Genomic DNA, 72089 nt, shown 5'->3' on the forward strand with positions numbered 1-72089 from the left:
TTTAAAGCATTTTAGAAAATTTTTTTTAAAAGAAGTTTTATTTTATTTAAGTTTCTTGAGTTTTTTTGTACAAAGTTCTAGTCTAAATATTTGAAATATATTTAGTTCTCTCCGCCGTTTTTCTTGTACCAATCTGCTTTGATAATGTTACTAAATACTTTTACTTCGAAGATATACTGGGAAATGTTGTGATTTACGATTATTTGAATAAAATTGAAATCAGGACACCTTATAAGAAACAAACAGTTCTACAACTACCATCAATAATTTTACCAGTCACTAAAAAAAGATCTGATATGCCTTGTTGTGGATACTTTGCGACACTTGGTTCGTACAAGAGTAAAGCGTTAGTATGTAAGTTTCAACTTTGACTTTTTAGTAAGTACGTCTTTTAATGTAGTAAAAACTTTTAATCGCTCGTTGCTGACTAAATATCCTAATCCACAAATCTTTAGTAAGTTGCTTTCTCATTTTATATTTACTTCCTCATTAAAAATGATGAAGTAAATATAAACTGTTAACATCTGGATGAGAATTTCACCAATTAGCAGATGGGATTCTACAAAATGTATATTCATGATTTAAATATACAGAAGTTTTCTGTGAATGGCGTTATGAAAATATAACACTCTTAAACGCCATTTATCAGAAAAAGTTTTTATGATGCAGTTTTTAAAATTAAAATCATCAAAAATAACTGTAAACTAACTATAAACAACAAATAATGATTTTTTTTGTGTCGTATTTGGCGATATACATTATTCTTTATAAATGGGTTGTAACTATTGTTGAACACAATAAATTATCTTGATACACAAAAAATCATCGTCAATATGAAAAGTATTGGAAAATTCGTAAAATAAAAAAGTCCAAATCGACATATAAAACGACCAACATTATTTAAACTGGTCTCCAAAGGAATACGCAGTCATGCAGCGGATGGAACAATGCCTTCATTTCATCAGCTAAAGTTTTTATTTAAGTCAATAAATTTCATGAAACTTCTTTTAGTAGTCGTGCAATATAGAGAAGATTGAATAAAGCTTATTTGATTGAGTTATGTAAAACTTGTACTTATGTAAAACAAGAACTTGAAAGCCAAACTCGAATTCGCAAAACCCAATCAATCGAACCATATTTTATTTTGGAAAAAAATGCTGTTGAGCGATAAGTCAAAGTATGATTGATTTGCTCTGATGGCATATTTCATGGATGGTGTCGACTGAAGTAACAGCTGAATCCTAATTACACACCAAAGCCATGGTGTCGAACCAATTAAAATCGACACAAGGGTGAATCAGTAAATCTGTAAGAATATTTTAAAAAATCAATGAAATTTATTGCTGAGGAAAGCAATTCTGTTAAAATGCTCATTGATGCACAAAAGCAACTTTAAACATACTTTACATTTAGCAAAAAAGTGATTTGATGATCCTTTTATTGACGCTTTTAAGTCCCTATTATAATTTTATTAAAGATATTTTGCACGACGTTGAAAAGGCTGTAAAACTTTAGAACCTGAATATTTAAGTTACTGTGGGAAGCAGTGATGGGAGTCTGGTGTATGATTCCTAAATTTATTTACTAGGCTTTAGTTGAAAACTTACCACACCTTTCAGATATAGTATACAGTAGAAAAGCCGTCCGTCCAAATATTGAAATAAAGAAGGGTTTCCAAATCTATCATTTTTCACAAGTGCGTTGATTTTTTAATCAAAGGAAACTAAATTAGAAGTTCTTAAATTTTTTTCTTATATTTTTTTTCGTTCTGATTTATTTGTGTTAATTCCGTACCACCACTGTAATTATGAGTAAGTTATGTTGTTATTTAAGATTACCGAGTTGGATTTGGTGTGGTGTACCCAAACGTTAGATATGCATGGGTAAGTTTTAATTTTTTTTTTTGAATTTTAGCGACATGAATGTCTTTCGAATGCTAAGCATCTCTCAAGGAGTTTTTATTTACCATTTAAATACAGGATGCTGCAGCGATTCTCTTTATGAGCCGTTTTTTTGAGAAATGTTTAAATAAAGTTGTTTTAGAGTCTAAGGACTAAATAAAAGAAGAAAAAAAAAAAAAAGAAAGAAAGCAAAAAGTGGTTTGTCATCTTTAAAGCTAACTTTTATATTTTCTAACATCTTTATAACTAATTTTTATATTTTTTCCTGTAACTTTCAAAGTTATGATCTTTTAACATTCTCTAAGATTTTTTTACAAATAATTGAAAAATGCCTTTTGCAAAATGTGTCGTAATCTATTGAAACTAGAAAAATATGCGTTGTTAACTCAATTTGCAATCATTTTAATTTTACACTGTTTTTTAGGAAAAATTGTTTTATAACATTGACTTTTACGAAAATCAACTGGTTTTAAAATTACAAACTCTAACTAAACATTTATCCATTTGACGTAAAATCACATTTTTAAAACACTGATATGTTTCTTTAGCCTTACCCCACCAGCTTTGTATTATATTTCTAATGAAGTGATAAACTCGTGGTTATCGTTAACATAAGGTGAGAAAAGTTTTTGAATCTTTTTGAAACTTTAATGATTTGTTTTAAACTGTCTCAGCTTTTTTTAAAACAAAGTTTTTTTTATACAAAGTTTTATTTAGAAAATTTAAAAAAATTGCTTTAAATCATTAATAAAAATTTTTCGTTTGAGTTAAGTTTTTTCCAATTTCTAAATAAAATGTGACGAGATGGCTTTCAAAACAAAATTGCATTGCTACCTTCATTTTAATTACTCCATATTCCCCTAAGTTCACTCACTTAAGCTTTAAATATTCATATTGCGGTTATAAAAATCAATTTTTCATTTTTTTTCAGAAACATATAGGCAATAATATTCTTAATTAAACTTTAAAAGAAAATAAATAAAAAAATAGTATTCAGTAATTCGTTTGAAATAAAATATCTACTTTGACGAAATTTCAATACCATTTTATAATTTCTATCACTTTATAAAAGTCAGAAAAATAACTTTTAAACGTTTTTTGCAACTTAAATTTTCTCTAATATTGTTTAACATTTTGCAGTGCACTTTTTAATCATTTTCATGAACATGTAGATGTTAAGTCATCTTAAAGTTTCACTGAAATGTCATCTAAACTTTTCATTTTCAGATTCTTCTTCATACTTACGCCAGTTTCATTCATTAACTTAATGCTTTGTTAACTTGAAATTTTAATATTACGCATAATCTTTTAGTGGTAAAAAAATTTGCAAAACACTTGAAAGTGCTAGCTATCCGATAGACAGAAGTTAAATTATTTTAAAATTTCATTAGTTTTTGAAAAAAATTAGTTAAAAATCGAACTCCTTTTCCTTTTTTTTTTTTTTCACAAACGTGTTTCCTTTGGTAACTCTTAGACATGCTGATTTTTAAAATTGCTCATTTTAATTAATAATTTTCTAATCAGCTTCATTTTTCTGCGTTATTTGAAATTTGTTTAACTTGAAAATGAAATATTTTAGCAAATTATAAATAAAATACACCAAAAGATTTTAAGATTCTTATGTATTTAGTGTCATAAGATATAATTTAGCAAAAAAAAGTTCGTAATATTTGATTTTAAATTTTTTCCGTGTATTCTTAGATGACCGAAATTGCTTGGCGACCGAACTTTCATGGAGACCGAAGATTGAGGGAAAGTTGTACCGAATGGACCTTGTACTAAATGGTCCTTTTCAGAAACAAGAACTTATAGACCACTTAAATGTATCTTAGTCATCACAAATAATTTAAATTTACACAACTCTCTTCCGTATGTCTGGGTTAACACTTTTCGAAGCAAATCAGTTGTTATGGAAGTTTTCTGTTTTTTCAAAGCAAATGTAATTTTTTAACTTTCCTGAGTTTTCATTTTACAAAGCTTTTTCAAGAAGATGTTAACTCTTAATATTAATAATATTATAGATAAATATTCTGGATTTCTGATAATAGTAGAATGAAAGTTATCTGAGTTACAGATTATTGTAATTATGTGGGTAACATGTTGATTTTAATAAATATACTGAAAAGCCACCATTAATTGTACTGAATGGACCGAATCATTTTCTACGTATGCATTTTTTGCGATTCAGCTGGTTACTTACTAAGAGAAAATACTGAAGTTTTTTTATATAAATAAGTTGTGAAAGTGTGACTAATAAATTATTCTAAAGAGAAACTGATCATATCGTTCAGCATAGGAAGGCAGCTAATTTAACAAGTTTGATTTTAACATACTCCCTCTTTCAAATTTATAAAAAAATTAAATTTTATGAAAAGTGAAGTATTACTCTAAGTTAATAAATATATTGTAGTCAAATTATTTTCTCGTGTATATTGTAGCTAGAAAGGTTATTTTAACATATCAATAGCTTGATGTCATTATATTAACATATATCTAGATATTTCATTTATTATATATATCTAGATAGAAAGTATTCTTTTTGTCTCCCCTTTATGTGAGTTAGATAAACTTTTCAGGTTCAAGCAAGTATAGTTAAGAAAGTTTTAAAAGTCTGTCTAAAAGCTGAAGAAGGTAATGCAAAAAATAACGAATAAAGTATCGCTAATGTAAACACATGATTTAAATCATTAATATACACATTATTCTACATTTAAGCTTTTATGTTATATATAAAAAAGCACAAAAAAGTAATTTTTATTCATTTTTTTGTTTCAGGAGCGTTATGAAGCATAGGAAAGCAACTGCAGAAAATGGGTCGTTGGGATCCAAATAATATGATTCAAATAATTGATAATGTAAGGCGGGGCTTTTCAACAGTTTTTTATGTGTGCTTTTAGGGGAATGGGAATACCTCTTTGTTCTGTGATACGGTAGCACTCTGACTTATCTTTTGTTAATACGCGTACTTTTCTTTACGCGCTATAATACTTGTTTAAATTCTTGTAAAAAAAATTCTTTTTCTTTAAGTATCTTTATGACCAATAAAAGTTTCTCCACTTTAAATTATTTTAAAAACTATTTCTAATACTCTCTTCTTTTCGTAAAACTAAAACACCAGTCAAATTTTTTTCGTAGAACCTTAAAACTCTGTAATCACCTCTTCTTCTTGTAATTCAAAACCCCACATCTAACAGTACTACCGCTTTCCATCTACCCACTTTCTGTTTGTCTTTTTTATGTTTCTCGGCTTTTATATTGGTTATACTGCTTTTGGCTTAGGAATCTTTTCATTTTTATTTGTAACTGTATAAAATAAATTAATGTTTTTGGCTGGTTATATTGTTATAAACAGCATATTGTTTAAATTAGAATTAGATTCCTAACATTTACGTTTTGACAAAAACTTTGTCTGAAAGAAAAGTTGCTGAGATATTTAAAGTCAAACGTACAGCTCTGAAAAGGAGAATTAAGGAAGCTTGACAATCACCAAAAGGATTAAATAAACTACAATATATTCCATATTGTGTTTTTATATTTTTTATATTCCATAAAGCAACAGTGTTTTCTGTATCGGGAGAAAGGTACTACTAAATCTGATATGGCTCGATATTCGTTTTGTTCATTTTATTTGAATCATCAAATTTGGAACCCAATTCTAAATCTCGAAATACCTTTTTAACACAATATTTTAACTTGTCAAATTTTGCAAGCATAAGTTTCAAACAGCTCCAACGGGTTTCGCAATCCATGATTAAATGAATGATCTTTCCAAACTCAATTTTTACGTATTTTTGAAAATAATTTTCATTTTTTGTTGGGGACCTTTTAAACTTTTTCAAAATTTTCGTGATTTTTATTATAAAAGGTCCTGTAAATTGATGTTTAATTGTAATCTCAGATGCTTGATTAAATAACAATAAATCGTTCGAATCTCGAATACAACCTTCCTCTTCATAAACGTATTCACTATTATAATCATCATATTTGTCTTTATCATCGTTGTTATCAAAATTTGCGAAAACAATGTTCTCATCATCTAAACTTTCATCAACTTTCAAGTGACTGACGTCTTTTTTGTAAAAAAATCATATAACTGCCAGCTGTAGAGCATGAGCAAAGCAAAATTGTTAATCAATTCCTAGATTTTTTCTAAGATTCTTCATAACGCTTGCACTATCAATAGTAGTGATAATGATATCATCCTCAAGGTTTATTTCAAAGTTGTGGAGTCTAATAGCTCTATAGTACCAGTTTTAGATAACCCCGTTGAGTTAGAGGAAGCCCCCTTTGATAAGGATTTTTAGACCATCTGAGGTAAGCTTGGTTGTTAGGGGCTCAGACCTGTAGCTTGGCGAGCTTTTAGTTTTATCCATTGGTCAATCCTCTGGGTCATAAAGCGCCTAGCACGGCTTGTGACTGGGTATATAGAAAGTCAACGGTAGCAGGATTGAATTTGCCTCTTAGTCATTGTCTCTTAATAAACAGCATCTATGAAATAACCACAGTAAAACTTTTCAAGAGCGTTAAGCACGAAGAAGAAGTTAATATTGACAGACGCAGTTCCAGATGATGTACAAGTTATATTTATTGCTATACCATTGCCGTTATTTCCTATTTCTAAACTAGAGTCATGCAGGTGTTGATCGCTAGTGCTCTGGAAGTCGATAGCGAGGAATTAGCGTGTACCAGTATACTCATTGCTAAGCAATAGAAACTTAGCGATTAGTACCAGAAAGGCAACTACATATTTCTTCATACATTCTATGAGGTCGACAAACCATTAGAGTATAATAAGTTGTTCCTCCCCTCTATAGCTATTTCTATTTTTGAAGAGTTGAGACTTGGTAAAATCTTTTCCGTCTGGCGCGCAAAATTTATAGAGCTGGGACAGGTGATTACGACATATTTGACACTGTCACAAGTGAAATTAACTTTAAACATCAGCTGGTTAGGGTATCTACTTACTGGATCCCAGTGTGGCGTTGATTTTTTCATAACCAAGAGCAAAGCGTTCTTGAGAACTCAGAGCTATTTCTGCTGCAAGTTAGTCAGAGAAGACAGTCTCGAACTCAAGCGCTATATTATTGAGAATGTAATTTACAGCTGCTCCTGTGTCTGTTAAGATGATAACCTAAATTAATTGCATATCATACTCTAGATGATCCACGAAGCTGGAGGGGTAGAAAGGACCCCTAACCGTAACGGTCTAAAACATCTTGAGAAATTCTTGACCTAAGTAATGTTAGATTCCCTGGATGTGCCTGATCATCATAGCCTTGCATCAAGAAATCTGGAGAGGTTCACTAAGAGGGAGACATATAGGTCACGTACAGCCCAATAGTCCCCTTAGGACTGGAGACAGTTTATTTCACTCTCCTGCCTTCGGATAGTCATTTTCTCTACTATGGCACCACCTCTCACCTCGAATAGCATGCCCGCGTCAGCAAGTCCAACTTGAGGTCGAGCTGCGTGTCATTTATGCAGGATAGAGAAGCCATCTTAGTCTAATACGAGATATAATATTTAAAAAAAAACCGACTCTCTAATAGAGGTGATTATAATTTAATCAAGAATGTACTAGTTTAGATGGGAAATGACTGAAGGTGGGGTTTAGAAAATCGGCCTCAATTATTTTGAAGATCGCGATTGGGTGCAAGAGGAGCTAGATCAAATAGCGCGTGAAAATAGCATTTATAATGTTGAAACAGACATCGATAAACCTGCAGTTGTAATGCCCGTTGTTTTTTCAGACCCTCTGGTTACAGGTAGGACCGGAACAGACAGCATGGATAGAAGTAGGAGGATCATTATTTCCATGGATCTTAAAAAAACAATCTATAAGATTGTACAAAAGGCATATGAGAAACACCTTACTAGTAATCATCACTAGTAATCCAGATAAAGTGAAAGGACAATTTACAATAATAGATTGTGATAAGAAAACTGGTGAGTTACTGCTCCTATATATATTTTTTGAAGAAAAAGCAAAATTTTTTTAGCTGAAGCGCGTAGAAATGCATCGACTAAAGATGCTGGAAAATTTATGGTTTGAAAAGAATAAAGAAGCAATCTAGGAAGAAACCTGGGATTGAAGCAACTTGTGAAAAATACCCAAAAAATTTATCACATCTTAAACACCTCGGAAGAAAAGATACGCAAAATCCTCAATCCTAATCCGGAAAGCGTAGATAGAAACTTGAAGAAACCTCAAAAAATATCCTTGCACAGAAGTTTGGATAAAGGAATTATAGAGAGGCTTAGTCCATCTAGATTCACAAACTCATCGAAAGAATGATCGGAATTAGGAATATGACATTAACACAAAAAATAAGAACAATTTTCAGGGAGCAGGGGATAACGAAATCTTCAATGTTGATTGTTATCAATTCTACAATAGCCGCCTTAATTAGGTTTCTTAGTAGAGTGCCACCAGCTGCTGCAGCTGTGGCACCAACTGAGCTTCCAGGGTCTGAACCAAAAAAAAAAGGAGAATAGACAGGTATAAAGACGCGCAGCGCTGGCTCGCTGGGAAGGCTGCTGACGCAGTGCCAGGCATACTTGACTCTATTATTATCTGGATATTCCATTAGTAAACAAATATAATAAGAACAACAAAAGGAGTGTTAGAGGAAAGAAAAAATAAGATAAATAAAGGAAATGGTCGTCATCGGGGAACAATCTAAACAGACCCACTGGAAAACTTCAAGATCTACATAAAACCTCGTGCTAAGGATATAGATATCTCACTTCCTTGTTTAACGAACAGACCACCCTACGCTAGCGACGGTAGCTATCTTGGGAAGGTAAATAATGCTATTTTACACTCAATTTTAATGAAGAATTTGTGTATGAACCCTTATTCCATATGTTGTTTTGGGAATAATATGTGTCAAACAGATGGATGAGCCACCCATATTCACAAACGGTGTTTCACAGTATCCGATAACGTTTTCTGATATTGAGATATTATCAGTCTGCATTAACGCTGATTTCTCGTTTAGGCCGGCATATAGGAATGTCATACTGACCTATTAATTCAACAACATATTTAAATTTACATACATTTGGGAGGATTCTCTGGCGTTTGGCCGTTGTGCTGCCTAATTCTAAAAATTTCAGTCCTTGGAAAAACGAGATTGATGGTTCAACGCATGAAGAGATAAAAAGAGAATTTAGAGCTCCAGCCGGTATGGAGCTACAATCAAGGGGATGGCGCTTCATGAGAGTCGCTTCGTCCAGGATGGAAAAACTGACAGCTATTTTATCATTAAAATGGCTGCGGGATACATCCAAGAATTAACGAACGTAATTTCTAAAGCAGGCTTCAGAGCTACCTCAGAAAGTATAATAGGTTATACAATGTGTTCTGTGAGCTCAGTTATCAACTGGCGGATCCATTTTAGGCTCTACAGTAAGCGGTCTAGATGCTCAGGCAGAGTTTGTAAACGCCCTGGATACAACGCCACAAAGACTTTGGTGCCAACATCACACACTTCCAAACGATATTATCAATAGCCTATATACTCTCACTTTTGCGCATGTCCCAGTTCTATATCTGATTCCGAGCGACCTTGGATTAAACACCGACCCAATGCCAGAGTACAACATTGAGATCCTCCAAAATCCACCGTCTGCTTTCGGTCTTACAACGGGCATCAAATAGATAACATCTGACACACTAGATAAAAATCCGATCAAGCCCGAAACAGGAGATAAAAAGATCAATAGGTAAGTGATCAGACGAACACGAAGCAGAACTGAACTCCTTCATCATGAGTGGTTCGGTGGCTGCTTTGCTGGGTCTCGCTGTTTGGTATGTCACGCACTGATTCAGCAAAAACATTTACATCCATTGTCGAGCGTGGCATCATATTCCGCCATCCCGACTTACCGTCGGAATCTAATGACTCAAAAGGGAGCTGTGTTATCGAGCACGGCGACATCGAAAACCATGCTACTTCTACCCTAGAAGCTTGAACACTCAAATCAATAGCATCAAATCAGACAAGAAGCATCATATTTTCTGGAGGTGTTGCTAAAATTCTGGAGAGTCGTATCTTCGAGTACTGTAAGGTAATTATTAGCAAGGCTAGCGTGCAAGTGGCGCTCAGTAACAGACTGCTATTAAGTGTACCTGATGGTTTCTCATGGCTTAGACAAAATAGTTTCGGTTATCACTAATGTAATTGGAAGAGAATAACATCCATCACATAAAACTAACCCAAAATGTCCAATTTAAGGCTCTACTCGGTGTTGCTCACAGTCATGAGCATGCCTTCCATAGAAGCATTCACGCCATCCGTAATCTCAGAATGAGTGTCATCACTGCTAGTCTCGCAGCGTCTGGAATTGGCTCAATTCAGCAGACAAATATAGAGCTCTGTCTTACCAGTGTTAGTCGGGCCAACACAATGCAGATGACCTTCTATTGGTTTTACCATTCTAATTAGTGGTGTCCATGCTTTTTAAAATGATGATCACAATTTAGACTATTGAGCATAATCGTAATGGTCGGAGTGAAAAGCGCGACAAAAGCCATGGCTTTACAAAATAAAAACGATGCCCCTCGCCTAAGTGTATCTGACCAATGCTGCTCGGCAGAAATATTGAGAAACTATGAGTTTGATGATATGAGTTTATCACCGACTACACTGTCACGATAGATTGCTTGATTGTAACGGGGTTCTTCAAAGAACCAGCAGCGTCTTAATTAGACAATACCTGGGGTTTGGGGAAATATTAACAATGAAAGCCGAGGTACGCGCCCAGATAGGTTATAGGGATACTAGTCATTAGACTCAAATTGAAGTCATGTTATTCTGACAACAGGTTTTGCTGGTCACCAAGTTGCCTAACCCCGCACCTAATAGTAAGAAAGCAGTCGTTGACGTAGTATATTGCGGAGTGTTCGGCATTGGAGCCTTGACCATCCCTTACGACATGGAAAAAACCAAACTTATGTCAAGGACTGAGCTAAGACACTAGGAAGTTGATTGACTATCTGATTTTGGCGAATGGGCTAAGCAAATGATGGTAAATAAGAAATGGATCCCTCCCGTCAAATGAAAAATTGACGCGAGATACTTTGCATGAATAATGGCAGTTGCTGTTGGGATGGCTATATTCAGCGCCATCGTGACTGTGGCTGCTTTCAATGGGAGTCAAGTCGCAGCATGAAAAATCTCCGGAAACGAGGCCAAGGATGAGTGACATAACAAAGCCATTAAGCCTCTTACTATGGCGTAACGAGATTAACAAAGCCATGAAGCCTCTTACTAAGGCGTAACAAGATTATGCTCTATGTCTCGACTTGATGGCTATGTGATGACGAGCTGTCTCTACAGCGAGATGATGAGTGCCAAAATTAAGGATTCCTACAAAGAAATTCTCAATCTTCCTAAAAAAACCCGAGTTCTCACATTATTATACGCTTAGCGATGATGAGTGTATGCAAGACTACGGATAGGTCGCCGAAGCTTAAGTCATCGGGAGTCTTTCAGAATGGCGCTACTCGTCTGGTGCAAAACATAACAAATAAATTTAAAAGGGACCAGCCAGAACTAGGCCAAAAAACTTCCAAACAGGCCTCAGACTCTCGTTATTAATCCTCTAAAACCTCAGTTTTGAGTTGTTGTTTTTTTTACGCCTTCAAGTAAGTTGGTCATAAGAAATAATTTTTATTATAGTGTGAGGAGGGAAAACTAAAATAAAAACGACGATCGATAGAAAAACATACACAAGATGATTCACCAACTTATCACATAAATAAGTGATAAAGTGTTAGAAGAAAAGTTAAATACAACTGTGGAAAAACGTAAACACGAACACGCGTAAATGATAAAGCGATAATAAGAAAAGCAAAAAAACAACGATCGGAAAAGACACATACAAGATGACTAGTCCACTATTCACATAAATAAATGATAAAGCAAAAAGAATTAAGTTAAAAACAACAACTGAGAAAAGACGTAAACGTGGAGACTCGTAAACGATAAAGCGACAATTAGAAAAGTCAAAAACAACGATCAGAAAAGACTTATACACGATGATTCACCAATCTATCACGTAAGTAAACGATAAAACGGAAAGAAGAAAAGTTAAATACAACTGAGAAAACACGTAAACACGAAGACTCATAAACCTGCCATATAAATAAATGAAAAGATATCGCAACAGGAAAACAAGCAAAAACTATAAAAGCTCAAAAAAAGAAGGACTCAAAGAGTTAAGTGGAGAGAGAGTTAAGAGAAGAAGAATTAGAGTTTTTAAGTGAAGTTTTTGGGAGAAGAGAAAGAGTTTTTGAAGAAGAGATTTAAAAGAGAATTTTAAGAGAAAGAGTTTCAAAGAGATTTAAAAGAAGATTTTTATGAGAAAAGAGTTATAAGAGATTTAAAGAGGATTTTAAAGAAGAAAAAGATTTTTGTGGTAAGAAGAGTATTTTGATGAATAAACAGTTTAACAAGCAGTTGAATAAAAGAAGAAAAGAAGATTTTAATATTGGTTGTTGGAGAATAACCAGAAGATTTAGTTAAAGAAGAGATATTTGTAATAAAAGAAGATATAAAAGAAAGAGGAGTAATTGAAATAAAAAGTATTGAACACTGCAAGAAGCGTAAGAGAATATTATTTGTATTATATAACAGTTATAAGAGTAAGAGTGCTACCATTACACATTAATAGAACATTTGTTGAGTTTTATTATATTATAGAATATACTGAGGACGGCGATTATAAGTTTAGCCCTTTTAGATTAAACCTTGCCCATTCGTAACCAAACTATTCCCAAACCTCGCCCTTACCTAACCAAATACTCCCCAGACCACTAACCTCGTTCCCAACCTCCATATACCTAATCCAACCATAACCTTAACCCAAACCTTCCCCTTCCCCTTTACTGCAAAAAAAGAAAACAGAATAAACATAATAATAATAATAATAATAATAAAAAAACGCCACCCTCACAATAGGTATATAATTTTTATTATATAAGATATCATTTTTATTGATCGTCATATTATTACTCCTCAGGTAAACGGTTTTAATTGATCGTCATATTATTACTCCATATTATTATTTTGTTAGAAAAAGCGTTTACTTAAAAGGTAAACGCTTTTTCTAACAAAATCTACCCAATCATTAATATAGAGATTTTCATTGGTTAAATTATCCTTTCAGTTTAGCAGTAAGGATTAGCGAAACTTTCCTCCCAACATCCTCTATCTCCTTTTCCATAACTTCACAGATGCGGGGATTTATGTCAGTCAGAAGCGCGAGCGCATCAGACTTTAGCTCATACCTCGGTTGAATAATGGCTCTATAATTCTTGTATATCTTCTTCTACTTATGGATGGAAAAAACTTGTAGATCTTTAGGTGACTCTCCTGCCGGCTCATCCCCAGTCAATGACAAATGCTTCATAATCTTATCCATATCTTCATTGCTGAGCATCTGAGTCGCAGACTCAGGTCTTTGATCAGGTAAAGACATGGGATCTGGCAGTAAAACAGGCTTGGGTTTTGGTGGTAGAGTTGGTTTAATTTATAGTCGTAGCTTAGACTCGGGCTTAGGTGTTATCGGGGGCTTGAATGATACTTTCGGTGTTGGTTGTTGTTTTGGGCGGTGCGGTTTCTCAATCTTGTGGTAGGAGCGCTTTACAACTCGTTTTAGGTTCTTACATTTTCTCGGAGCAGAATTATTAGGTCCTGCTTTGTGACAGGTTCCATGTTGGTTTGTCATTATCCTAATATAAGTATAATCTCTAAATGGAAAAGTTTATAGCCTGCTGATCAGAGTCTCAGGAGTTGATTAACCATGCCCTGTCGCTAGCCGCGAAAAACTTTGTAGGACTGAGAGCGTTGAGCGATGGATAAAAAGCTAAAGGTTTGCTAAGCCACAGATGTTAGCCCCTAACCGCTGAACCTACTTCAGATGGTCTAAAAACCCTGACCGAGGGCTCTATTCTGAGCTAGGGCTAGCCCTATCTCAGCTGGGTGGTCTAAAATCAGTACTACACAACAGCTAGTCTTTTTTTTAAAAGTAAAACACACTTTTCTACCGGCATAGACCCTAAAATTTGAATCAAACCTAAATTATTATAGCTTTTCAATTCATGTATATTTATATTCGTATATCTGTAGTTTCCTAAAGAAGTCCACTAATCAAGTGTTAAAGGAAATTTTGAGCCTCTTGATATTTGATCAATTATCTTCTTTATAACACCATTTTTCTGATGGTATTAAGTAATTTTGGGACATTTTTAAATCCTCAAATATTTTCTTCTAAATCTTTAGAACTTGAAGCTCTCTTGGATAAACTTGATGCTTTTGAATGCGATGTTACTTTAAGATTATGTTTAGACAGAAAATGGAACTCTAGAGCTTTTGTTCAAGCACCAGCAATTTTCGATAACTTTTTGCATGTACTAACTTTGCACACGGCTCCTTCATCTGTTTTCTTAACAAATGTCTCCATATAAATTTGCGTTAATTCAATGTAGTTCGTCATGATATTTACTAAAGTTCTAATTTTTTTTAAAGTTCTAAAGTTCTTAAATTATTTCTAGCTACTTTTCTTTATCAAATCTATAATTCTAACTAAGTTTGTTCCTGTGAAAACGAATCCTTTAAATAACTATAAAAAAATTTTATTCAATAAATCTTCAGTATTTTGAAAACATTAATTTAAGCCGTAGTTGAAAATTTTTTGAGAATTACGCATCATTCTTTCATGAGAATCACATTTCATCGCATAAAAAAATCTAATTTTTTGTTTTTATTGAGAGAATTTAACTTTCAGTTTTTTAAGTTAAAATGTATTATTCCTGTCATTTTTTGTAATAAAAAAAATAAAAGGTTTTTTGTTATTTATGTTTCATAAATAAAATGATAATATTACTTATATGACTTAAAAATTTTATTATTAACAATTAATTAAAACTTTTATTAATAAATTTTTATAATATAAAAAAAGCAGATGGAACCCTCTAATTCTCATGCGACGAAATGAAATTAAAATGGAGCTAAAAATTCGAAACTTTAAATCAATTAAAAAATTTCAAAGAGAATAAACAGCTATGAAACAAATATTTTACCGAAGATTACATTTCCTAGACTGGTTAATTTAAGAAAATAAGTTAGTAGCTTCATCCCTATTTATCTTAACATTTTTTTTTACTACATTTCCGAAATCCAGGAAAAATTTTGTGAAAAATGACGGGATTACGGGGTCAACATTATGCACGGGATTACGGGATCAGCAAAATGTACGGGACCCGGGATTGCAATGCCTAATGCAAATGTCCTTTCAAAATGCTATTTTCTTTCATTCCAACTGATACTCTAGCCAAGGAAGCTCACCAAAAGTTTACAACTTCAACGAACACTAAAAAAAAGAAACTTTTCTGAAAAAAAAAAAAAATTTAAGAGATAAAAACTGAGGACATCAAAAAAAAAATATCTAAAAATTCAAAATCTCTAAACTTTCCATTACTAACATATGATTATGATACCAATATCAAAAGATGTGATACTAATATTAAAGATTGTTTAAATATTTGTGGAGAAGTTAAATCAAATAATAACTTGTGTGCAATATGAGACGAAGTCGGTCAAAACAATGAGCTGTGGTACCGTTGCAGGCAGTGTGCCAGCTGGGCACATAAAGCATTCACAAGAGTATATAATGCAAACTAACATGTTAGTGATTTATGCAATTTGACTTCCTGATCAAGACTTTCGTCTTAACTTGCAATAACTGTTTCATCTTATTTTATTTTCGTAGTCAGAAAAATCTTGATTGCTTCAACTTACTCTTTACTTTCTTTTAAGCTCCCATTTATCATTATTATGATAAAAAGATTTAAATCTAAAAACACTTTTTAAAATAAAAAAGAATTAAAAAATGGCTTTAGCCATTAGAAACAATAGTAACTCAAGGTCAAGCTTAAAATGTCCCCAAGGTAAGCTTGACAAATTACAACATCATGGTTTTTCATGATTCTTTTTAGGTTATTTTTCACAAGGAAAATTTTTATCATTTCTCATAGTTCAATATTTTATTTCATTATAGAAAACAAATTTACTGCTAGTAAACTCAGTTGGTTCCTTTAGTACAATCATTTGTATTAAAAAAACCATTAACCAATTCGTACGGGTCGTATTGGATTTTTAGTAATGTTTTATTTGCTCAATTTTTTATAGCATTCAAGGATAGTTACTTAAGATATAATCTTTTCTTCTGAAATCATATATCCACCATAATTATTCACAATATAAATATTGATCGTATTTGTAAAGAAGTCTAATTTTTCCATTCATTACAACTCTTCCCTACATCGTGGCTGAACTAAATACATCGCGGCGACCAAATTTAAGCAGTATTACGTTGCAGTAACTTTTACAAAGTTTTGAATTTTTTAAACAAGTTCATCAGTCAAACTAAAAATTTACTTAGATTAATAAATATACTTCAGTATTTAATAAAAATTTTTAAGTAATTAAAAACGCAAACGAAAATCTCTATTAAACTCCGGTTAATGTAGATTTTTTTAGGATTAAGTTCTTGTGACAACCAAGCTAAAAAAACTCTGAAATATAACCATGCATTTCAGAATGGCTTAATAAATAGAGTTCCGAGAAAACTTATTATAAGATAAAAAAATCTGAAAATTTGAACAATCAATACCATGCGGTTTTCGCGATATCACTTTATAAAGTTTACCATGCTGCATCAGATCTTTTCGCTCAGCTTTTGTTAATAATTTCTCTTAAATAATTTATAAATTCTTCTTCTTCTTTTGTAACTTTATGAACAATTTCTCTGATAAGCTTAAAGTTAATATCTCAGTAATTTTGAGGTCAGGAAATCTCTAAAAATAAATTCAATTGTAAGGGAATAAATGAAAATTGGAGCATTTTTAGTTTTAATATTTAAAGTTAAGCTTTAAGTAGCCCTTTGTCGATGCTGTAAAAGTCAATGTTGACTTGAAAGTTAAAGATGAATACTTTGCAATTATCATTACAAGTATTTACTATTTACCTGTTAAAATAAAGATATTAAAATGTATATTGAAGGGTAAATGAAACTCTTGCTCTAAAGGTTAAGAAGAGGTATAATGGTTCAGATAATGGGTTTCACTTTGTTACTATCTTATATTAACTTAAAAAGGTGATCAATTCTTGTATGTTAACTCCCCTTTGATTGTATTTTTTTACAAATGTGTGTTTTGGTGTAATGTAAAAACATTCTGTAATTAACCATTTAGGCTTTAGACTGCATAATTTGGATAAACTAACTTTTTCAGTTCGAAATATTATTTTGAATGCAGTATAGAATTCTTTAAAGTTGTCCAATACAAGACATTTTTTCATATTTGGTTCATTCTAATGCTTATGTCATTTTTCCTGCCATTTGCTTTGTAGGCTCTTCATCAGGATAAAAAACTCGCTATTTTTTAACGTTTTAATTTCCTCTTCATCGCAGTCTCTACGTAATTAGAGTCTAGGGACAGCATTTAGTATGTTATAAATTTCTTGGTCGTTTAAATTTCAAATTACACAAAAATGAATTACAAAGTAATATTTTCTCTTTAGTTTGCAAAGCTAATATCATATTTTAAAAAGTCTTCAACACATTGATCTAACACATTCCTTTATTTGCTTTTCCTTTATTATTGTTGTGTTTATGAAAATTATAACAAAATTTATTGTTTTTTTTTTTTTTTTCAGAAATAATATCAAAATATTTTTTAGGATAGAGGCATTTGTTGTAAACATTATCTTTTAGCATGGCAGCCCCTCCAAATACATTTTTCTTTCTCATAGTTGTCATAAATGTCAACGAAATTAACATAAGCTTTTCCGCTAAACTAATTTATATTTCTTAATGGTTTCAATAATTTCAGTACAAAGCAAGGTCTTCAAAAGGAAGAAGATTATTTAAAAGTTAGAAGATTTTATTTAAAAGTAAAGTCAGAAAAATCTCAAAACTTTGATGATGATAGCAAACCACCAAAAGAATCATTGATGAGCTCAGAACATTCTTCTCTTGGAATAGAAAAAAATCTCAAAGATGACATGAAGCGCAAACTTTTATTCCATAATATACTGTTTGTTCTACTGATATGACACATTTTAAATGACACTATGAGACATTTTAAAAATGGTATTAAATTCCATGATGGATTTTTAGAATATAATGATAGCTCAGTTGATTTAGACTTTACGGAATTAATTGTTTCTAAACTGTTTTAAATTTAAATTGTTTTTAAAAATTTTTAAACTTGTAATATGAGAACTGGAGAAATAGAGAAATGATTGATCATTTTCACAGAATGGAAATCAATATAGCTACCCTTCAATATGCACTTTTATATCTTAGTAATTTCAATCGATAAATACTTACGTAATTATAATTGCAAAGATCTTTTGTCTGCTAATCAAGACAATATTGACTTTTATAGCATCAAAGAAGGGCTGGTTAAAATTTAAATTTAGATACTAAAACTAAAAACTCTACGCTTTTCATTTCTTCAAATTTCTGCAACTTTAATAGATTCCTCAACGTTCAGTAAATCGGAAAAGGATTTATATAGCGTTTGATTAAAGTACAAGTAAGAAATTTTATATTCTTGTCCAACCTTTCCATAAAGATAACTTTGGTCTCTTGAAGTTAGCTTTAAAGGCCTACCAAACCTTAGTAAATCTTAGACATCATTATGCAGCTCGCGGTTTTTCAATGTTATTTGTACACATTTGAGCCAAACATTGCACATTCGAACTTTTTCTTTTATCGAGCTTTTTGTTTTATCTTTTAGCAGACCTACAATTTGCAATTGTACGTTGTCTAAAACAGCTTTTCTATCCATTTTTGTCTTTTATTTTCCCAAGTATTTACCAATGCGAATAACTCAAGATATAAAAATAATAACTTTATATTTATTTTCGCAAGAACGTTTATATAGTTTTAAAGAAATCAGCCACCAAACCTTAGAACGTTCGGATAACATTTTGTTGAGATATTTCAACTTAAGTCGTTAAATTTGACTCTTTATTTTTGCTACATTAAAAATACAGGTTTCTAATTGGATTAACATTTACTCAAGACTGGTAAATCTAACCAGTTCGTGTTATATACCATTCGATAGAGAATTAATTAATTAAGACATTTAATACTCTTTTAATCGTATTAATTAGTTGGTTTCAAAGATAATTTTGAAAAAAAAAAATTGCATAAAAAAATTAGTATACAAAGCCAGGTTTTTAGAAGATTTTTCGCACTGTTTGCTGGTTTAACGACTAAAGATGGCCAAAAAATATTTAAAAAAAGGCAGAGAAAAAACGTGCAAAAATTTTGTTAAGAGCCATAAGTACTAAATGAGATTTTTTTAAAATTTAGGCTATATACATAGTATTAAGTGGACTGCATGCTGTCGGAAAATGTTGACTTCGACGTTAACAAGGCATAGTTCATATAAGACAAGACCTATAAAAAAAAATAAAATAATATTGCTAAAAATAATGCTTAGATAATATTGCTACAATGCCAAAAATACTTTTATATGGTTGGAGATACAATTCACATCTGTATTTTCGCAATCGGTAAATGCTATCTGGTAATAGTCAACGGCGCGCACTGACTTGTAGTCCTGATTAGAAAACCACAAGCACTTTCTGCTCCAGTCAACTTCTGAAAAGCGTGGGTTTCCCTGCTGGAACCAGTGATCTCTTTTGGTTGGCACGTCCAGAACAACCGACCGTTCCGTTTGTCTTGTATTAAGATTCGATCCACATGAGAATCCTATGGCTTGTAGGGAAAACTTGCCTTCCGGATACAACTATTGAGCTTGAATCTTCCACCATTAACCTTCTCTTTTATTTTTTCGTAACTATCCTTGTTAGTAATGATCTCCCTATTCCAGTTATCGTCGTAATCAGATTTGAAGTTCATATTGAGACATGTGGCATTCAACTTGTTTCTGTACTGTATTGTTACAGCGCACTAGTCCGCTGCGCTCGTCTATAGCACTCTGACACGCCTAACCCACCAGCAGTTGCAGTCGCGCCCGTTAGTAAACCATCAGAATGGTGAGTCCTAAGGAGATTGGCTCGCGCTTCTGTCTTGATTGCTCCACCTTTTGAATTGGTTCATTAATTCGGCACTGGTCACTAGCTTATTACAAGTGAGAACATAGGAACAGATAAAGCTGACAATGGTTGCGTAAAAATTCATTTCAAGGATATGTAGTATATGGCTCAAAGGTTTAGGTAGTGGATTTTTTTAAAATTGAGATTAAAAGACAGCAGTAAATGAAGCACCTGGTGAAAATGAACAAACATCATGTTTATTTAGCATTTCAAATAATTTCACAGTTTGAACTAAAAAGTAAACGTTTGTTTAATTTGAACTTAAGACGGTGTTTGTTCGGTCGTTCAAAAATAATACATTTAAACTACTAAAAAGAAATTACGCAAAATACTAGCGAATATCGAGTGCCAAATAAAAAGAGTTACCTTAGTTAGCTTTCTCATTTTTATTTTAAAGTTGGTTTAATACTTGGTTGAGGATTTTGTTAAATTATTATTAAAAATAATAATCAAAATTGTTATTTTTATAGAAGAGGATTTGAAGAGCTTTCGATCTTATAGCTAGTTTTAAATAAGCTTTTTTTTCGCGAAATCCTTTAAAATTGATTATAGGATTAATCAGCCTAACAATAGAGTGATTCTTAAAGACTAAAATATATGGGTGATTCTTAAAGACTTTCTTTAAGAATCACCCATATATTTAATCCGTCTCTATTTGTGACATTTTTGACTTACTGAAGTAGTATTTATTTTAAATAACTCTAAAATATCCGACTTAAGAGATATTTTACTCCAAAAGTTGATTCTAGGTGTCATGATGCAAAAAATGTTAAAATAACAGATGACTAAACAAAATTTTATACACAAAAGTATGTCTTTATAAATGTCAATTGTTGTCTAAGGTCAAAAATGTGTTCACATTTTTCAACATTTTACTTGGGGCCCTTGGGAAGATGTTTATATAGTTTTTAGAGAGTGAGGGAGGACTGAATAAAAATAAATAACAAGGAAGTCCTTCTGGTTAAGCTATTACAATTACAACATTATTTAACTATGAAATTTTATATAGAGTCCATGATATATAGAGAGGTTTATTAGATTTCCCTATTTGTTAAGTATTACTAGGCGAAATATTAATTTAATGCTTTCTTAAGGTAGGTGTTGGTAAAGTTGCTCCGAAATAAATTATCTGAGGAACTATGGAAATTTTGTGAAAGTGAGTGGTAAAGTTACTATGCTAACTTGTCAAATGGCAAATTTATTTTTGTTTATAGATGCAAAGTAACCTGGTATATTCCACCAACCATTTCTCAGACTTTTTCTTAGTTCTATGGACTACCAATTTGAAATAAAAGTTTTTAAAAGTAAGCAATAAAACTACCCCAGGTTAGCAGGTCATGAGAAAAAATAAAAATAACAATATCAATTACAATTAAAAATAACATTATCATTAAAAATGAAAATAACATTATCAATTGAAAAATAGTTACAAGTTTAATGTTTGGTACAGTAAAAATTAACTCTACGTAAGAATGGGTTTTCGTGCTTTCGTCCTGTTTAATATGCTTTTTAGTACTGCGAAAATAAACCTCTTGATTTTTTTAAAGTATATTAATGTCATTTAGTGTTTTACTTCTATTTTACATAATTTCTATTTTATATAAATTATATTGAAAATATTGTATATATTTTGGAAAATAATATTTGTTGTTTTCAAATTACATGGAATATACTTTAAATGTCTATTATCGCTAAAAAATTGTAAAAGTTCATTTCGGCTATTTTCCGTGAATTCTCCTAATACCAGATTGTATTCAAAATTCATAAAATATTTTGCATCTAATGGTGATCTGCAAAAAAAAAATAATGTTGATTCTATAAAGAATAATGAAGGTGGCTCAATGTATTGAAATGATATTTTATTACCTTGAACTAACAGAAGGTTGATAGATGATAAATCTGGATTTTGGAATACAACACTATTATTTGATCTACTCATTAATTAAGGATGGTAAGATTATACGTTAGGCTTTTGGGAAGAGCTTTCTCAGCCAGAGTAATGAATTATTAAGTAGGCGTATAAAGAAAAATTTCCTAAAGAAACAATAGATATTTTGACAATAACATAACAACAATAGATAAAATGCTTTTAAGAAATAAACTATTCTATTCTCTATGCATTTAGCATTGATAATTTGGATTTGTGTTCTTTAATTCTTTACAAAGATCGTAAACAAAACCGGCAACGGGAGCTACTTTAGGAAGGATTTCAAGGAGGCCACTATATTTATCTAAAAGAAAAATATTGATTGACAATTTTCAGTTAAATACTGGTCAATAAATTTAAGATTTAATCTTTTACTTTAAAAATTTTAAAATACATTAAATCTTTTCTTTACTGTAGGTTTTCATTTTTTTAACATTTGGTAAATAAATTCATAAAGTACTTTAAAAAATTTATATAGTAAAATTAGAAATGAAAAAGCAATACTTTAAACAAACTCACTCTAACTCTATTTTATAATTTGTTTTCTTTGGTAATTATTTCATATAAAACTTTAAAGTATTAGAAGTTAAAGAAAAAAATTAGCAAAACTTCATAGGAGATGTCCATTTATTATGTCGCGCTTAGAAGAAGAGAGAAGTTTGTTATTTTGGGATGATTTGTTACAGGGTGGAGGGGAAGGGTATCAAACTTAGTGATCCAAAAATATTTTGATTTATAGTTAATTGTGTATTACTATGCAAAATAAATAAATGATTCAACAACCTTATTAATAAATATATAGTAGTAGAAATATCGGAAATCACCTTTGATTCGTTGGAAATTAAATATAGCAGCTGTTATACACATTATGCAAAAACAAGACATGTTTTTATATTATCAAGAGAGATTAGGAGATGTAGTACGCAGCCAAAAGAGTTCTACATCACCGTCATATCTGACCTTTTTCTAATTCCTCTAACCACTCTCTTACAAGTGCCAAAAGAAGAACTTTAATGTCCAATCGAACACAAAAAACACAAGTTCTGTTGTACAAGCTATAAGTTTGGATGGTGTTGTTTCAAAACTTGACAGTGGCATATGAGGTCCTATACTAAGATATTTTCTGTCCATCTGTGCGATCCCTTCCTTAGAGTCGATTTTTCAAAAAAGAATTGCTGCACATATTTTGCATCTAATATAATGTTGAAGAATCATTTGATTGTATGGCTACAATTCTCGTCATTTTGTTCATTAAATCCTGAGCGTCATCCGATCCCTTAAAGACTAGCTCGTTCAGCAGCGCATTGTCAGTTTGAACTTTTGACAATCAGTTAGATTGAGGAAATTTGGGAGCTCATTGAGTGAATTGAAGATGATGAGTTGTAATAGTCTGATATTCAATTCACTCCCTGGAAAGATGTTTGACACAAATTTCTCATGTCATCTCAAATGCTAGTTGAACACTTACACAAATACCACGGACAGCTAAACATTTTGTCAATATTACCACAGAACTGATCTTGATGTGTTTTAAACAGTAAAATACAACTTAACTATAATCATATGTTGAATGCAACAAATAAAATAAAACTTAATTCCAACTATGTATTTTAAACTAAAATTTGTTATCTAGTGGGTTTGAACATTTATGAAAAACTTTTATGTAAAGGGCCCTGTCCCGAACCTCCCCCCCTACCTAACTTAAACTCATGGCGCAAATGTGTGGGATTCAAAAACGTAACAACTTGTTATAAGGAGAGAAAAGGTGGAAAAATGGTTAAAAGAAGTGTGACGTAATATACGGACAACTCTGTATAAATGTTTTTACATCGATCCTTTAAATAAATTTAAAAAATAATTCCTGCATTGATATTCTTTAAAGGTTTGGAAATGAATTTTTCTAACTGTTTATATTAACATATAGCTTAAAAAGGACTGAAATAGAAAACCTTTAATTACAAAAAACTTACTCTGTTCTATCTGTGTTTTTCTTAAATTTTCTTCATATTCTTTGTTCATCCTTTTTTGTTCCTTTGTTAGTTTATCCATTTCTTCTTGATGTATCTTCCTCAGCTTTTCAAATTCTTTCGTTTGATTTTCATACATATCCTGACATACTTTTTTAAATTCGATGGTTTCTGCTGCGTTACTTTTGATTCTATTAAGCTGCAATCAAAGTTGAACCACTTTAAGAGTTGCATTTGGCAAAAAAGATTTGTAATATATATCTTAAGTTCAACTTTTTTCTATGGTATTCATTTTTATGTGTGTTTAATTTTGTTAATAAAAGCTCACACCTCAGTTTCTTGGTTTTGAAGATGTCTTTTTAGTTGTTCCATTTTTTCCTTATGTTGTTCTTCTAACTTATCTGTAATCATTTTCAAGTTATTTTCTGCTGCCTTCTTTTCTGACTCGATTGCGAGCTCCTAAAAGCAGCAACATTTTATAAGTTATACCTTTTGTAATTACTATGAATATGTATGTGTGTGTGTGTGTGTGTGTGTGAGTGTGTGTGTGTGAGTGTGTGTGTGTGTGTGTGTGTGTGTGTGTGTGTGTGTGTGTGTGTGTGTGTGTGTGTGTGTGTGTGTGTGTGTGTGTGTGGGTGCGTGTGCGTGTGTGTGTGGGATCAAAGAATATATGTATATTCTTTGATTACCTTATGATCCCAATTGTGATACTAAATTACTTTAATATTTCTAAAATTTTTATTCAATTTTCATATAAATTGTTTTGGTTTATATTATAGTAGTTATTTATAAAATAAAAGACATTAAGTCTAAAATAAGTCTAAACATAAGTCTAAAATAATTACTTTTGGTAATGTGTACGCTATCATTAAATGGGTGCTACTGTGGAGACGTACATAACAATGCTTGTGCTTTTATGATAGCAAGCAAGCACTACAAGGAGAACGTAAGTTTTTGCTGAAATTTATTCTGATTATTCTATCCGTTAATGGATTCCAATCCATCAAAGATGGATAAGAGTACACCAAAGAAAAATTGTATAAATTCTTCGTACCAACTTTTTCTTTTGCTATTCTAACAAGTTGTTTTTACTTTTGTAAACTTCTTTAAATCATCTTTTTGGTTGATTTCCTCTAGGGATATCTGGAGAAATTACTAATACAATGTCATATTTTTTAAATATCTGTTTATACATGATTCCATATATACCGCCATGGTAGTAAGAGAAACCATTTTTGTATCCACAGTTTCCAAAAATGACAAATCAACTCTTGCACTTGACGTCTAACGTTTTTCGGGATGTTAACCATCGATATCAACTAATCAAGAACAAGTTATCTTCCGACTTGTCTCATCAAGAAATGATTAGCAATCAGTTGTACATTATCTTTAGGTTGTGGTCTAGAGTTTAAAAAACTTTCGACACCTGTATAAAATGCTCAATCTATAACATCAGCTTTTCCAAGTACTGTAGCAACTTTCGTTTTTCAGCTATTATCATTACCTCAAATAAACAACTATGTGTTCAAAAGCGAGCGTTGAAATATCATTTGATTCCTTTGTTAGCTGTTAAACTATTAAATTGATATTTATTTTGTTAAGGAGTTCTTACTATTTCCACTAACAAAACTTGCCCCTTTATCTGACAGTACTTCCACTGGTATTTCTCTTCTTTTTACCATCCGATAAGACGCGTTTAGAAACGAATCAGTATCCATAACCTCGAGATAAAATAGTCTAGATATTAAACACCTAAATGAGCATAAATACCTATTGCTTTGTGTTCTCCTCTTTCATTGAATACAAAGAAATGGTTAAGCAAATTCTATACCAGTTCTTGCCAACGTTTGTAATGATTCTTTTAGACAAATGGCGGGTAGAAGAACCATTCCTTGCGGGACACGGTTGTACTTTTATTGCATCGCATCATATTTAAGTTTAATGTAATCACAGTCTTGATATTCATCAGCTGTTGTTTCAATTTTTGTACGTACTGATAAACTTTTTCCTATTTTAAAATCTATTTATGTAAAGCAGTCGGCTTGTGTTTTGGGTGGAAATCCTAACAGTTGTCGATGCAGCCTTTCTTTTATTTCACTTTTTTTATTTGTTTGTATGTATTTATATTTTTATTTGTTAGTATGAACCTCCTTTGCTTCAGCTTGGCTTTCAATAGAATTAATCCAACACGGTTGGCATCAAATAGCTAAAATTTTCTATTTAAGTTTCTCATAAGCGTAAAACATTCGAGTAAATATAAAATTACATCCTTTAGTACAATATAGAAAGCCTCAATTACCTCCACAATTTTTAAACTAAGTGCTGTTCCAACTAACTCAAGTCTTGAGATACTAATAGATTTCAAGCGACTTTCTCTAGATTCTGGCAATAAGATTCTGTATTTGAATTCTCCAGTGTCGTAAAAACATTGTTGGTAAGTAATAGCTCGATACGCCTCGTTAGAAGCATCTGTAAAACTGTGAATGGATTTGCTTTTTAAAAATTTACATAATTTACAAGCATCAACGAATTTTCATTATCGGAAGGTCTTCTATTTCCTGAAACTCTGCTCTCACTTGATTAAAATTCTTGTCCGGAATTTTATTAATCCACTATGTTCCATTAATCTACAATATTTCCATAAAAATTTTGATTGAATTGGTGTAGAGCGACAGAAATCCTAATGGATCAAACAGTATTACTATTTTTTAAGGAAAACTGTTTTTAATAGTTGTATTTTCTTCTTCGTGTAAAATAGCTTTGAAGGTGAATAGATCTGGTTTTGCTTTCCAGGAAACTCCAAGTGCGATTAATGATAGTAACTTTCCAAAATCTAAATTGAAATGTTTGGAATAATCAGTTTTTGGTATAATCTTTAGGACTTCAATTGAGTTTAACAGCTATCTTTTTGCGTACATTCCCGCTGAATACTACAGTTCTGGTAGCTTAAAGTAAAATTAAATCTTTGCTTTTCCTTATACAACTAAACTCATTAAACCATCCATATAGGTTGAGCCATGAAATACTTCTAAAGCTTATGTATTTTTAATGGGTATAGGTATTTTTTCTAAGTATTTTTGTCCGTGTTTTTGTGCCATATGCTGTGCCATAAAAGGCTATGAGTTAATTTCAAATATCATTTGAATAAGTTGGAAATAACTTCGGCTTCTGCTTTAGGGTCCAGATTTTCTATGAAATCCGTTAAAAATTTTGATCATTCTGGTGTATTTTGATTTTTAAATACATATCCACTATATCACAAGTCAAAGGTGTTGGGTAATTTTAAAATTTTAGAACCGTCTCTAGATCTTGCTGAAACTTAAAACATTAATATATCACGTACCATTTATTTTCCAGAACCCTCCAAATTTATTCTAATTTCAGCTGTTAATTTATCGAGGCAGATAACTGGAAAGTACCAACTGGTGGTTACATTTTTTTACTATTTTTTTCAAACTATCCTTCTTCTTGATATTGCTATATCATCTTGTAATAGTCACTACCGAGACTTTTGCACTTAATTAGATGCTTTTCCGTGTTTTCCTATTTTCAAATCTTCATTTTCTTCACCTTTCCATTACCTTCTTAGGGGTTATTTATGTCTTCTACATCTTTGTTGATTGATGCTAATTTTATAGTGTGTTGATAGATACTCACCAAAATCTCTAATAGATGTCCGTCCATGTGGTGTGAGATAGCAATTGCTTCGTTAGGTCCTCCTTTGACTTCCCTTTTTATACACTGTTACTCACCATAATCCAAACCAATCAGAATGTCTTTTGTTGGTTTTGGTCCAACACATGAAAGTTTAATATGTTTCCGTTTGTTCCAAAGTGCAGTCCAATTGACTACTTTTAAGTTTCCATGTTCGTTTTTCTACAAAATGATTCGAACAGGTATTCAACTGGCATCGTCCAATTGAAACAATCTGAATATTTAGCATGTGAACAGTTGCTTTTTTTGTTTATCTTGAAGTAACAATTTAGCTGCTACATCAGTGTTCAAGTGCGTCTCGGTACTACGATATTCAAGTAAAAATTGCGTTGATCGCAACATTTTTACTTCCATTTCATAGAACAAATGGCAGCGTTCACAGAGATATGTAGCTCATTCGTCAAGTGTAGTTTGAAATAAGAGAGTTTTCAATGACCACTTTCTCTTGTTTTGTTTTTAGTTCTTAAGAATTCATACTTGGTTCGTTTTCGAGTTTTTCTTATGAAGCAACCGAATATGAGTTTACGCACAATTATCAGTTTAGCAGTTCCACAAATTTTACATTAATTCGACAATTTATTAAAATTCATGCATCTAAGTCATATACTTTGCTTCTAAGCTATCTTCTAGCGTTATACTCTAACGTGAGCTTTAAGCATTGGGTATTCCCAAATTGCATAATCGTTTTTACAAATCAACACTTTTCTTGACCACATCACTTTGTTTATTTTATTTTTTTCTCCGTAAAATAAACTCCCCCCTGATTGCTTCTGTTTATCACCAGTTCATTTTTGTAAACCCAGGAGCGTTTTTGCTGCTGCTACATGAAAGTTTACCTCTTCATTAATGAACTTTCTAAGTGCTTCAATGTTTTCATCTATTTCATACTCTTTTATCTAATGTTTAAATTGTATTAAAATCAGGTCTGGAATCTTCTTTTTAAGTCTGTGATACAAAGTTCCTTAACCGAGCTTTTCAGTTCTTTAAGCTTCTTTAGATTTGTGACGAATTTCGAGGAAATCAGTAAATCTTTCAATATCTCATGAACTTTTTGAGAAGATTTTCTTCTTACTTCCCATATTTTCTTTCAAGTCTCTCTTTAGCAGCTCCTTAGGCATATGACGAATGTCCGAGCCCTTTAACAACTTTTGAGGCACCACCAGCTAGATATTAGCAAGACAGCAGTAGTTTTATACTCTGTAGCAGGAGCTTGATCAAAGAAGGTGTTGAACAGAGCTCCTGCAACATTCGTGAGCTATTTTAAATTGGTATCATTCGTGAGCTATTAAATATTGGTACGGAGACACGTTTTAGCAACTTTCATAGATCTTTTCAGATTTTAGAGGATTTCTTTTCTGAATTATTTATTACTTTAATCCTTTTCCTCAGATAGCTCGTAGACTTCATTGGCCGTTTGTGCATTCTATTATTACTCACCCTCCTAAAATTGCAATCATTTTTACTGTAGGTGTAATCTTCTAAATTAGGGTTATATAGGTAAAGACTTTGTTCTACAGAATAGCTTTTCTCTGTTACTTGAGTTATGATTTCAGTTTTTTAATACCCATCTATTGAGTTACTCCATATTATCTGCAAAGTTGTTATTTTTTTTTTTTTTAACTTTTCCATTGAGACTATAATTGCGCTTTCCTTATGGCGAAGGGTAGTTCTCATGAAACACTACCATTTTAGACATAAAAGCATCTCCACAGCAGCATCAATTTACCAACCATAATTTATCAACACTATAAGTTAATCTTAATTTAAAACTGTCTTTCCTTTTAACATAAATTACTTGTAATGTGTAAATAAAACACTTCTTTGGTAAAATCAATAATGTAAGCAAAAAACAAATAAAATCTCAGAAATGTTAAAATAATGATATTCAGTGTTACTTTTACTCAAAGTGAAAATCTACATTAAACAAAAAAAAACTAAATTTAATTGAGTCAATCAAGATCCAAGGTCGCTTAACAGTTTTATAATGAACCTCCAAATAAAGAGAAAATCGAGTTTTAAGATTAAAATGATTTCCCGCCAAAACCAAAACGTTTTCTAACACTAAAAAACTCAAAAGCAGACTGTCGAAAAAGTTCTAGCTATGGGCAGTATGTAGATATGTATGTATGTATGTATGTATGTATGTATGTATGTATGTATGTATGTATGTATGTATGTATGTATGTATGTATGTATGTATGTATGTATGTATGTATGTATGTATGTATGTATGTATGTATGTATGTATGTATGTATGTATGTATGTATGTATGTATGTATGTATGTATGTATGTATGTATGTATGTATGTATGTATGTATGTATGTATGTATGTATGTATGTATGTATGTATGTATGTATGTATGTATGTATGTATGTATGTATGTATGTATGTATGTATGTATGTATGTATGTATGTATGTATGTATGTATGTATGTATGTATGTATGTATGTATGTATGTATGTATGTATGTATGTATGTATGTATGTATGTATGTATGTATGTATGTATGTATGTATGTATGTATGTATGTATGTATGTATGTATGTATGTATGTATGTATGTATGTATGTATGTATGTATATGCACACACATTTATACCTGCGCTTTTAAATCTGAAGCGAGGCGTTTGTTCTCGATATCAGTTTTTTCTGAAGCTAATTTAGCATCAGCTTCTTTCTTGATAAGTTCGCTCATTTGGTTTTCTGAACGTAGTATATGGTTCAAAATTGGCAGAAGCTGTAAAAATAGTTTCAATGCTTTAAATATAAAAATATAATAAAAGAAATCTGCTGTTTGTAAATTGTGAAAAGTTACTTTTAAAAAATTTACCTTAATTTTTATCTAAATAAGTTAATATGCCGAAAACAGACAGAGTACTTACCCTTTCTTTCTGAAATCTTTGAAAAACATCATATCTACAGGGTCCAACATTATCATCATTTAAATCGTTATATTTAGCGGTGAGGTTATCTATGTCTTTTCTCAGCTGATTGTAACCTCCATCCACAAAATACTGCTCAATACTTGTGTCAATAGGTTCGTAAAGTTTGTTCAAAATCAGTTCGCATTTTTTTTTGGATGACTTTCTGTTTTCTTTTTCCATTTTACTTACCAGATCTTTTAAAGTAGTATTTAGATCTGAGAGCAAATTGGAAGTGGGTTTGATGCCAATACAGTTTTCCAGGAAAGAGTTATGTCCATTTTCTATAGCTTTTTTAGAAAGCTCAGCGAAGTTTTGAGCTGATATTGGAAATAATGTGTTGGCAAAAATGTTGTTAAACAGCTTAATGGCAGTCTGGAATGCTTTCTGGTTTTCTTCATGGGCAATCGTTTGATAAGTAGACCTGATGCTGAGGTTTTTTTTGTTGATAGATTCAAAAAAAGTTTGAAACATTCTCGAATAAGCACGTCCATTTAAACTTGAACCTTCAATATTTTTAATCTTAGCAGTAGACTGGACAAACGTGAGAAATAAATCCATTGACTCAGTAAACTTTGGAAAAATATTGTCCTTTGTTAATTTGTCAAGGTTGCCAAGATTTTCGTCAGCAGCAGGTCTGGGAAATAAAAAACAGTTTCTTTTTGGAAAAAACTCTCTAACATTATTTCTTACATAGTTATATTCTTCAACGCTTGCTTTCCTTTCTTTAGTGGCATCACTTGGTAATTTAACAGGATTTAGATAATCCTCAAGAAGTTCATCAGGCGTTAAAATCTTGCCATTCTCATTTCTCATTTCCAGAAACTGATCACGAATGGCCCAAATAAAGTGCGGAAAGATAATTCCAAAGTCTTCGTTTTCTGACTGAGCGTCTTTCCTCATCATATCATCAACAATCTTGGTGGCCAGATGAAGGCAGTCTAAAGCAGAAGCATCAATGATTCCCATCGTGTTATAGATGAACATACTGCTAGATAATAATGCCTGAGTAAACAATTTCAAGTCATGAGTTCCATAATTGAATTTCTTGGGATCTCCGAGTCCCTCCACATCAAGAAGGAGAAGACAGCGTTTTGGATCTGTAAAAAAATCTCCTTTCCAAAACCAAAACCCTTTGGTCTTTGAACAAACAGATGAACCAAGTGGGAAACCATCACTTTTTCCCATTAGCCTATTCATCAAATAGCTTTTACCACTCCTAGTAGGTCCAACGATTGCAATAGCAGTAATTGGTCTTGCTTCAGTTTCGATTATTTGTAAAGCATTGATATTTAAGTTAAATTCATCCCCAGATAACCCAGTATTAATTAGTTGAAATGGTTGCATACTATTGCCCCTAAGAATACAAAACTGTCATTTTGCTAAAATTTCAATGCAAGTAGATAAAATAAAACACTAAAACCTATTTTCTAGAACAGTCTTACTGAGATTTGTTTACAGCTGTATTGCTTCGTGTGACTCTTGTTGTTTTTTTCGCTGCATACATCTTTTGATTGGGTTGTTAAAAAACAACAGTTTAACTTTGTTTAAAATTAAAGTTCTTCACTGAAAACGTTTTGATTTACTTCCCATCTATTTTAAATCTTGATACTTTCCTATTTAAAGAGTGAAAAATTACTTATTAATTCAGAATCTCAAATTAAATTCATGGTCGAATAGTGAATAACGCCTACTCGAATGATTTATGGCAAGTGTAGCTTTAATCAGTGTTCGGTTGCACCCCTAAACATAACCTTTGAGCATAACGTTTTTTGGCAAACAATTACTAAAATGAACTTTAAAATATTAATTCACTTTTCTAATTTTAATGATTCATTTTCTGTGTAATATACTTGGGATATGTTGCAGGTGCATACATACATACATACATACATACATATACATACATACATACATACATACATACATACATACATACATACATACATACATACATACATACATACATACATACATACATACATACATACATACATACATACATACATACATACATACATACATACATACATACATACATACATACATACATACATACATACATACATACATACATACATACATACATACATACATACATACATACATACATACATACATACATACATACATACATACATACATACATACATACATACATACATACATACATACATACATACATACATACATACATACATACATACATACATACATACATACATACATACATACATACATACATACATACATACATACATACATACATACATACATACATACATACATACATACATACATACATACATACATACATACATGCATGCATGCATACATACGTATGTACATATATCCATGTATGCATGTATGCATAAATGCATACATATATTCATGCAATCATACATACATCTAACTTGAGTAATTTAAATATGTTTTGCGATATATTATGTTGTTTTTTTTTCAATTAGTGCTACAAGTTTTGTGAAATTTTCATTTTTCAGCAAATGTAAAAATGATATAAAAAACAAGGCAAGTTTTGGATGTACCAGGAAAAGATGTAAAATCCAAATGTTTTTCATCAATTATTTGTCTTTAGTCAACCTTGAAGTTTTAATTGGTGGTGGGTCTAAATAAAACTTATGCAAATATAAGAGTGAAACTTTTTAAAGTTCTTCCTTGAATTCCATTTAATTTTTTTTTTTTTTCATTATGAGATAACTAGATTATATTTTGTATAAAAAACAAGGTGCTGGATTAATACTGACAACTTTTTAATCCTTGTTTCTCACAGGACAATTAAAAGTGAATATCAAGCACTCTTCAAAATGCAATATATGGAAATAAGATCATAGTATTAAGCAGATCGTTTCATTGCAAAAGTAAGAAATGATAATATTATATATTAAGTAATCTTTTTTTTTTACCATTAATTGATCACTAAATAATTGTGTTATATCTTACAATAAGGTTTTGCTAAATTTCATTCATTCATCCAGCTTCTCCATTGTTAATTTCTAGAAAATACTTCGGAAAACCTTTGGAGGTTGACAAAGGCTGATATATGTGTGATTATGTAAAGCTTATGGTGGATCAGACTGATGACAGGGCCAGTAAACCTAATTTTAATGCAGTTTTAAAGACAATCTGTAAATGTATTTTGTTTTAGAAAGAAAATATTTTACTACCTTATGTTTATCTATAAACTTTTATTTCCTAAACTCAAGTAAGTTATCTCTGATTTGTTAGAGTCAAAGGTTAAGATGTAGTCTATGCTTGGGGTAATGAAAAGTGAAAAAGTAAAAATATCAGGATAAACGTATACCAGGGTTGACCTATAACTTTCTGTATTATAGGCGAGTGAAAAATACCCCTTAAAAAGTAAAAAGACTTTTAAGGGGTATTTTTTAATGTTTTTCCTATTTCTACCGGGCAAATTTCGCAAAAAAAAAGGAAAGGAAACAAAGTTAAAGAGGTTTCGAACATTTAAATTCGAACCTAAGAACATAGCTAAACTGTTTATAAGAAAGCTGAAATTTTAGGAGGCCTAAAAGAAATCTATCATTTTAAAAAAAAAGAAAAAATATGATGATTTTTAGTGCCAGTATCTTCACATTCGGATTGAAGAAAGAAAATTTTTTACAGAAAATCTAGTAAATTGTCCATAAGAAGAATTTGGTTGGTGAGCTAATAAAGGTATTTCTGAGCAGTATTCACAAAAAGTATGCAACATTTTGGAACCTCAAGTTCAATAAGAACATATATTTTAAATAGATAAATAGAAACATTTATATTTAAAAAAAAAAATTACTACTTTTATCCTTTTATCAAATATAAATGTTTACATTTACCTGTATATTTTTATCTGTTTCTATAAAAACAAGGTCGGCCTTTGAAAACGGTATAATTAACGTCAAATTCTTAATGCGAAAACACGTCACACGCGTTTAAACAAAAATAACACGAAAAAAAAAACGAAATATTCTCAGACTGGCCTTTAATCACCGGAGTAATTGTCGCAATGAAAAATGTTTGCTTTTGTTCAAAGTGAAAGTAGTAATAGAGTATGAAAATAAGTTGAGCAGCAAAAAATATATATTAGTTGCTCAGCTTATTTACATATTCGGTTACGACTTTTACTTTGAACGTAGTAACCGAACATGGGACGTTCGAACATGTAACGTCAGTTTTTGATTACTGCTAACTTTTTTAACTTTTATATATTTTACAAAGAAACTTTGTTTTTTCATGTTGTTGAAAATAAAATTTTAGTAGGAGGTATGCTGCATATACGTATATTATCGTCAGGATAAATTTGTCAACTATCTTCAGAGTGCCGATCATTGAACCCCTGCTAAAGCTGAACTCGGAAAAGTAAGGAAACTGTTATTGGATAAATCTACATCAATTACAGTACAAACGATATAAATAGAATGATTCGAGTCCTTACCTGACAAAAATATTTTTACTTTTATTACCATATTGACGAGTTTTACCCTTTCATTTCAAAACAACTATTTCACGGCTTTTTATTACTTAAACAACCATCATACAAGAAAAATATTACTTTGTTCAGGAATTAATAGACGGATTAAAAAATGAAACAACTAATTTTAACGTCACTAAGAAACGTTTTGATAGAGCCGAATTAATCGAGTCAGAAGGCTTCTTCAAATTATACAATATTGCCAAAGAATTCTGACTAAATACAAGAGATTTATATAGAGATGACGGCCTTTGCTGCTTCCAAATAAACAGTGATCCTCAATAAGAAAAATAAAAATCTCATTAACATTTTTAAAGATAAATTCATTTTTAACGTGACTAACAGATCCAATTTAAAAATTGAAAACTTTCTCAAATCTTCCTCACAACTCTATTCAACCATACAAAAACTTGATGATCAGCCTTTGTATTAAAAAAACAATTATCATCATCAAATAAATATCATTAAACTGATACCGAAAATAGCAAATAAACTATTGATTTAGCGGCACCATTTGATAGTAATGATCTCAGTTCTAGATTTCAAGTGGTTTTGGTCTTTATAGATCTTTTAATACCGAAAAATATAAGAAAGTTAACGAGCCATCGAAAGACGAACTGACAATAAAAGAAGCCAATTTTACACATGCTGCTAAATAAAGATAAATCGTATAATTCAGCCTCAAAAAGTTGCATGCTATGCTTGAATGAAAAGTATGCAATCATACGGAAACCTACGAAATAAAAAGAATGAAATGGCTTCTAAATAAAGACAAAAATAGAAACTACTAAATTCCCAATTTGACACAGGTGACTAGCTCTAAACTCTTTCTTTATTTTTTTCTTTTTGTCTTTTGACTTCAGATCACATACCATCTTAGTTCTGTAATTTTGTAAAAGTTTTATTATTTTTGTTTTGTATTTCATGGCACGAAACAAGTCGTGAAACTTTGAGTACCAGACATAGTTCTTATAGCACATTTTATAACAACCCTAAAATATCGATTTTTGATATGACGAGGAATTGATGATTTAAATGAAAAACTCAACATGAAAAGAAGCTCCAGATAAGGAGACAAAGGAAAAAAAGCCTGCTTGTATTTAAAACAATGAAAAAAAAATAAAATTCCTAACCCGCTGCATCTTAACTATCTATTTAAATGAGCATTTTTCTTTTTACTTTATATTATTAAAAAGCTCTGTAAGGGCTACTGATTGCATTATCTGTGAAAAATGAAAGTTTGCTTTAGAACAATGCATAGTTAAGTAAAATTTAATCCAAACGTTTTAAAAAACAAACCTAGTTTAATTGAATGTGAGTTTAACTGCATTTGATTTGATTTTGTTGGAAACCTTAAATATATTCACATAAAAAAATTTTTGTAAATGAAACCCGTTCAAGTTATAACGTCAGGAACTCAATGCGGTAACTTTCTCAAAGTATTAGTTTTTTATGGTTTGGGTGCATAACTTATTAAAATCTTAAGAGAATATTCTTCCTTTTTTTGTCCTCTTCTTCCTCTTCTTCATTTTCTTTAAAATACTTGTTTTTCAAATATAGCTACTATCAATGAAGATGTACTTCGATCTTTGGAAGATGAGTGCAGACCTGTAACTGTTGTTTCCGTAGTAGGGCCGTACAAAACAGGAAAGAGCTATTTGATCAACTATCTAGCAAATCTTAAACATTCTGGTTTTCCACTAGGATCTTCTTTGGTGTCAAAAACTAAAGGAATTTGGATTTGGATGGGAGATTTCCCTGGTGATCCAAGCAGGTTATATGAACTCCTAACTTTTTGAAAGACTTTTTTTTTATTTTAATGCATTTTTAATTTTAATTCTGAAGTTTATTTAAATTCTTAACTTTGTCCGTTAATCTATTTATGAATAATCACTCTTCAAAACAACGTGTGTATGAAAATATATAAAACTCATATTTTCTTTCCAGAGCTCTTGTTCTACTAGATACTGAAGGGTTATTTAATCCGAAAAATCTAAATCGAAACCAAGATTCCCAACTTGTATTTCTCGTCATGCTTCTGTCAAGCGTTTTTGTCTACAATACAAAAGGAATTATAGATATGAAGGTATTTAAATAAAAATGCCAAACCGAAAGTAATTAAAATCATCTTAAAGTCAATTGCTAAAAAGTCTTTTATATTTTAATGCAGTTTTAAAATAATTCATATGCTTGTATTATTTTATAAAAAAATTCAACTGGAAAAAAGTGTTTTGTAGGATATCCCCCTATAAAGTTTAAAATACCTGAGTTTTACGTTTTAAAATTTTTTTTCCCACATTTACTATCTTTTTATCTAAATCTCTTGACTGTTTACTTAATAGGCACTGAATGAGTTAGAAATTGCTATTAGCATTAACGAAATTTTGGGTTTTTACACTGACAACATAATGCCGTGCTTTGTGTGGGCACTTCGTGACTTTTGTTTTAAACTTGAAAGGTGGTTTTTTTATTTTCAATATTATGAGTGAAATCTAGCTTAAGAACTTCATTTTTTGAGCATTAATGGTCTGTGTTATTTTAGTATAAAACTTCTTAACAATATTTAAAAGGAAGAAAAGATAATTTAAAGCAGGTTGACCAAACTTTAAATTTGTTAAATTCTAGTGAAAATGGCGAACCAATTTCTTCAGATGAATACATGGGCTCAACTCTGATTTCAAACTCAAAATTAAATGGTCTTTTTTTTTTATCTAACACTATACTTTAAATTATAATTTTTGCAATTAAAGCTAAAGCAGTCGAGCTTAGTTAATTACATTTACTAATTCAGTACCTTCGTTCTTAGTGAATCCCTGATATTTTTTTGAAATTTACCTTTAGGTGTTTTAAGTAATATTTTTCTTAAATATTACCAGATATTTTGTCAAATCGCCATTGTTTTGTTTTTCCAACTCCAACTAACGATCAAGATAAGTTGATGCATCTGGAGCAACTTCGCGATGATGAGCTCAATAAAAACTTCCAACTCTCTGCAGTAAACTTTAAAAAGTTGATCTTTCAGATTGCCAAATCAAAAGAAATCGAAGACTATCCAATAAACGGCAAGGGAATGTCTGCTCTCATACGGACTTACGTTGATGGAATAAATTCAGAGAAACGCATTAACATAAAATCACTGAACAATCAAGTGATTCACTTTCAGGTATAAATTAGCGGTTCTAATTATCCAATCACTAACACAAAGCAAAGGACAAAAAGTTTTTTTCATATTTAAATGTGTATAATTATTTTATTATAATATTAATGCTTATTATGGTATAAGCCATTGAAGATTTTCTTCAAATCAAAAATTAAAAATAATTTTTTCGCATCGATTGATTGAATATTTAAAGAAAAGAGATGTTAGAATTTTTTTAGCTACTTTTAAGTCAAATAATATTCATGCTGTTAAAGCTGTGGGTCAAAAATCTTAGTAAATATGATCTAATAGTTTTAATTATTGAATATGGTAAGCTGTTATTGTCATGTTTCTATTGCCACAATCATATACATTTATTCATTTGACTAAGAGTTGAAATAATGTTTCCAGAATGGTTCTGTGATTGAGCTAATAATAAAGCAACTCAAGCAAATGCTGACACAACTGCAAGTGAATTTTCCAATCAGTGAAGAAAATCTGGAAAGAACTCTAGAGATTGAAAAAACAAAAGCAATTACAAAATTTAATAACGAAGCAAATTGTATTCTAAGACATCCAGGTACATATTTGTTAAGTATAACAGAAGTTTTGATGTTTTCTAGTCAATAAAAATGGTATCAACGCCAGGCAAATCAATTGTTCATACTAAATGGTTTGAATTAATTTACTCTTTTTGGTGATAAATCTGGCGATCATTGATTTCTAGACGTCAAGATAAAAAACTGAAAATTGAATAGTTAAACTATGATAAATGTTATTAAGTTGTGATAAATTTGTAAAAGCAAGTTCTCATCAAGACTCTTGCATCTGTTAAGAATATTAGAAGAACTGTTTTTAAGATTAAAATTTCAAAAAATTTTAAAAATAAACTCAAAAAAAACATTTCTCCTGAAATATGAATAATATCAAACTGTGTTTTAACTCCCAGTTTGATGTGACTACACTCTTACCAATTTTCATTTACTTCATCAGACTGGTTGAGGCATAAGGACTGCATTTTTAAGCGAAAAAAAGGTAGGTAAGATTGTACCCAACACAATTATTTAAAAGCATTTTTTTACTTCAGACAATATTAAAAAATCTTTTAAGTTCTATGAAGAGGCCCTCGAATGTGGATAATATCACCCACATGTGTGACAAACTTGGTTTTGCAAGGTTGAAAAAATTGGGATCCATGATAAGACTGCGATTGCTGCTCTTATCGACATGGAAACATCTTCATTTCTTTTCTCACAATATGAACAAATGATTGAAAGCAATAGGTCTTTTTATGCAGATCATCGCTTTTAACACAAAGGCAACCAAATTGAAGTGCAAACAAGTTACTATATCTTATTTTCAAATGATTCAAACTCAATACTGCTCAAAACAACCCCTCTTCAAAACCTTTGCATCTGTTGAGAATATTAGAAGAAATTTAAAAATTCAACACAAAAAAAATTCATCCTGAAAAATGAAAAATATTAGCCTGAATTTTTATTCTCAGTTTTGTGTGGTTATTGAAAACATTTTTACCAATTTTCATTAACTTCCTCACACAGGTTGATATATTGTGACTACATTTATTAGCCAGGTTAAGTGGGGAAGTTTGTACGAAGCATGGTGATTTATTATAAGAGTGCAATTGCTATTCGTAACAACATAGAATAACTTTATTGCTTCGTTTTTGTTTTTTTTTTGTTTAGAGTTTGAACAGATGCTTAAAACCGAAATTGAAAGTCATTTTGTCGAGATTATAGCTCATAACAAAAAGGCGGCAGAAATAAAGATTAATCAAACTATTGGTTCTTACTTTCAAATCATTAAAAATGAATACTGTTTAGGAAAGTATGTAATTCAAGGTGGTGAAAAATACTTTTATTACGATCTTGAAAATGTAAGAAAAAATTTTGTTAACGATTCCACTTTGTCACAACTTGACTTTGTGAAAAATAAAGTATGGAACTCGTTCTTGGCGAAGGAGGTAACAATGATTAATCAATAAATCTAAGTTTATTTTGAAAATGTTCCTAATTTAAATTAGTTGTACGATGATCTTTAAAATTTAAGAATTGTTTAAAAAATATTTTATTGAAGCAATTTTGCCTTTTTTCAGTTTTTCAACAATTAGTTCAACATTTTAGTGCCTTCCACTTTTGGAAAAAATAAGAAAAGTTGATTCAGTTTTAACACAGACAAATCGCAAGTTGGAGGCAGCTGTACGCGAAAGGTAAAACAAATAGTAATTTGTTAAACTGAATTTAATGACATTTGAATTTAACAGACATGAGGTACATAGTTCCACAGAAACCCTTTTCTTTTAATATTTTAAATTTGAAGGTTGGAGAAACTCGAATATAAGAATGCTCTGCTTTTAATGAATAAAAACAAGATAAATGAAAGAAAAAAAAACATTGAGAAATGGAACAACATGCAAGAAAAAGCAATTGAAGAACTCAAGGGAAGGCACAAGAAAGAACTGCAATTAAGTAAATACATTTCAAAGTCAAATAGTTTTAGTCAAAATTTATCACAGCAGTCAATCAAATCTGTGTTTCGAATAATATTACTTTTCAGTGAAAAGAGCGTTATCATCTCTTCAGAGTCCACATGATGTTGAAGATTTTCTTATTCAATCAATGAGGTTCAAGCATAACAAACTGAAGAGCGTGTCTGTGGACATTTGGGAGGTCTCGCATGAATTTTCAAAACGATGCTCTTCCGTATGTGAAACTGCCTTGATTGTGGCCGTATCAATGGTAATTTAATGATGGTCTAATACGTTTTAACAGTAACCAAAAACTTTAGAAAAAAAACTAGTAACATTGATTTTTATTGCCAACTTTTTAGCAAGTGAGTTAAACCAAGATAAGTAAAGTAAGTTGAAAAGTTTGCAAAACCAAAAATCAACAAAGACATTGCATTAGTACTTTTACTAATAAATTTCCTGTGAAAGTGAAGTTTTGTATAAGAAAAACTAAAGATGATCAAAGAAATTTACTAGCATACTAAGTATGAATTTAATTTTTAAGTAGGTTTGTGAACTAACAGCGCCCCCTCCGTCTTGGAGATCCTATCTCACTGACTTGTTCATCAATATTTGTAAAGATTACCCAACAAAAATTACTGCTGTCTTACGAGAGAGAGAAAATAATTGGTGCTGTTGTGGAGAGAGTTCGTTTGAACGTTTGATAAAAAACGTCTTCAGCAAAAAAATAATTGAAAATATGAAATCCTCAACAAATTCGGTGAAAAACAAGACCAGGAAAATTCTTAATTTTGTTCTGCTTAAAAGAGAGAAAGCCGAAAAAGAAGAAGAAATAAATGTGCAGAAAAAAAACAAAGGTTTGACCATTACAACTTTAAAATAAATATTAAACTACTAAAGTCTTGAAAATATTTAATACATGTGTATTTATAAGGATCTTTACTTCTTTTAAAAGATTAAAAACTATTTCTTTTCCACCCCACCATTTAATAGTTTAACAGTTATTAACTTTCAGACATCACTGAAAAAAACTCATTGATGCCAAAGTCAAAATCGGAAGATGAAATTTTCGACGAACCGGTCAATTCAATTAAAAAAGAGTGCAAAACATCAGCTCTAAAAACTGATAATACTAATTGCATTGGAAATGCCAACACTATTGGAGTTAATTTTAACAATTCAGTCAAAGGTGTTGACGAAACAAAGAACTTTGAGAACTTAAGCGCTATTGGTGCTTGTGTTAGTAGATCTAAAACAACAATAGACAAAACGAAAAACGCAGCTAATGCAAGCTTGATTGGTGCCAGTCTTAGTACCACTTCCAAAAATGTAGACGAGTCAATAAACTTTGCAAATGCAAGTGTTACTGGTGTAAGTGCAGGTGTTTCTGCAAAATCAGGCGATAATTCTGTAAACGTTTTGAATGGAGCCATTACTGGTCTTAGTGCCAACGCATCGATTAAAAGAAGTGATCAATCTCATAATATTGCAAACATAATTGCAACAGGAGCACGTCTTTCTACCTCTGCAAACTTGAATCAGAGTGACATCTCACTAATGAATCTTAAATTATCCGGCCCTGAAGTTGGCGCGCATTTAGAAATATCTCCAGATGCAAAAAGGTTCGGAAACGTTATCGTGCAGGCTCCGTCTTTAAATATTTCAGCTGGAATTCAAGGTTCGTCGGCTTTGAATATTGTTGTTGGTGGTGGAATTGGCCTCGATTTGAACCCCACAAATTGGTTACTCAATTTTGGGATAGGTGGAAGTAGTGGAAGTAGTGGAGGTGAAGGAGGGGGTGGAGGAGGAGGTGGAGGAGGAGGTGGAGGAGGAGGTGGAGGAGGAGGTGGAGGAGGAGGTGGAGGAGGAGGTGGAGGAGGAGGTGGAGGAGGAGGTGGAGGAGGAGGAGGTGGAGGTGGAGAAGGAGGTGGAGGAGGAGGTGGAGGAGGAGGTGGAGGAGGAGGTGGAGGAGGAGGTGGAGGAGTAGGAGTTAGAGGAGTAGGAGCTGGAGGAGGAGGTAGTGGAGGAGGTGGAGGAGTAGGAGGTGGAGGAGGAGGCTGTAGTGGAGGGGGAGGGGGAGGTGGAGGAGGTGGAGGAGGTAGATTTGGTGGAGTTGGTAGAGTTGAGAGAAGTGGTGGAGGTAGTGGAGATGGTGGAGTTGGTGGAGTTGGTGGAGTTGGTGGAGTTGGTGGAGTTGGTGGAGTTGGTGGAGTTGGTGGAGTTGGTGGAGTTGGTGGAGTTGGTGGAGTTGGTGGAGTTGGTGGAGGTGGTGGAGTTGGTACAGTTGGTGAAGTTGGTGGATTAGATGGAGTTGGAGGAGTAGGTGCAGTTGGTGGAGTTGATAGAGTTGGTAGAGTTAATAGAGCTGGTAGGTTTGGCAGAGTTGTTGAAGGTGCTGGAGGTAGTAAAGATATTGGAGCTGGTAGAAATAGTAGAGGTAATGGAGTTAGTGAAGTTGGAGTTTGTAAAGTTAGTGGAGTTAGTAGAGTTGGTAGAGTTAGTGGAGTTAGTGGAGGTCTTGAAGGTGGTATAGAGGGTGGAGAGGGCGGAGAGGTTGGAGATAATGGAGATTATGGAGGTGTTGGTGATAGTTGCAGTGGTGACAATAACTGTAGTAGCAATAAAGGAGAGAGAAGAAGAGAGAAAGGTTTTTTCTTTTTATTCACTTAAATGGTTAAAATTTCTACAAAAGCTTACCAAAACTTATTATTTAAATTGTTTAAATAGTTTTTCAGATTCAATTTTTTCATAGACCAAAGTAATTCAAATGACAATGAACTTTCGGAGGCTCTTAACCTAGTTAACCTGATTTTGGAAGAGCAAGGGCTTCAGGTGAACTTTCATTCTTATAAATATTTAATAGAAGCAGTTATCTGTGCTACCTTTTTATAACTACAAAGCATTTTTCATTACTTGAAATGTTAACATTCAAATGTCATTTTGTTGATAGAAGTTTTTTTCTAGATTTTTTTAAAGGATACTTTTTAGTGAATGTTTAACTTTAGTTTTGAAAGTTTAAGAATAAAAATGTCAAAAATTTTAAATATAACAAGTAAAAATATGTTTTAGATTATTCAACCTTCTGAGCTCTCGGAAATTTTTCAAGAAATAGACTTTGAGGATGATGACAACGAAGTATTCGATTTGTGTAAGTTTTGTAAGCCGAAAAATTGTCCTTGCTGTATGAAGTGTCTAACAGGAAAAACTTCTAAGAAGATTGTCAAAATCGGAAGGAATATTTGCGGATTTGCTCCTTAATCTTGAAAAACAAGATAACCCTCGAAAAAATACAATACTGCATTTGATTTGTTGACTTAATAAAAATGCAAAAATAGTATTTTGTTAACTCTTTAAAAATTTAAAAACTCTTTAAAACTCTCTAAAAATACTTTTTCTAGCTATTTTAATTTAGTTCGCTGGTCAGATTAATACGCCTTTCACTAAGTAAATTTATGTTTGATATAAGATTTGGGTAAATATAACAGAAACAGACGCACAGTGGGTCAGGATGATCAGAAAACGGCAAAAACGCAATAAAACCTGATAAACATCGTAAATAAACATATTATATGTGAAAATAATAGTTTTGGGTCATAGAATTCAAATTTGATAACAAAAATGTTTATTACGCGCACCTTTAACGAGTACATTGCGCGCATCCGCGTTCGCGCGCGCGTTAGGCTTGACTACATTGATGAAAAATATTTTTAGTCAAAATTTTAGAATGATTAAGCCAAAATACACCACTGAAACTTTATTCAACTTGATATTTGTAAAATAATAGTTTTAAAAGGATGTTGATGCATAGAAAAAAGCTTCATTTCAGATTTTTTATATTTGTTTTATTAACATTACAATTAGTTTAATAATTTCATCTGTCAATGGTTTTCCTCGATAATTCTTATGCTGCGGTCTAAAAGATATGCTTGATACTTTTGGATCTGATCTTACTAGAAGGTAGTGCATCTGATTCATCATAGTGTTTAACCTTGATATTTTCGCCGTGTGCAGAAGTCTAGTATTTCTTATATGTTTACTCAAGCTCTCCAGTGCATCCTCCGAATATACCCCAATTGGCAAAGTTAGTTATGTGATATGGAAGAACTATGCAGTAGCAATTTTTGTACAGTAGAAGGCATTACATACCAGCCGTACAAACTCATTGTAAGTTTAGCTGTTTCAGTGCAGCATGAACCAAATTCATTGTTATTAATAGGATATCCACAAGATATGGTGATGAGAATGTTATACAATCTTTTAATTATATCAGAATCAAATTTAGTAATTTCAGAAAAAACTTCATGATTTTTAAATGCTCTTCTGGCAGTATCATCAACATGCAATCGCCGAACCCAGCTTTAGAAATGTCAAAAGATAAACTTAATCGTTCTCTAAAGTGTAACTGAATCTCTCTCTTTCTTAAGTTTACACACAACTTCTCCTTTTCGTAACTTAAATGAAGAATAAACTCCAAGTACTTTATCCAGCAGTGCAAACTTGAAATCCCGAGCTAGAAGGCTGAATCATTTTCTGTCTTTGCTTTTACCAAATTAATATTGTTCATTTCATTAGGTTTAGCATTACATAGATTGCATGATTTTTTGTCTGTAAGTACATTAACTACTTTATTATCAAATATTGTAAGATCAATGCTATAGTTGACTAAAGACATCACTATTCTTCCTGCAATTTTCATAACTTTGAAAAATGGCTCTGGTGTAGTTATTTAATTTTTTTTCTTCTTCTCTGCATAATAATGGACTCTCTTTTTTATATTGTAGATTGAGAGGTCTACAAAAGTGACAATTTGAAGGAGTTTCGTTTTTCCAAATTTTTGGAATCTCCTACTTTAAGCAATAAAGGCACAAAAGCTGTACTGAAAAGACTTTCTTCATGCTTAAACTCTATAATTGTGTTGGTTGTGTCTTACTTCTGCTTGTAAATACTTTGGCTTGATGCTTGCTCTATCAAAACCAATCTTTATATATAAAATTCCAGATACTTTGTCATCTTGACCGGATTCCTGCATATCTATCGCTTCAGAAATTCTACTAACAATCTGGTCTAAGATGCTTTGAAGAGTACACTTTGCAGAAATCTCAGAAAAATGTATATTTTCAGGATATCACTTATTCTTTTTCACTTAAATATTGTGCAAGGTGGGATAGATATTTACATTGTGTACAAGAGGTGAGTTTCTGAGCATTTGATATTGTTTATCACTAAGGTCAGTGATAATTTTTAATGTAAGAGCTTCCTCTACAACGATATTTAAGGTAAAGGTTTTATCCAAGCTGTCTTTGACTTTTTTGACATCTAAAACATTACACATATATTTCTTTAAAACGTAAGCTTTATCTTTTTCATCAGCAGCATTTGCACTTCTTGCAGAAGCTAAACATAGAGCTTCATGATATTCAACAGCTAGTTCGTTTATTTTTTTCTCTTTTACTTCGCTCTCCAAGGACCTCCCATTGTTTATGCGGTCTTCCAGAACCAAAAGATCTACATTTATTGGTCATAAGATTTACTTGAAGCCATTTATATTCTTTTTCTATAAATGTATAATAATTTCTACCACATTGTTTTAGTTTTTTCTTCACCTTTCAAATAAATATAGTAAACTTTACTTTATGTTCTCTTTGTTAGTTTCTTCAGTTTTTTTTATTTAGTTAAATAAATCCCTCCATAATCGTAATTTATCCACTCCTATTTCACGTATAATCGGGAATACTGAAGTTGTTTAGAAAAGCTATTTCAAATACGTTACTTATCGAATAATAAATCGTTATTCAAAAACTTTTCAAATTAAAATTCATTTTAATTGTTCACTTTTCAATTAAAATTAAATTTCAAATTCAAAATTAAAATTAAAAAATTTTAACCAGCTTCTAAGTAGTATGTAAAAACAAATATGTTTCTTAAAACCATATTTGACATTTTAAAACAAGTTATACAAGTAAAAAAAACTCAAATTTAAGCTTCCTGTCATTCTGTCATTTTCATTTGTTTCTGTATAACAAAATACTGCTAAAAAATGGCGGAAAACAAGGTTTTTATGGATTCACTGACATTTGTATTTCTTTAATAACTCCCTATACCGCAGGTGACCGCAGCAATCCCTTTATATTCTACAAGTAAAAGTGTAAATTGACTGAAAAAAACACATATCTCCTTGGAACTCGGCGGAACGTTTTTTTACCTGATGTTTAAAACAAAAAAGTATCCATATATTCTATGAAATTTTAGAAAATTCTTCTAATTTGAAAAAAAAAAATAATATTTTGATTTTTCTTTTTCAATATATTTGAACATATAACGTTAAAAGATTATCTTAAAAATAAATGTAGACTTAATTTAGATTAAAAAGTCTCCATTTTAACGAAATAAAAATCTCTCATTTTTCAGATTCCCTCTAGAATAATATTGAAGTTTTTAACTTCTTTTAGCCATAAAATATAAAATACAAGTTTTATGAAAAAACTGATTTTACTTTTTAACTAAATAATCACTGTAATTTAATCTTATTAAAAAAGGGCGTTTTATTTACAAAAAAGTTTTGAGGGATTTATTGCCATTTTTTTGTTGTCTTGAGTCACTGTGAGACTTATACGTTATGATGAGTAAGTTTACCGATGTTGGTTTTAGGCTTTTAAAATAGGTTAATTATTTAGAACGGAAACATTAATTTTTTGGTGTAAACAATATTAACGGGGAGAAATCTTGCGATTATGATGATAGAACGCAAAATACAACGAGTTTACAGTTTAATGATATCTAACGTTCCAATTTAAACGTGGTGTATTTATTTTGAGTATGAGAAAACACCTCTTAAGTTACTCGTATTAATACGCTTACCACATTTTATTTAAATTCTTTAACATCTATCAAGCTAGCAGGTATTAAAACTGTTTTCAATTAAAGTGAAACATTATTTTTGACCAGAGAGACAAATAACAGAAGTTTTTACAAACTTAGTTCATATATAAAAAGTTCTTAGAAATCTTAAAACTATGGGAGACCGGGGCTAGTTGACTCGGTTTTTACTCTATAAGTTCTGTAGCCCTAACGGCACATTTTTTTGAAAATATTAAAGTGTAGTCCCAAAGAGTATGATTTTGGGTAACTTTTAAAAGTTTCATTCGTTTACAAAAAAAAATTCTTGGGGCCTTCCCGGGCCCTTAAAAAAAAAACAATTGCGTCAACTTACTCCACCACGGGGTAAGTTGCTTATACTCAAAAAAGTAATTGCGTCAACTTACCCCGTGGTAGGGTAAGTTGGCGCAATTATTTTTTTCGATTATGCATGACTTGTGAGCCCAAAGGTGACATTGGGTGCATTGAACCCAGACTTCTTCTGGTTTACTTTTGGAAAACATTCCAACACAAATCAAACAAAAACACTCCTATTCTACAGAGCTGTTTGGATGATTCAAACTTTTTCCCATTAAGGGTATACTTCCTTTACTAGTTGATCTTTTACTTATCTTATCATTATCTTTATTTAACTTTTTTGTTTGTTTTCTTTCTTCAATTGCTAACTTTTTCTTTTTAGCTGATTCTCTTTCAATTTTCAAAACATTCATATTTGGTGAATCTGTAAAAATATATGTGGTTCTGTTTCTTTTATTTACCCTAACTCTTTTTCTTGGTTCTGCTTTTTTGAATGGTCTTAAATCTTCAGGCGGTAGAACTACAGTTGACTCTGTAGATGCATTGTACATCATTATTGCTTGAATATCATGATGTGGTTCTGTATCTTTTGAGCAAGCAGCTTCTAACATGTCATTCTCTGATATTTTAAAGTCAACATGAATTACATTATTGATATTTAGCGCTGTACTTAACACAGCACTGTCTTGTTTCGGAGATGGTCTATCTGTGGTATAGGCTGGCATAAAATCGTGTTCACTAAAAATGTTAACATTTACTGGGAAAGTTCCTGTTTTTGCAAAACCAGCCTTGATACTATTAGGGGTACATGCTAATGGAAAAGAGTTACCCACAATACCTGGTATACTGTAAATAGAGATTGTGGAACCAGGGTGCATTATCATCCATGCATCGCAAGCTGTCTTAGTGTATTTTTTAAAAGGTCCAAATACACTTCGATCTAGAGGTTGAAGTTTGTGGCTGCAATAAGGAAGAAATGAACAAACTGATACCCCATTTTCTTTAAAGTAATCAAAATCCTCTACTTAAATATGAGTCATGATTGTCTAATAGCAACAAAACGGGTCGTTCTTTCGTACTTCTAGGATATTTAACGAAATGATGGGAAAACTGCAAAAATTGAACTTTGGTCATCCAACCAGATGGGTTTGCACCGCCTGCACTTCCATTAGGAGCACCATTTAAAAAATAGCTTTTAAATTTCACACAATGAAATATGAAAAATGGAGGAATTGAATTTTCACTTGCAGAAACAGCAACTGCCACAGTTACTAAATTGCCTCTCTCAGCGGAAGTAACACGTCCAATTTGTTTAAAATCATTTCTTGCTACAATATGATCTGGAGTTTGAACAGTGATGATACCAGTTTCATCCATATTCCAAATATCTCCGCTTTCTAACTTTAAACGATTAAGAACAATTTGTAAATTGTGGTAAAACTTTTGAACATTCGTTGGATCAAAACTGGAAACACGTGCTTGACTTGTTGCCTCAGGTTTTCTTATTGAAAGTTTTTTGTGCTTTTTGAGGTAAGCAATGAACCAGTCCTCTCCAGCTGCTTCATTTGCACTCCAACTATGAGGCATTTTTATGGTATTCGCTTCTCCATACTGATAAGCTAGTTTCCTTATTTCCTTAGGAGAAAGTCCATAACAAACATCAGAAGCTTTAGTCAGATATTGTTCCAACGAATCACACACACACACACACACACACACACACACACACACACACACACACACACACACACACACACAATACACAGTTATAAAATATAACTGCTATGTTCTTTAGCACACACATAGGTTAACACACAGTAACACACAGTCATAAAATATAGCTGATATGTTGTTCAAGACCATTAAGCACTCTATTTGTAAATAAAAACACTATTATCATTTTTATATATAATATGTGAGTGTGTGTCATATATATATATATATATATATATATATATATATATATATATATATATATATATATATATATATATATATATATATATATATATATACAGTATGCAAAAAAAGTAATCGTACACTTCAAAAAAAATCATAATTTTAAAGATTGCATCAAAAAAATGAGTTATCCATTAAAATACTCGAAATTTTTTTTAGATATCTAATCAAGTATTGTTTAAAGAATTTATTTGTGTATTGGTGAATTAATTGCTTTTCATACCTATTGAATTTTACAAAATTGATTTAATGATGCATAGAATTGACTGCAAAAAAAATAATCGCACAGTTAAAAGAAAATGTCATACTAATCAAATTTCATGAAAATTAGTATCGAGTGGGGCCTCCTTTGGCCTTGATGGTTTCAGCTAGATGATTTGGCATTGAGTTGATCAAACTTTGAGTCTCTTTTGTTGTTATATTATCCCATGCGCTCATTATAGCTTCTTTCAAATTGTCTTTGCGTTTAAATGCTCGGTCACCAATTTTTCTGTCCAAAATATACCACAAATTTTCTATAGGATTCAAGTCCGGATTTTGAGATGGCCATTCCAAAACATTAATGTTGTTTGTTTGAAAGTATACCTTCGTTTTCTTAGAGGTATGTTTTGGATCGTTATCCTGCTGTAGTATAAAACCGTTTCCCAATCTCAATTTTTTAGTAGATGGTCGCAAGGTGGCTTTGAGAATTTCACAATACATTGAAGCATCCATTTTTTCATCAATAAATGTCAATTTTCCCACTCCTTTCCAACTCATACTACCCTAAACCATCACATTTCCTCCTCCATGCAGTTAAAAAAGGTTTTTTTCAGACAACTCTACCTCTGTATCCTTGTTCTCTAATACGATTTCTAATTGTTTGAAGGGTTACTGTGATATTGTGATCTTGAACTTTTAAAGCTAATTTAGCTACCAAAACAAATCTATTTTTCTTCACATTAATGATGATATTGCGATCATTTGCACTGGTGGTCTTGCGTTTTCGTCCTCTGCCAGCCACACTAGCAACGGTTCCGATCAGATTATGCTTCTTAACAATTGAGGACACTGTCGTAACAGGAATTCCTGTTTACTCCGTCTTGTCTTACGTCTTGCGTTAGGTTGCTTTGGACCACAGATCTTTTAGCCTTTGGTGATATCATAACTTCAAGAGATGGTCTGCTAACCTTACATTTCTCTACCTTTATTAGACTTGTTGAAACCTCTACTTGAAACTTTTTCAGGGGCATATGTTTTGTTTTTGGGTTTATTAATTTTAAAATCTCTACGATATAGAAACCATGCATTTACTAGTGCGATCACTATTGTATGCGCCCAAATGGAGATATACAATGACACTAAAGATTAGCTTTGTAAAACGAACACATCATATCAAGCTTATCGATTCCACCCATATACTTGTTGTATGTTTTAACAATATAGGGTTGATTAACCTTTACATACTTTTTATACTTTCGGTCATATCTTTTAACAGTATGAACCGGTTGAATTCCAACATATGAAGATACTAAAGTAACAGCTTTATTATCATACCAGAGTACCAAAACTAAATTTGAATATGTGTCAGTACAATAATCATAGCTTCCACGGCCATCTTTACGTAAATCTTTTTCACGTAGTAACGGACACTTGTTCAAACGGTTTGTACGAATGGTGCCTACAAACCAAATTGATCGTTCTTTGAGCATATCCAACAGAGTTAGCGATGTGAAAAAATTATCTCCAAATACTTTAAAGTTATGACCAGATGGTAAGCTGGATGACATTTTAAGGACTATCGATGCACCGACTCCATATGTTGATGCTTTACTCGATTCGGTTTCTTTACCCTGGTAAACATTAAAATGATAAAGAAATCTACTAGTTCCACTTCTACCCCAAAGTTTGAATCCCCATTTGGTTGGATTGTTTGGTAGGTATTGTTTTATTAGAGAGCGTCCTTTAAAAGCAATCATGATTTTATCCACACTATGAAATTCTTCTGGTGATACCTTCAAAAAATTTGTGCGCAGTCCTGTAATCCAAGGGCGCAACTTCCAAATGCGGTCACTATCCTTAGTTTCCTGTGTTACATTTATATTATCAACAAAATGTAAACTATGCAAGATAGACCAGAAACAACTTCGTGACAAAACAGAGCTAACGCTATCATAGCTCATATATGCATCCCAATATGATCTAATCGATGGCTACTTAACAAGCCCCATCCGTAAATAGACACCAATAAATTTTTCAATCTCTTTTGGTGTTAAATTAATACTTGAATCAGTTGATTGAGTCCTATATAAATTGCTTTGCTCTGTTACTGTTTTAAGAAGCTTATCCGTGACAAACATTTTGAAGTACTGATAGGGAGTCCTGTCATCTGGTATGGGTTGCGATGATAGTTACTGAAATTTTGTATCACCAACATGTAAGTCAACTTTTTTCCAAAGTCGTTTTACTGGTTTGTTCTTATTTACCATATTAGACAAAGGTTGGTCATCATCACTACTATCATTATTATCATGAGGGACATTTTCTTCTTCACAATTTACATTCACTTGCCGAACTGGTCCTTCATCACAAAAATCATTATTATCTACAATCTTACTGATATTCTCAGGCTCATATTCTGAATCTGAGTCATTCAAGTCATCAAAGTCACTATCTCCATCAAGAATATTAGCAAGAGCCTCTTCAATGTTATAATTTTTGTTTTTATACATCTAAAATTAATTATAAGTTAAACAAAATTAATATGTATAAAATATCCCATTGTAGCATTTCTGCTACATGCATTTAAATTTATAAAAACTATAACAAACACTTGCAAGAACTTCTTTAAACTTCTTTATATTAAAAGGAACATTAAATTCGTATCTTAACTATCATAAAACTATTTAAAAGAAACTAAATTGGAGCCACATTATAGACAATATCGCCATTCTTTAAAAATAAGATTTGAGTGTTGGTGTTTGTCTTGATAACACACACTAACAATATCCAAATTAATTACGTAATGAAGCTGTTGTTGTAAATATGCCACAATGGGCATTTTTGACATGAATAGATAAGCAATACTCGAATGTCGGGTTAATAAATATTTGTTGCAGATCTGCTACACGGGGCTCTAAAGGGTTTATAACATGTTGGAAAAGTTTATGAGGCATGTATGCAATATAAAACACCAGTACAAAGCTACATCAGAAATAAAAAACAGCTTGGAGCCTAAGGATATTTTTATTCATTGTGATTTTTCAGAAAATTACAATTGCAAATACTCAAAAGAAGTTCAATCGATCCATTTTGGTGGAACAAGAAACCAAGTGTCAATCCATACAGTTGTGGCGTACTATTACAGTATTTCTGAAAACAAAATAAAGGCCAAATCTTACTGCACATTTTCAGATAACAGGCAACACGACTTTGTTGGGATCTGTGCACATTTAAAGCCTGTTATTAATGACTTGAAAGAAAAGCTACCTATCATTAAAACAGTTCATTTTCTTAGCGATAGTACTTCTGAACAGTACCGAAACAAGTCCAAGTTCTATTTGCTAGGTACTTTTTTTCGAAAAGAGCTTGGAGCTGAAACAATGGGATGGCATTTCACAGAAAAGGGGCACGTAAAAGGTACCCCTGATGGAATAGGGGGATGTATCAAAAGAACGGCAGATAAAATAATAGGACAAGGGAAAGATATTCCTGATATTAATTGTTTGGTTGAAGAAATAAAAAAAAAGTGTCCAAGTATAACCATCTATACTATTAAAAAAACAGATTTTAATCTCTATGAGAAATGTATACCCAAAAACCAAACAACTTTCAAGGGGACTTTACAAGTTCATGAGGTGTTTTGGAGTTCCACTAAAAAAGAAACGTTGTATATGAGAAGGCTGACATGCAATGAATGTGACAATGGTACAAAATGCAATCACTATAGTATTGGAGAAGTACTAATCCCTACTGAATCTTTGACAGATCTTCATCCTCGTATCTTTTTAATGTATAAATTTAAATTGGCTCATATTGAATATTGCAAACTTTTACATTTCTTAAATGCTCTAGGTACTTAGCCATCAAGAATGTTTGAGCATTAATATTTAGTTTTTAGAAATTCCTTCTGTTTTTAGAAATTCCTTAACATACTTTACAAGGTCAACGATCCTTGAAAAGGAAGAAAGCACTTGCTGAAGGAACAATATCCAAAGGTTTGGCATATGAAAACCAAGGCCCAAGTAAATGTAAAAAGAAAAAGACAAGACTAAGTTATCACAGTGTTTACGGCGATAGTGAGGAGGACAGATTGTCTATTAAAATGAATGGCTTTGTGATTGTGAAGTTTCAAACTTCCTAAAAAGTTGTCAAATACTATGTTGGATTAATTCAGGCCTTAGTTGCAAATGGAAATGAGTTTGTCATAAATTTTTTGAGAAGATCTGGCCAGGAATTTTTCACGTTTCCGGAGAAAGATGACATCTCTGTCATCGATAAAGGCGATGTAGTGTTTATATTGTGCCACCCAAACCTCAACAACAGGGGGCAATGCAGTTTTCCATAAGATTTACCATTCAAAAACATTTGCTAATTTACGTACAAATAACACTTAAAAATTGTAAAAACTTGTACCATATACTTTTTTATGTTAGCTAATAAAACTATTGATTACAGATGATTATTATTTTTCCAAATTACTTGAACAACACTTATAGCTGTTACAGCATAAGTGATATTACTCTTAACGTCACGTCTTTGGTAAAGTTGTCACGTCTGTGGATTACGCTATAAGTTTTTAATTTTTTTTTAGTAAACTGACATTCAACGAGTTGTGTGGATACTTTTTAATGATTACATATACTCAAAGCTATAACCACAAAAAATTTGGTATAAAAAATTTAATATTTAATTTTTATATAATTAACTATTGAAAATGTTACTTTTCAGGAGAATGATCCATAAACACAATTTTAAAACTGTATAACTCCTAAAATATGCATCCAATGAACTTAAAAGTTTCAGAATATCTTTATGATTTTAACATAAAGGGACTGTAGCAGAATTTTTTTATAAAAATTTTTATATAAAAAATGGCGGATAAAAGCAATGGAAGCAAAATAAAAATCCATTTTTTATTTAAGATAATTATTCTAAACTTAAAGTAATACCATTAGTTTTGTTTAATTCTGCTACAGTCCCTTGAATAATTGTTAAGGAGCACTCCCTGAAAATTTCAAGTTAATTACTTTTACACTTTTTAAGAAAACCTATTTTAAGTTTTGTGCAATATCGAAAAAAACAATACTGTAAAAAAAAAAAAACCTTCAACATTCTTTTCTTTATTAACAAATCCCTTTTTGACACCTCTTAGCATTTTTCTGTTTTTAAAAGCTTCAGAAGATTTTCTTTTAAAATGACGTTGGCGGTGGCTGTCTATTTTACACGAACCATTATTACCAAGATATCTAAATTTTAGATTTAAAATCTCAAAAACTTTTGAAAAACCAGACATTCCATCATTGAAATGAATAACAGCTGATGCTACACCAATATCTAAAACTTCTTTACAAACAAATGCATCTTTAGGGCACCTTTGTTTGATTTTAGGGTAGTACCATGTAGACATCGTTTTAACAAATTTTCAGAACATAAATCTATAAAAATCAGTTTTATTGCATTATGAATAGCTATTGTTATGTTTACAGAAGATATATTCTAAGATTTATTTTCACCTCAAAATGTACACCAACTGTTACTTAATCTAGGACAAAACTGATGACGAATGTTATTATCTGTCATATTTGTACAATGCCATAACACTACAAGTACAGATTTCTTCATATTGTAAAGTGCCTTTACTTTGTCACCATTCCAACAGTCCGAAGTGTTTTTCCTAATGGCCATTCCAAAATAATTTTGCATTTTATTGATTATTTTGTCTGTTAGTCTACCTTTCCCAAATATCATTTTCATGTCTGATAATGGTTTTTGTTTCATATCTGTTCGAAACTGGCGAAGACGTGCTCCAAGACGTTTTTGAATATGGGCAACGCATACTAACTTTTGAGGTAATAAATTTTCTCCATATGGTTTGGATTCAAGAACTTTTTTAAAGGACTCAATATCTCTATCCCCAATATAGTGAGCATATCGTAAGTTATATTTTTTGATAGACTCTTGAAAAAATGACACTGCGCCAGCTGATTCCATTCTGCCAGATGATCCGTTATGATTCACTTTATACTTGTGTTCCTTCTTAGAGTTGAATTTCCTCTGCCTTGCACAAAAAGAACAGAACTTAGTGTATAAAAATAGTCTACAACTTTTTTGTTAACAGGAGAAACCCCTGTGATTACACCATTAAGCGAAGAATGTCCTCTTTTCTGCCAAGACCCATCTTTGGGTCTTGGCAGAAAAGAGGATTTTTCTCCTTTTTGTTAACAGGAGAAACCCCTGTGATTACACCATTAAGCGAAGAATGTCCTCTTTTCTGCCAAGACCTAATATTTTAGACACTGACATTGCAATGTCAGTGTCTAAAATATTATTATGGTTTGCAGAACTATTTATCGATTTTCGAACGTTATTGACAGCCTGCTTCATACTCAAGTCAGCAGCAGATATGTAGATATCGTCAAGTTTTTCATTTATATCTCTATATGATGTCACGGTCATAGGTGGACACATGTTCATCATGGTATTAAATGTTTTCATAGCTTCGTGACCTTTTCCTATCTTTCGAAAAGCTATAACTGCTCTGTAGTTAACTTCAAAAGGCTTTGTCCTCTTTTTTCAATATTTGGAGACTAAATTGTTTAGAATCATAAAAAGAATGTTCCCATTTACAATTTTTACAGCTTATTAGCAGTTGTAGAGCATATCCTAATCGAGCATCAGATAAAGGCTTAAGCTCGATATCTTTACTAAAGCATTGATTAGAAGCAAGAAATGAAATAAGTGATTCCTGGAGAACCTTCATATTTATGATAAAATATAAATCATTTATATGACTACCAGTTTGAAATTCATTTAAAGTTTTATTAGACTGAGAAGAAGTTTGAAATTTAGTTGATACTGGTGAAGCATTTTTGCTTGATAATGTTGATACATTAACACTGGATTCGGGTTGACGGGGTTACCAGCAAACATAATACTATTGATTGCTTTGAATGTTCCTGTTTGTTTTCAACACGATGTCTATGTCCACGACAAACAATAACAGCTTTGGATCCTGGATTATCTGTTATATTGGTTTCGTAATAATTATATATGTTTTCTGGAGGTATACCTTTTAACTCTTGATATAATTTGTTAAAATAACGGTAAAGGGTTTCTTCATTGACTAAAGCCCTACTGTGTTTTACATTGTCAACAACCCTTTTTCACTTTATTTACTGCTGCTTGTAAATCTTTTTGAGTGTAATTTGTTTTGAAACCTCGGCTTTTCCCCTTTCTTTTGTAATTTTGAGGCATAGTACCTTAAATTAATAAAAAAAAAACTTAAGTTCTTGATAAAAAATTTCATTTTCAAATGAGCCAATAATGTTTAACCAACAAGTTACACCCTCAATCTTGAATTCATTAGAATAATATGTACCTGAACTTGATGTGTAGCAACTCCTATAGAGTTTTTATGCGCGCTTCTTAAGATATAGCTTGATAAGTCAACTAACTGCCCGAACAATGTGACTCATGCTCTTGATATGCGATAAAGAAAAGCCGAAAAAGGAAAATATTTTGCTCAATCTAAAATTATATTTTAAATATTATATTTAATGCAACTGGATCTAAATAGCTCACAACTTAGATCTATTGTGTGTGTTATTTCACCTTTTAGTTAACTTCGTACTGATGTTCATAGTCACCCCGCTGTTCATAATCACCCCAGTTGACGGTATACTTCAGTTTCCGTCAGCATTTGGGATTAAGTTCTTGCGTCAATAAAGCTAAAAAAATCTAAAATCTCACCATGTATTTCAGAATGGCTTCATAAATAGAGTTCCAAGAAAACTTATTATAAGATACAAAAATCTAAAAATTTGAACGTTAAATACCATGCGGTTTGCGCGATATTACTTTTTAAAGTTTACCATGCTGCATCAACTCTTTTCGCTCTACTTTTATTAATAATTTTTCTTCTTAAATAACTAATAAATGCTTTTTTTGTAACTTTATGAAAAATTTCTCTGATAAGCCTAAAATTAATATCTCAGTAAATTTGAGGTCAAGAAATCTATAAAAATAAGTTCCGTCGTTAGGGAAAAATGAAAATTGTAGCATTTTTAGTTTTAATATTTAAAGTTAAGCTTTAAGGTGGTTCCTACGTAATCAAAAAAAGTTACTTTTTATTCACTAAGCATTAGTTTTCTCAAAAGTAGGTACAGAATGTGTAAAAAAAAAAATTTTCGAACATCAATAATATATTAATGATCACATAGAGGCCTATAATAGTCAAAATAACCCCTAAAAATTGAGTTTACTAGAAACACAATTACTCATGAGTAAAAGCTCATTTTACTTTCAAACTTGGTATACTTATTTGTGCTACCTGTATCTATTGCGTGAGTTTTTTTTAATTAAAAGATCATGTTTCTACTAAAAGTTATGCTTCAAAACAACTGTATTTTCGAAAAATGTGTTACTAGGCCTCTGATCTTAGTTCCCTTACCACAACTTACAAGTAATAAACTTATTTGAAAAAAACTCAGGCACTAGCAGTACACTGGATGAATAAGTCCTGAAAAATTCAAGTAGTTATCACTATTAATTCAAAAGTTATGATGTTTTTTGTGAGACAATTTTCTTGAAAAACAATACGGTAGAAAATCAAAAAACAAGAAAAAAAATTTGTTTTTAAAACTAAAATCCTCCTTTTAAATAAGTTTCTCCTCCCTCTTTTTGTTTCTTTTTGATTTTGTCTTCTCTGATGTTTTAATAAGCAAATTTTGGATGCTGCGTCGCTTCATTTTTTCAGATATAATATTAAAACAGACACCGGTCTGTATTCCAAGTTTTTTATACACTTTAACAAGTCCAAATTGATCTTCGTTGAATTGAAGAATAGCACTATATACATCTAACTGTAGAATTGACTTTTCTACAAAGACTTTCTTAAGATCTTGGAAAATCTTTGACTAGATAGGAAGCATCCACTCTGGTAAATTTATCTTCTCTTTGTGTTTTTTAAGTTTATTTTTCTTATAACTACACCACGATTCTTCTCCTGGTGGACAAAACATGTGGCACTTATCTAAGTTAGAAAAGTTGGTACAATGATGAAGGATAGCTCCTATCCACTTTTTCGTTGTGTAAATTTTTTTTATCGTTAGTGCAATTTAGTTTTAGACTTCTTTGAATGGCAATACCATAATAATCTTAATTATTTTACTAGAATCTAACTAAAATGTTAAATAATTTCAACAAATGCATTAGAAAACAGTAAAAAGTAAAAAAATTATTATGAAAAAGCCTGCTTGCTGTTTGCACTTTGCAACAGCATAACCTATCATTATTAAATATTTAACAACTTTGACGTATAAGGCAACATTAGAATAGCAAAAAAGATGTACTACTTAAAGTTTTAAAGTACATTTAAGATATTAAGTTAAAAAATAAAACGGTTGCTATGGCTGTTGCTAGGCACTAAAACTATGCCTACTTGTATAAAATTAAAAATATTGTAAAAAGCATAAACAAACTTAAAAAAAAAGTATATACCACGAGAAATAGCAATAAATTTTATATTAGAATATCTAATTTGCCAAAAAATCAATTTTTGAAAAAATTTCGACTTTTGATTATGTAGGAACCACCTTAAGTAGCCCTTCGCTGATGCTGTAAAGATCAATGTTAACTTGACAGTTAAGCACAAATAGTTTGCAATTATCATTACATGTATTTACTATTTACCTGTAAAAAGAAAGATATTAAAATGTATATTGAAGAGTACATGAAACTCTTGCTCTAAAGGTTAAGAAGAAGTATAATGGTTCAGATAATGGTTTTCACTTTGTTACCATCTTATATTAACTTAAAGGGGTGAGTTATAAAGAATTGTTTTTATTATCAAAGTTTTTTTACTTTGAAATCAATTCTCGTATGTTAATTTTCCTTTGATAGAATTTTTTAACAAATTTTTGTTTTGATGTAATATACAGACATTCTGTAATACCCCATTTAGGCTTTAGACTGTATAATTTGGATAAACTAATTTTTTCAGTTCAAAATATTATGTTGAATGCATTATCTAATTCCTTAAACCCCAATACAAGACATTTTCTCATATTCATGCTGATGTTTATGTCTTTTTTCTTGCCACTTGCTTTGTAGGCTCTTCATCAGGATAAAAATTTCGCTATTTTTTTAACGTTCTAATATCCCCTTCGTCTCAGTTTCTACGTAATTTGAGTCCAGGGACAACATTTAGTTCGTTATAAATTTCTTGGGCGTTTAAAGTTCAAGTTATATAAAAATTATTATAAAGTAATATTTTCTGTTCTATTTGCAAAGTTAGTATCATATTTTAAAAAGTCTTCAGCAAATTGATCTAACACTTTCCTTTATTTGCTTTTCCTTTATGCTACAAAGCAAGGTCTTCAAAAGGTAGAAGATTTCATTTAAAAGTAAAGTCATAAATATCTCAGTACAAAGCAAGGTCTTCAACTTTTATTTAAAAGTAAAGTCAGAAGAATCTCAAAACTTTGATGATGATAGCAAACCACCATAAGATTTATTGATGAGCTTAGAACATTCTTCTTTTGGAAGTGAAAAATATCTCAAAGATGATATGAAGCGCAAACCTTTATTCCATAATGATACCGTTTGTTCTACTGATATGACACATTTTAAAAATGACATTAACTTCTAAGACAGATCATTAGAATATAGTGATTGCTCTGTTGATTTAGACTTTAAGGAACTAATTGTTTTTTTTTAAACTTGTAATATGAGAAATTGAGAAATTGAGAAATGATTGATCATTATCACAGAATTGACATCAATATAGCTACCCTTCAATGTGTACTTTTATATCTTAGTAATTTTTATAGATAAATACTTACGTAATTATAATTGCAAAGAACATTTGTTTGCTAATCAAGTCAATATTGACTTTTATAGCATAAACGAAGGGCTAGTTAAAATTTTAGTTTAGATACTAAAACTAAAAACTCTACGCTTTTCATTTCTTCAAATTTCTGCAACTTTTATAGATTCCTCGACGTTCAGTAAATCGGAAAAAAGATTTATATGGCGATTGATAAAAGTACAAGTAAGAAATTTTAGCGCCTTGTCTAACCTTTCCATAAAGATAACTTTGGTCTCTTGAAGTTAGCTTTAAAGGCCTACCAAACCTAAGTAAATCATTATGTAGCTCGTGGTTTTTCAACGTTTTTGTACACATCTCAGCCTAAAATTGCACACTCGAGCTATTTCTTTTACCGAGCTTTTTGTTTTATCTTTTAGCAGACCTACAATTTGCCATCGTAAGTTGTCTGAAGCTGCTTTTCTGCCCATTTTTGTCTTTTATTTTCCCAAATATTTACCAATGCGAATAACTCAAGATATAAAAATGATAACTTAATTTTATTTTTGCAAGAACATTTATATAGTTTTAAAGAAATCAGCCACCAAACCTTAGACCGTTCGGATAACATTTCGTTGAGATATTTCAACTTAAGTCGTTAAATTTTCACTAATTCTATATTTTTGCCACATTAGAAATACGTATGTTCTAATTGAGTTAATATTTACTCAAGACTGGTACATCTAACGAGTTCGAGTTATATACCATTCGATAGATAATCAATCAATTAAAACATTTAATACGCTTTTAATTGTATTAATTTGTTGGTTTCAAAGATTATTAAAAAAAAAAAGCTTTGCATAAAAAAATTAGCGGCTATATATTTATGCAACCCACTGTATATATATGTATACAAAGCCAGGTTTTTAGAAGATTTTCCACACTGTGTGCTGGACTAAAGACTGAAGATGGCCGAAATATAGTAAAAAAAAAAAAAAATGCAGAGAAAAAACGTGCAAAAATTCTCTAAAGAGCCATAAGTACTAAATGAGAGTTTTTTTAATTTGGACTATATGCATAGTATTAAGTAGACGGCATATTGTCAGAAAGTGTAGACTTCGACGTTAACAAGGCATAATTCATTAAAGACAAGACCGATAAAAAAAGTTAAATAATATTGCTAATGATAATGCCTAAATATTATCAGCAATATTATTTAGAACCATTTATAGAAATACTATTGCTACAATGCCTAAAATACTTCTATATGGTTGGAGATACAATTCTCATCTGCATTTTCGCAATCGGTAAATGCTCTTCGGTAAACGTCAACAGCGCGCACTGACTTGTAGTCCTGATTAGAAAACCACAAGCAGTTCCTGCTCCAGTCAACTTCTAAAAAGCGTGGGTTTCCCTGCTTGAACCAGCGATTTCTTATGGTTGGCACGTCCAAAATAACAGACCGTTCCGTTTGTCTTGTATTAAGATTCGATCCACATGAGAGTACTATTGCTTGTACGCAAAACTTGCCTTCCGGATACAACTGGATGAGCTTGAGTCTTCCACCGTTAACCTTCTCTTTTGTCTTGTCGTAACTATCCGTGTTAGTAATGATCTCCCTATTCCAGTTATCGTCGTAATCAGACTTGAAGTTCATATTGAGACTTGCCCCATTCAGCTTGTTTCTATACCGTATTGTTACAGCGCACTCATCTGCTGCGCTCGATCGATAGTACTCTGACACGCCTAACCCACCAGCGGTTGCTGCTGCGCCCGTTAGTAAGCCAATCAGAATGGTGAGTCCTAAGGAGATTGGTTCGCGCTTCTGTCTTGATTGCTCCACCTTTTGAATTGGTTCATTTACATCGGCACTAGTTACTATCTGATTACAAATGAGAGCATAGCAGCAGATAAAGCTCACAAATGTTACGTAAAAATTCATTTCAAGGATATGTAGTGTATAGCTCAAAAATTAGTTAAGGTAGTGGAACTTTTTTTAAATTGAAATTAAAAGGCAACAATAAATGAAGCACCTGGTGAAAATGAACAAACATCATGTTTATTTAGCATTTCAAATAATTTCACAGTTTGAACTAAAAAGTAAACGTTTGTTTAATTTGAACTTAAGACGGTGTTTGTTCGGTCGTTCAAAAATAATACATTTAAACTACTAAAAAGAAATTACGCAAAATACTAGCGAATATCGCGAGCCAAATAAAAGGCGTGAACTAAATTGGCTTTCTCACGTGTATTTGAATTTTGCTTTAAAATTTGATTAAAGATTTTGTTCAATTATAAATAAAAGTAGCAATTGAAGTTTTTTACTTTTATAGAAGAGGATTTGAAGAGCTTTTGACCTAATAGCTAGTTTTTTAGCGTGAAGTCCTTCAAAATTGATGGTAGGATTAATCAGCCCAACAAAAAAGACTTTCTTTAAGAATCATCCTAATATTTTATCCGCCACTTGTGTCATATTTTAGATACTGAAATATTTTTTATTTCAAATTGCTCTAAAATTTCCGATTTTAGAGAAATTTTATTCCAAAAGTTGATTGTATGTGTCATGACGCAAAAAATATTAAAATAACTGGTAACTAGACAAGATTTTATACATCAAAGTATGTCTTTACAAATTTCAATGGTTGTATAATGTCAAAAATATGTTCAAGTTTTTCAACATTTTACAATTAGGAGGCCGTAAGGAAGAAGTTTATACTGTTTTCAGAGAGTGAGGGAGAACTTAGTAAAAACAAAAAACAAGAAAGTCCCTCTGGTTAAACTATTACGATTACAACATTTTTTAACGATGAAATTTTATATAGAGTCCATGTTACACCCTATTTGTTAAATTTTACCTGGAGAAATATTCATCTAATGCTTTCTAAAGATGGGTGTTGGTAAAGTTACTTCGAGATAAATTATCTGAGGAACCATGAAAGTTGAATGAAAATGAAGGGTAAAGTTACAATGCTAACTTAAAAAGTGGCAAATTTTTTTGGTTATAGATGCAAAGTGCCCTTTTCTAATTCTATGGACTACCAATTTGAAAAAAAAAATTTTTTTAAGTAAGACGTAGTTTTACCCAAGGTCACCAGGTCATGAGAAAAAATAAGAAAAATTGCTATGAGTGTAGCGCTTGGTAGAGTGAAAATTTACTTTACGTAAGAATGGGTTTTCGTACCGTAGAAATAAATCTCTTGATTTTTTTAAGGGATGTTTATGTTATCTAATATTTTAGTTCTGTTTTACATAACTTTTATTTTATATAAATCATATGGAAAGTATTGCATATAACAATAGTTTGGGATATAATTTTTATTGTTTATAAATTATAAAGCATATATTTTATATGTCTATTATCGCTAAAAACAGAAAAAAATCATTTTGGCTATTTTCTGCGAATTCCACAAAAGTCAAAAATGTTTTAACTATTTTTTGCCTCACCAATATCCTTAGACAAGTAATTTAGAAACCTCCCTTAAAATGACCTACAACTTTGCAATATAGACAAACATGTAAGACATGTAGGAACCTCCCTTAAAATGACCTAGAAATTAGGAATAATAACTAATAAGACTGCCAAGCCCAACTTGAACACTTGAGTTGATATATGTAAATTAGGCTGGGTAATTTTCAAAAACATTTGAGTTGAGGTTTGGCTGGACATTTTTCTTTATTCTATTCTCTTGATTTTAAAGTTTAATGTTTAATCAAGTAACTTTAAGCCTCAAAATATAAGTTTTATCTAAAATACATCATTTAACACTGTTTGAACGTTTTAAAACTTTTACTAATCTGATTACCTTTAAACCGTTAAGGCTAACCTAACCCTAACCCTAACCTTTACGCCAGTCGAAATCAATTATTTGTCTCTAAATGTTAATATTTTGACCATTATCACGTCAAAATTGGATTATAAATGACCCTAACCAGTTAAGGCAACAAATGAAAAGTTTGTCTTAAGTAACTCTGTCAACAAAATTTTTTATGATGTTTTCTCATTTATTATTTGATTATTTGTCACTAACTGAGATAGTTGAGTGGCTGTGTCGTCATACTCCATTTTAGTACCGTCTATTAAGGGGTTTTTTTTTTATGAACTTTTAATTCTGAATAATATCTTTTTGTGAAATTCTGTTTACTTGTTTAGTTGCTTCAACTCTTTATTTGTTGTTTTTTTTTAACTTCTATAAGTTTTTTTCATATTTACAACTATTATTGAATTTGACGATTGAGGAGAAGAGATGAGATATTTGGTTGCATGAAACAACATAAGCATCACGAAATATCAAATCAAATCTCTGTTTTAAAAAAAAAAATCTTATTGAAAAGGTTTAAAATGAATAATGTAAATTAGATATGAGGAAGGAAAAGAAATTTAAAAAACAAAATAATGTAATAAATGGTAAAAGTAATTAGAAAGTAGTTGATATCGGTGGAAAATTAAAAAATTCGATCAAAAGCGATGAATCTCTAAGCACAACTGTTAGATATTTACAAGGTGGTCTAAAAGTCGAAACCCCATTTAAAATGCAAATAAAGTTCTACAACTTATTAGTTTCTTTTACTAGATTTTACTTAATTATAGAATTATCTTAAGGAATTAGTAATGGAGAAATTCACGACCAAGCAACGCGTCAAAATATTCAAGTTTTATACAGAAAGCAAAGGACCAATTGCGCTAAAGTAAAGAGGCTAAACTCTGCAGCTGGTTGGTTATGAGTTTAAAAACGAAGCAATAAAAGTTGCTGCTAAGTATATAACACAATTCGATAACAGAACATTTGGAGTTTCTGTGATTATATCAGGAACTTCTCTGAATACTTTAATCATCAATTACTTGTCTAAGTTTTCCTTCTATCCTTTTGAATACCCTGAGCATAAATGTGTCTAGCACTAAAATATTCACGTAAGGGAATAGTGGGTGTGTTAGGCGGGGAAAAGGAGCTTTATTTACGTAGAAACCACTGAGAAACTTTCAATCGAACTTGCTCAAAAAAATCCTATCATCTCTATTAGAGACAACCCATGCATATACTGTATGTATGTTTAGAAGTATGGCTATCGTCTCTCTACTGTTGGATCTGATGTAAATTTGGATACTCACCGTGAGTTAAACCAGCCATTTATTAAGCGACAATCCAAATGCAGATCGTGAAGATATAACATAGATCAGAAAGGGTTAAAAATTTATCATGAATGCTAAAAGAAATTTTTGAAATATTTTTATAGTAAATATGGGTACGTTACCCTTTGAAATGGTAAAACATTTTTAGTTGCATTTTCAGGCGGTACATTCGCCGCGTAGCTGTTAAAGCTGGTAAAATTGGTGTTAAAGCAAATGAAATAAATGATAGGTTTTTACTATATGCTCAGTCGTATTAAGATATCACACTCTCATATAATGCCGCTGCACTTAGTTAAGAAAAATGTCTTTACTTCTCTTCTAAATGATGATCTTTCTCTTGAAGAGTTTAAAATGGCTAATTGAAATTCAATTAAAATGGCTAATTGAAAAGATAAAAAGGTATGTTGGTACAAAAAACAAAGCCATTGGTAGATTTCCAGTATTAACTTTGCCCCATAGATTCGCCTATATGTAAATTTGTCATATTAGTGTTGCTGCCGAGGGTTATTAGTATTATTTTTAATTTTAGTTAATACTAAAAATTGAACTAAAATTGAAGAATTACAGAAAAAGCGTTCGGTGGAAAGACATTAGCACAAAATAGGCATTTCTGCGAAATATAAGTCAGATATGTATTCCCTCCTCACAGTATATATGTCAAAACATAAAACGAGCGCTGGTTTATTATTAAGACCAATAAAATAGAGTAGAAAAGTTTCCTAAAGAAACAATAGATTTTTTGATAATAACGTAATAAAAATATATAAAATGTATTCGAGAAGTAAAATGTTCCTTTCTCAATGCATTTAAAATTGATAATTTGGATTTGTATTCTACATTTGCTTAAAAAGATTGTAGACAAGACTGGAAACAGGAGATACTTTAGGAAGGATTCAAGGAGCCCACTATATTTTTCTAAAAGAAAAAAAAATTGTTAAACAATTATCTACTTAATACAAATGAATAAAGTTGAGATTTTGTCTTTAAATTTTAAAATTTTAAAATACATTAGATCGTTTTGTCACTGCGAGGTTTCATTTTTTTCAAATTTGGTAAGCAAATATATAAAATACTTTAAAAAATGTATATAGGAAATTTATATTGTAAAATTAGAAATGAAAAAACTAAACTTAACAAAAACTCACTTTAGCTCTATTTTACAATTTATTTTCTTTGGTAATTACTTTATATAAAACTTTAAAGTATAAGAAACTAATTAAAAAATACGCTACACTTCATAGGAGTTGTCTATGTATTATGTCGCACTTAGAAGAAGAGAGAAGTTTGTTATTTTGGGATGATTTGTTACATGGTGGAAGGGAAGGGTATCAAACTTATTGATGCAAAAATTTTTAGATTTATATCACAGTGATATTTTTGGGGATAGTGCCCTTCTAGCTAACCAGAAAAGCCACCTATATGGGGTGATAGTGGACACATGTAGGTGTCTAGAAATAGGAGTTTTGAAATCCATCTATTACGTCCGAGAAAAAAAAATCAAAGCTGAAAATATCCCAATTTTTTTACTGTTTCGATTATTTACTAAACAAGCCACAAAATTGAAATGGGTTATTGGAACTTCATGAAAAATTATGGTATTGTACCTATATAGTATGGCTATCAATATATAAAATTTCATGTAGATATCTTGCTTGGTTACAAAGCTATAAATCAAAAACGTTTTTCAAAATCATACATTTTGACAATGTTGGTACCAAAAGTTTTTTAGTTTTGGTGAAAAAATTTTGTCTGATTGCCCTGAATTTTTTTATGTATATTCTATAGGCAATAGGCAACAACTTTTGTTATTAGAGTTTTGGAATTAGACCATTTGCTAAAAAACTGTGGCCACAAAATCATTTAAAACAACAAAATCTCCTCATAATATGGATTATTCAATTTTGGAGTGAAATGACCAACACTGGGGAAAATGTTTGAAGTATTTGCTACCCTGAGTAGTTATCTATGTAAAATATAATGAAATGCATGTACACATAACACAATTTGGGGGGTTTAGCAAAATAAGTAGATTTAAAAATAGTAGATTTTTTAAGTAATTCGCTCTTTTCATTATGTTCGTATGAATTTCGTTCATAGAACATAATGAAAAGAGCGAATTACTTAAAAAATCAATAGACTAAGGAACATTCGTGTAAATTTTGGTTGAACTATGACGGGTATTTTTTAACAGAGACAACTTTTACCGAAAAAAGAAATTTACGGCATTCCCTATTTTTTTGTTTAAGCGAATTTATTGCATTTTATTGCATTTGGAATTATTTTCTTTCTTCAACAAAACTTTAATTATCAAGGTAAGATTCTTTTTTTAAATTTTCAACTTCTGAGGAAAGTTTTTGGTCTATGATGTTTAAGATGAAACTGTTTTTCAGCGGAAAAAGTAGGAAGTGGTAAAAAGTATTGTATTTTATTGAGTATAGTGTGCACTTTTATTAACTCTTATTTTCCAATCATTAAAATTGAACACCGATCAGGAAAGTATGTAGTTCAAGGTGGTGAAAAACATTTTTATTCCGATCTTGAAAATGTAAGAACAAATTTTGTTAGTGATTTTACTTTGTCACAATTTGGCTTCGTGAAAAATGAAGTATGGAACTCGTTCTTGGCGAAGGAGGTAACAATGATTAATCAATAAATCTAGAATTTTCATAAAATTTTTCCTTAATTTAGATTGGTTTACCAGTGACCTTTAAAGAAGTGTTTAAAAATGGTTTTTGTAGAAACATTTTTACAGGGTGCGTAAAAACTCATAAGAAGTTTTGTTTAAAATATCGTGACGAATTTTAGAGCTAAGCTTAAGAAAGTTGGAGCAAAGTAGGTTTGATCACCGCTCTTTATTTTTTTTATTTTTTTTTAATTTTTGTAAAACTATTCTAAATGTGTCAAAAGTGATCAATAAAAAAGCTATCAAGGAGCTGTTTTTACAGAAATAAAGCCTGGAGGTGTTGCAAATGTTTCAAGCTGAAGTTTGCCGTCTGTTTCTGGCTAAAAAATGAATTGATGAAAAAGGATGGCCTCAAAAGCATCCCGGAGGAGGTCCACGAACTGTAAGAATTACTACTTTGATTTAAAGTCTAAAGTCAAAAATAAAAAGCAATCCCATTAGATCTATAAAAAAAATTTGTTATGGTAGCTGGAGGAAGTGAGATTAGTATTAGGAAAGTCATCAAGGATTTTAAAGCAAAGTCAAGGGCAAGAACAAGGCGTCACCTGATTACAGACTCAATAAAAGCTTCAAGATTGCAAATATCAAAATGGCTACTTAGCATTCCTAAAGGTTGAAAAAAGTCAAAAATCTTTTTTTCTAATGAGAAGCTTTTCAATTTTGATTCTGTTCATATCAGTAGAAATAATCGTTATGTTAAGCTTAAAAAGGCTAAAGATTTTTCAAAAATATTAGGCATGCTTTTCAAACAAAGCACTCCTCACTAGTTATGGTTTTTGGCTTTGTTGCCTCGAATGGAAAAAAAATACCTCCAGCGTTTTTTCCTAGTGGTTTAAAAAATTACAACTGGTTGTTGTATTAGCTTGTTGTTATATTTTATTGCAGTTATTGTACTTATGTAGCAAGTTAATTATTGAAATTACGTCACAACAATTGTGTAAGATATTTTATATTACGCCCTAGAGATTTCTGAAAATATAAATAAATTCTATAACTACATAGAAGCGGTTGAAGAGAAAATAAATAACTAAATATTTAACTGAAGTCTATTAGTTGTATTGAAAAAGAAGGTTCTGCCTTGGGTGAGGTCCAACCTCAGTCCAAGCATAGAAATCGCGTTACAGTAGGAACGGGGTTCCTCCTCAAACTGCCAAAAATGTTTATAAATGGCTATCATAATTTGCCTGGGTTCTGGTTAAAGGAAAAATGGCTTCTAAGCAAATCTGATTTGAATTCCTCGGAGTACCATATGGGGTAAAAATGGGTCCCAGGTCTATGTCACGACTCTCCTTCAAACTTAAAATCTCTGGAAGTTACTACAAAGAAGCAGTGGTAAAAAATGAAAGAGACCTACATCAAGATTTTGCTCAAGGTTCAGAACTTGTCTGGAGGCAATTATTCCTGCCATTTGAGGATATATTGAATGATTGTCTTCCTTAAGGATAAATAAAGATATTTTTTATATACAGTTTTTCGTTTTTATTATGTTTGAGAGCAGTAGGCTTGATTTTATAAAAAGTCAAGCTTTTTTCTTATGAATTTCAACGCACCCTATATTTACCTTGAATCTATTGTTAAATGGTCATTTTAATATTTTAGTGCCTTCCACTTTTGGAAAAAATAAGTAAATTTGATTCAATCTTAACAAAGACAAATGGCAAGTTGGAAGCAGCTGAACAGGAAAGGTAAAAGACAAAGCAGTTTTTTAAACTAAATTTTAAAAACATTTTTTGAAAATTTGGTGCATATTTACGAGAAGCCTTTTTTTTGTTTATACTTTAAATTTGAAGATTGGGGAAAGTTGAAACTATGAACCGTCTGCTTTTGATAAAAAGAAATAAAATGAATGAAAGAAGATAAAATATTGAGAAGTTCAACAATATGGAAACAAAAACAATCGAAGAACTCAAAAAAAATCACAAGAAAGAACTGCAATTAAGTAAATACATTTTCAAAGTCATATAATTTTACTCAAACTTACCACAGCAATAATTAGTTATGAAAGCTATGTTTCGGATAATATTACTTTTCAGTGAAAAAAGCGCATTTGTCATTTAAGAGTGTTCACGATGTTGAAGACTTTCTAATTCACGCGATGAAATTCAAGAACAACGAAATGAAGAGCGTGTCTGTGGACATTTGGGAGATTTCGCAGGAATTTTCAAAATGACGCTCTTCTGTTTGTGGCATTGTCTTGATTGTAGCTGTATCAATGGTAATTTAATGATTGTCTAATACCTTGAAATAGTTTGTAGCTGTATCAATGGTAATTTAATGATTGTCTAATACCTTGAAATAGTTAAACTAACTTACCTAGTAAGTCAAACTTAACTAGGTAAGTTAGTTTAAAAGTATGCATAAGCTAAAATCAATCAACAAAAAATTGCATCAAAAAATTTGCAGTGAAAGTGGGGCTTTGTTTTAAAAATGATAAAGATAATTAAAGAAACTTGTTAGCATATCAACATTGACTTTAATTTTTGTGTAGGTTTGTGAACTAACAGCGTCGCCTCCGTCCTGGAAATCCTACCTCACAGACTTATTCCTCAATATTTGTAAAGACCACCCAAGCGATATTGCAGCTGTCTTAAGAGAGAGAGGAAATAGTTGGTCTTGTTACGGAGAGAGTTCGTTTGAACGTTTAATAAACAACGTTTTCAGTGAAAAGTTGATCGAAAAAATAAAAATCTCAACGAATTCAGTGCTAAAATTGACTGGGAAATTTGTTAATTATGCTCTGCGTAAAAGAAGAAAAACAGAAAAAGAAAAAAAAATAAATGCGGAGAAAAAGACCAAAGGTTTGAGCATCAGAAGTTAAAAATCTTAAACTAACTAACAATAAAAATAATGATAAACTTAATAACATTTAATGTTTATTCATAAGAATTTCATTTGTTTCATCTTTCATTTGTTTCATTCTTTAAGTATTAAACACTAGAATTGAATATTAGAATTGATAACTATTTCTTTAACACCCCCCTACACAAAAAATTGCTTTTTATGAAAAATTTATTTGTTTTACACGTTTAATTGTTATCAACTTTCAGACATCACTGAAATATACTCACTGATGCCAAAATCAAAATCAAAATCGGATAAAAAGGCATTTGACGAACCAATGAGTTCAATTAAAAAAGAGTGTAACTCATGGACTCTAAAAACTGAAAATGCTAATAATGTTGGAAATGTCAATATTTTTGGCGCTAAATTTAGCAATTCAGTGAAGGGTGTTGACGAAACAAAGAACTTTGAGAACTTAAGCGTTGTTGGTGCTAGTGCTAGTAGATCTAAAACAACAATAGACAAAACGAAATATGCAGCTAATGCTAGCTTGATTGGTGCCAGTCTTAGTGCTACTTCAAAAAAGGTAGACAAGTCTATTAACTTTGCAAATACAAGTATTACTGGTGTGAGTGCAGATGCTTCTGCGAAATCAAATGATAAATCTGTAAACG

At 31.2% G+C, this 72089-nt stretch overlaps 4 protein-coding genes and 1 pseudogene across 7 annotated transcripts in view; 3 read left to right on the forward strand and 2 right to left on the reverse strand.

Moving 5' to 3' along the window:
- Positions 1-4031, forward strand: part of LOC149884405 (uncharacterized) — a 10442-nt gene extending 6411 nt beyond the window's left edge. The window contains exons 9-12 of one of the 2 annotated variants that reach the window (XM_090096529.1): positions 106-354; positions 1834-1883; positions 2450-2517; positions 3603-4031. In XM_090096529.1, the coding sequence (XP_089952655.1) occupies positions 106-354; positions 1834-1883; positions 2450-2482 (332 nt within the window). In that variant the 3' untranslated portion in view covers positions 2483-2517; positions 3603-4031. The remainder of the gene's footprint in view (positions 1-105; positions 355-1833; positions 1884-2449; positions 2518-3602) is intronic. The other variant, XM_090096530.1, reaches the window with a different exon arrangement.
- Positions 4032-21672: 17641 nt separating this feature from the next.
- Positions 21673-35161, reverse strand: LOC145186706 (guanylate-binding protein 5-like). 3 transcript variants are annotated; one of them, XM_090096202.1, is made up of 8 exons: positions 35024-35161; positions 32022-32192; positions 30538-31933; positions 30255-30392; positions 24269-24397; positions 23942-24137; positions 21911-22275; positions 21673-21834 (listed from the first exon to the last, which is right to left on the reverse strand). In XM_090096202.1, the coding sequence occupies exons 2-7, from the start codon at positions 32081-32083 to the stop codon at positions 22166-22168; spliced, it is 2031 nt and encodes a 676-aa protein (XP_089952328.1). In that variant the 5' UTR covers positions 32084-32192; positions 35024-35161; the 3' UTR covers positions 21673-21834; positions 21911-22165. The 3 variants fall into 3 exon arrangements, with proteins under 3 accessions (XP_089952328.1, XP_089952329.1, XP_089952330.1); XM_090096203.1 differs by having other exon boundaries at positions 30538-31947; positions 35024-35129; XM_090096204.1 differs by lacking the exon at positions 32022-32192 and having other exon boundaries at positions 35024-35129.
- A 1124-nt stretch (positions 35162-36285) lies between these two features.
- LOC149884406 (uncharacterized) lies at positions 36286-44018 on the forward strand. The gene is made up of 16 exons (XM_090096066.1): positions 36286-36484; positions 36620-36833; positions 37007-37145; positions 37402-37517; positions 37685-37755; positions 37936-38222; positions 38610-38778; positions 39192-39233; positions 39905-40182; positions 40343-40428; positions 40539-40687; positions 40776-40957; positions 41234-41543; positions 41702-43333; positions 43439-43518; positions 43756-44018. Exons 1-16 carry the CDS (start codon positions 36445-36447, stop codon positions 43942-43944), a joined length of 3984 nt encoding a protein of 1327 aa, XP_089952192.1. The 5' UTR covers positions 36286-36444; the 3' UTR covers positions 43945-44018.
- Positions 44019-44089: 71 nt separating this feature from the next.
- On the reverse strand, positions 44090-49236 carry LOC145189428 (uncharacterized; annotated as a pseudogene).
- Positions 49237-67208: 17972 nt separating this feature from the next.
- Positions 67209-71414, forward strand: LOC149884407 (uncharacterized). The gene is made up of 6 exons (XM_090096022.1): positions 67209-67233; positions 68342-68583; positions 70234-70319; positions 70425-70573; positions 70668-70849; positions 71123-71414. Exons 1-4 carry the CDS (start codon positions 67209-67211, stop codon positions 70492-70494), a joined length of 423 nt encoding a protein of 140 aa, XP_089952148.1. The 3' UTR covers positions 70495-70573; positions 70668-70849; positions 71123-71414.
- The last annotated feature ends 675 nt before the right edge of the window (positions 71415-72089 follow it).

This window comes from Hydra viridissima, unplaced genomic scaffold (genome assembly GCF_058129835.1).
Source record: "Hydra viridissima isolate aposymbiotic clone 2 unplaced genomic scaffold, HvirCarnegie_v1 scaffold_8, whole genome shotgun sequence".
Classification (NCBI taxonomy): Eukaryota; Metazoa; Cnidaria; class Hydrozoa; order Anthoathecata; family Hydridae; genus Hydra; species Hydra viridissima.

Bases quoted from the DNA above. Each gene is read 5' to 3' on its own strand.
- LOC149884406 (XM_090096066.1), top strand. From the start codon at position 36,445: ATGAAACCCGTTCAAGTTATAACGTCAGGAACTCAATGCG. The intron at 37,756-37,935 runs GTCTTTTTTTTT...AAATATTACCAG, and splicing joins TTCAAACTCAAAATTAAATG to ATATTTTGTCAAATCGCCAT. The intron at 41,544-41,701 runs GTTTGACCATTA...ATTAACTTTCAG, and splicing joins TGTGCAGAAAAAAAACAAAG to ACATCACTGAAAAAAACTCA.
- LOC149884407 (XM_090096022.1), top strand. From the start codon at position 67,209: ATGTCGCACTTAGAAGAAGAGAGAA. The intron at 67,234-68,341 runs GTTTGTTATTTT...ACTGTTTTTCAG, and splicing joins GCACTTAGAAGAAGAGAGAA to CGGAAAAAGTAGGAAGTGGT. The intron at 70,320-70,424 runs GTAAAAGACAAA...TTAAATTTGAAG, and splicing joins GAAGCAGCTGAACAGGAAAG to ATTGGGGAAAGTTGAAACTA.
- LOC145186706 (XM_090096202.1), bottom strand. From the start codon at position 32,083: ATGTATGCAGCGAAAAAAACAACAAGAGTCACACGAAGCAATACAGCT. The intron at 31,934-32,021 runs GTAAGACTGTTC...TTGTATTCTTAG, and splicing joins ACAGCTGTAAACAAATCTCA to GGGCAATAGTATGCAACCAT. The intron at 22,276-23,941 runs GTAAGTTTTTTG...TTTTTCTTTTAG, and splicing joins AAAAACACAGATAGAACAGA to ATAAATATAGTGGCCTCCTT.